Source organism: Salvelinus alpinus, chromosome 11, assembly GCF_045679555.1.
Source record: "Salvelinus alpinus chromosome 11, SLU_Salpinus.1, whole genome shotgun sequence".
Taxonomy (NCBI): Eukaryota; Metazoa; Chordata; class Actinopteri; order Salmoniformes; family Salmonidae; genus Salvelinus; species Salvelinus alpinus.
Genome location: NC_092096.1, coordinates 1,095,266 through 1,167,354, shown reverse-complemented (window position 1 = coordinate 1,167,354; position 72,089 = coordinate 1,095,266). Strand labels below are relative to the sequence as shown.

Here is a 72,089-nt window from a genome sequence, read left to right as displayed (position 1 = left end):
GTCTGGTCTAGTCTGGGCTGGTCTGGTCTAGTGTGGTTTGGTCTAGTCTGGTCTGGTCTAGTTTGGTCTAGTCTAGTCTGGTCTAGTCTGGTCTAGTCTAGTCTAGTCTGGTCTGGTCTGGTCTAGTGTGGTCTAGTGTGGTTTGGTCTGGTCTAGTCTAGTCTGGTCTGGTCTGGTCTGGTCTGGCCTGGTCTAGTGTGGTCTAGTCTGGGCTGGTCTGGTCTAGTGTGGTTTGGTCTAGTCTGGTCTGGTCTAGTTTGGTCTAGTCTAGTCTGGTCTAGTCTGGTCTAGTCTAGTCTGGTCTGGTCTGGTCTAGTGTGGTCTAGTGTGGTTTGGTCTGGTGTCTAGTCTAGTCTGGTCTGGTCTGGTCTGGTCTGGCCTGGTCTAGTGTGGTCTAGTGTGGTCTGGTCTGGTCTGGTCTGGTCTAGTCTGGTCTAGTCTGGTCTAGTCTGGTCTGGTCTGGTCTGGTCTGGTCTAGTCTGGTCTAGTCTGGTCTGGTCTGGTCTAGTCTGGTTTAGTCTAGTCTGGTCTAGTCTGGTTTAGTCTGGTCCAGACTGTTCTGGTCTGGTCTGGTTTAGTCTGGTCCAGACTGTTCTGGTCTGCTCTAGTCTAGTCTAGTCTAGTCTAGTCTAGTCTAGTCTGGTCTGGTCTAATATTTTCCTTTTTTTAAATCTAAATCAAATGTTATTGGTCACATACACATGGTTAGCAGATGTTATTGTGAGTGTAGAGAAATGCTTGTGCTTCTAGTTCCGACAGTGCAGCAGTATCTAACAATTCTCAGGACACTGTTAATAAGAATGGGCTTCTCAGGACACTGTTAATTAGAATGGGCTTCTCAGGACACTGTTAATTAGAATGGGCTTCTCAGGACACTGTTAATTAGAATGGGCTTCTCAGGACACTGTTAATTAGAATGGGCTTCTCAGGACACTGTTAATAAGAATGGGCTTCTCAGGACACTGTTAATTAGAATGGGCTTCTCAGGATACTGTTAATTAGAATGGGCTTCTCAGGACACTGTTAATTAGAATGGGCTTCTCAGGATACTGTTAATTAGAATGGGCTTCTCAGGACACTGTTAATAAGAATGGGCTTCTCAGGACACTGTTAAATAGAATGGGCTTCTCAGGACACTGTTAATAAGAATGGGCTTCTCAGGACACTGTTAATTAGAATGGGCTTCTCAGGACACTGTTAATTAGAATGGGCTTCTCAGGACACTGTTAATTAGAATGAGCTTCTCAGGACACTGTTAAATAGAATGGGTTTCTCAGGACACTGTTAATTAGAATGAGCTTCTCAGGACACTGTTAATTAGAATGGGCTTCTCAGGACACTGTTAATAAGAATGGGCTTCTCAGGACACTGTTAATTAGAATGAGCTTCTCAGGACACTGTTAATTAGAATGGGCTTCTCAGAACACTGTTAATAAGAATGGGCTTCTCAGGACACTGTTAATAAGAATGGGCTTCTCAGGACACTGTTAATAAGAATGGGCTTCTCAGGACAATGTTAATTAGAATGGGCTTCTCAGGACACTTAATTAGAATGGGCTTCTCAGGACACTGTTAATTAGAATGGGCTTCTCAGGACACTGTTAATAAGAATGGGATTCTCAGGACACTGTTAATTAGAATGGGCTTCTCAGGACAATGTTAATAAGAATGGGCTTCTCAGGACACTGTTAATAAGAATGGGCTTCTCAGGACAATGTTAATAAGAATGGGCTTCTCAGGACACTGTTAATTAGAATGGGATTCTCAGGACACTGTTAATTAGAATGGGCTTCTCAGGACACTGTTAATTAGAATGGGCTTCTCAGGACACTGTTAATTAGAATGGGCTTCTCAGGACACTGTTAATTAGAATGGGCTTCTCAGGACACTGTTAATTAGAATGGGCTTCTCAGGACACTGTTAATTAGAATGGGCTTCTCAGGACACTGTTAATAAGAATGGGCTTCTCAGGACAATGTTAATAAGAATGGGCTTCTCAGGACACTGTTAATTAGAATGGGATTCTCAGGACACTGTTAATTAGAATGGGCTTCTCAGGACAATGTTAATAAGAATGGGCTTCTCAGGACACTGTTTACTTTATCGCTGGCTGAGCGGGGGTCTGGGTCTAGGGGTCTGGGAGACTGCTAGCGTAGCATAGCATAGTATACTGTAGCATGGCTAATTCACACTGAACACTCCTGTTGACCTGTAGTTAGCGCTCTTAGCATTAGCTATAGCATTAGAGTTTTAGCCTGTATTTAGCATTAGCCTTAAGCCCTAGCATTGGCATGGATTAATTGACATTCCTGCCCTGGGTCACACACACTGCTTTGTGCTTAATGGAGAACTACTAGAAAATAAAGCTACGTAGCATTGAAGCAGAGACAGCGTTGATAACATGTATAAATAAAGCTACGTAGCGGTCAGGCAGAGACAGCGTTGATGTAACGGATGTGAAATGGCTAGCTAGTTAGCGGGTACGCGCTAGTAGCATTTCAATCAGTTACGTCACTTGCTCTGAGACCTATAAGTAGTGTTGCCCCTTGCTCTGCAAGAGCCGTGGCCTTTGTGGAGCGATGGGTAACGATGCTTCGTGGGCGACCGTTGTTGATGTGTGCAGAGGGTCCCTGGTTCGCGCCCGTGTCGGGGCGAGGGGACGCCGTAAAGTTATACTGTTACATTGATAACATGTATAAATAAAGCTACGTAGCCGTCAGGCAGAGACAGCGTTGATAACATGTATAAATAAAGCTACGTAGCGGTCAGGCAGAGACAGCGTTGATAACATGTATAAATAAAGCTACGTAGCGGTCAGGCAGAGACAGCGTTGATAACATGTATAAATAAAGCTACGTAGCGGTCAGGCAGAGACAGCGTTGATAACATGTATAAATAAAGCTACGTAGCGGTCAGGCAGAGACAACGTTGATAACATGTATAAATAAAGCTACGTAGCGGTCAGGCAGAGACAGCGTTGATAACATGTATAAATAAAGCTACGTAGCGGTCAGGCAGAGACAGCGTTGATAACATGTATTAAATAAAGCTACGTAGCGGTCAGGTAGCGAGAGAGTTGATAACATGTATAAATAAAGCTACGTAGCGGTCAGGCAGAGACAGCGTTGATAACACGTATTAAATAAAGCTACGTAGCGGCCAGGCAGAGACAGCGTTGATAACATGTATAAATAAAGCTACGTAGCGGTCAGGCAGAGACAGCGTTGATAACATGTATAAATAAAGCTACGTAGCGGTCAGGCAGAGACAGCGTTGATAACATGTATAAATAAAGCTACGTAGCGGTCAGGCAGAGAGACCATTCATAACATGTATAAATAAAGCTACGTAGCGGTCAGGCAGAGACAGCGTTGATAACATGTATAAATAAAGCTACGTAGCATTGAAGCAGAGACAGCGTTGATAACATGTATAAATAAAGCTACGTAGCGGTCAGGCAGAGACAGCGTTGATAACATGTATAAATAAAGCTACGTAGCGGTCAGGCAGAGACAGCGTTGATAACATGTTTAAAATAAAGCTACGTAGCGGTCAGGCAGAGACAGCGTTGATAACATGTTTAAAATAAAGCTACGTAGCGGTCAGGCAGAGACAGCGTTGATAACATGTATAAATAAAGCTACGTAGCGGTCAGGCAGAGACAGCGTTGATAACATGTTTAAAATAAAGCTACGTAGCGGTCAGGCAGAGACAGTGTTGATAACATGTATAAATAAAGCTACGTAGCGGTCAGGCAGAGACAGCGTTGATAACATGTTTAAAATAAAGCTACGTAGCGGTCAGGCAGAGACAGCGTTGATAACATGTTTAAAATAAAGCTACGTAGCGGTCAGGCAGAGACAGCGTTGATAACATGTATAAATAAAGCTACGTAGCGGTCAGGCAGAGACAGCGTTGATAACATGTATTAAATAAAGCTACGTAGCGGTCAGGCAGAGACAGCGTTGATAACATGTATAAATAAAGCTACGTAGCGGTCAGGCAGAGACAGCGTTGATAACATGTTTAAAATAAAGCTACGTAGCATTGAAGCAGAGACAGCGTTGATAACATGTATAAATAAAGCTACGTAGCGGTCAGGCAGAGACAGCGTTGATAACATGTTTAAAATAAAGCTACGTAGCGGTCAGGCAGAGACAGCGTTGATAACATGTATAAATAAAGCTACGTAGCGGTCAGGCAGAGACAGCGTTGATAACATGTTTAAAATAAAGCTACGTAGCGGTCAGGCAGAGACAGCGTTGATAACATGTTTAAAATAAAGCTACGTAGCATTGAAGCAGAGACAGCGTTGATAACATGTTTAAAATAAAGCTACGTAGCGGTCAGGCAGAGACAGCGTTGATAACATGTATAAATAAAGCTACGTAGCGGTCAGGCAGAGACAGCGTTGATAACATGTATAAATAAAGCTACGTAGCGGTCAGGCAGAGACAGCGTTGATAACATGTATAAATAAAGCTACGTAGCGGTCAGGCAGAGACAGCGTTGATAACATGTTTAAAATAAAGCTACGTAGCGGTCAGGCAGAGACAGCGTTGATAACATGTTTAAAATAAAGCTAAGTAGCGGTCAGGCAGAGACAGCGTTGATAACATGTTTAAAATAAAGCTACGTAGCGGTCAGGCAGAGACAGCGTTGATAACATGTATAAATAAAGCTACGTAGCGGTCAGGCAGAGACAGCGTTGATAACATGTATAAATAAAGCTACGTAGCGGTCAGGCAGAGACAGCGTTGATAACATGTTTAAAATAAAGCTACGTAGCGGTCAGGCAGAGACAGCGTTGATAACATGTATAAATAAAGCTACGTAGCGGTCAGGCAGAGACAGCGTTGATAACATGTATTAAATAAAGCTACGTAGCGGTCAGGCAGAGACAGCGTTGATAACATGTTTAAAATAAAGCTACGTAGCGGTCAGGCAGAGACAGCGTTGATAACATGTATAAATAAAGCTACGTAGCGGTCAGGCAGAGACAGCGTTGATAACATGTTTAAAATAAAGCTACGTAGCGGTCAGGCAGAGACAGCGTTGATAACATGTTTAAAATAAAGCTACGTAGCGGTCAGGCAGAGACAGCGTTGATAACATGTATTAAATAAAGCTACGTAGCGGTCAGGCAGAGACAGCGTTGATAACATGTATTAAATAAAGCTACGTAGCGGTCAGGCAGAGACAGCGTTGATAACATGTATTAAATAAAGCTACGTAGCGGTCAGGCAGAGACAGCGTTGATAACATGTATTAAATAAAGCTACGTAGCAGTCAGGCAGAGACAGCGTTGATAACATGTATAAATAAAGCTACGTAGCAGTCAGGCAGAGACAGCGTTGATAACATGTTTAAAATAAAGCTACGTAGCGGTCAGGCAGAGACAGCGTTGATAACATGTATAAATAAAGCTACGTAGCGGTCAGGCAGAGACAGCATTGATAACATGTTTAAAATAAAGCTACGTAGCAGTCAGGCAGAGACAGCGTTGATAACATGTATAAATAAAGCTACGTAGCGGTCAGGCAGAGACAGCGTTGATAACATGTATAAATAAAGCTACGTAGCGGTCAGGCAGAGACAGGGTTGATAACATGTATAAATAAAGCTACGTAGCAGTCAGGCAGAGACAGCGTTGATAACATGTATAAATAAAGCTACGTAGCGGTCAGGCAGAGACAGCGTTGATAACATGTATAAATAAAGCTACGTAGCATTGAAGCAGAGACAGCGTTGATAACCCTTTAGCTGCAGCTGGCTGCCAAGTCAAACATTGTTGGTGAGTTAGCAGCACAGGAACGCAACAGCCAAACAGCATGCAGGGAGGCCTAACACCCTGGACAATACACGTTTAACTTCTGAAGAATATATATAGTAACATATTTAATATATAGAGACAATCCTTACAATCTATTTCATGATATTCAGTTAAGATATTTAATATATAGAGAAAATCCTTATAAATCCATTTCATAATATTCAATGACTCTAAAAGTGACAGTGATCTCCCAAGGTGACAATTTATTGAGCTCAAACCTGCCGTCAGAAATAGCTTTACGGTAATTACAAATCACCCCGTGTGACACTGTGCCTTCTGGGTACTGCGTGATGAGCCCCATCCCTCTTCTCCCCCTATAAACCTGTCGCCCCACCACGTCTACATCCTCCACAATAAGACCAGCAGCCCCAGGACCCTGCTGCTCCACCGTTGGTTAGGTCAACTACCCCACCACGTCTACATCCTCCACAATAAGACCAGCAGCCCCGGGACCCTGCTGCTCCACCGTTGGTTAGGTCAACTACCCCACCACGTCTACATCCTCCACAATAAGACCAGCAGCCCCAGGACCCTGCTGCTCCCCCGTCTGTTAGGTCAACTACCCCACCACGTCTACATCCTCCACAATAAGACCAGCAGCCCCAGGACCCTGCTGCTCCACCGTGGGTTAGGTCAACTACCCCACCACGTCTACATCCTCCACAATAAGACCAGCAGCCCCAGGACCCTGCTGCTCCACCGTGGGTTAGGTCAACTACCCCACCACGTCTACATCCTCCACAATAAGACCAGCAGCCCCAGGACCCTGCTGCTCCACCGTGGGTTAGGTCAACTACCCCACCACGTCTACATCCTCCACAATAAGACCAGCAGCCCCAGGACCCTGCTGCTCCACCGTGGGTTAGGTCAACTACCCCACCACGTCTACATCCTCCACAATAAGACCAGCAGCCCCAGGACCCTGCAGCTCCACCGTTGGTCAACTACCCCACCACGTCTACATCCTCCACAATAAGACCAGCAGCCCCAGGACCCTGCTGCTCCCCCGTCGGTTAGGTCAATTACCCCACCACGTCTACATCCTCCACAATAAGACCAGCAGCCCCAAGACCCTGCTGCTCCACCGTTGGTCAACTACCCCACCACGTCTACATCCTCCACAATAAGACCAGCAGCCCCAGGACCCTGCAGCTCCACCGTAGGTCAACTACCCCACCACGTCTACATCCTCCACAATAAGACCAGCAGCCCCAGGACCCTGCTGCTCCCCCGTCGGTTAGGTCAACTACCCAACCACGTCTAAATCCTCCACAATAAGACCAGCAGCCCCAGGACCCTGCTGCTCCACCGTCGGTTAGGTCAACTACCCCACCACGTCTACATCCTCCACAATAAGACCAGCAGCCCCAGGACCCTGCTGCTCCACCGTGGGTTAGGTCAACTACCCCACCACGTCTACATCCTCCACAATAAGACCAGCAGCCCCAGGACCCTGCTGCTCCACCGTGGGTTAGGTCAACTACCCCACCACGTCTACATCCTCCACAATAAGACCAGCAGCCCCAGGACCCTGCTGCTCCACCGTCTGTTAGGTCAACTACCCCACCACGTCTACATCCTCCACAATAAGACCAGCAGCCCCAGGACCCTGCAGCTCCACCGTTGGTCAACTACCCCACCACGTCTACATCCTCCACAATAAGACCAGCAGCCCCAGGACCCTGCTGCTCCCCCGTCGGTTAGGTCAACTACCCCACCACGTCTACATCCTCCACAATAAGACCAGCAGCCCCAAGACCCTGCTGCTCCACCGTTGGTCAACTACCCCACCACGTCTACATCCTCCACAATAAGACCAGCAGCCCCAGGACCCTGCAGCTCCACCGTAGGTCAACTACCCCACCACGTCTACATCCTCCACAATAAGACCAGCAGCCCCAGGACCCTGCTGCTCCCCCGTCGGTTAGGTCAACTACCCAACCACGTCTACATCCTCCACAATAAGACCAGCAGCCCCAGGACCCTGCTGCTCCACCGTCGGTTAGGTCAACTACCCAACCACGTCTACATCCTCCACAATAAGACCAGCAGCCCCAGGACCCTGCTGCTCCACCATCGGTTAGGTCAACTACCCCACCACCCTATTCCCTAGTGCACTACACTTGACCAGAGCCCAATGGGAGCATATAAGTAATAGGGTGCACCCTATTCCCTAGTGCACTACTTTTGACCAGAGCCCAATGGGAGCATATAAGGAATAGGGTGCACTCTATTCCCTAGTGCACTACTTTTGACTAGAGCCCAATGGGAGCATATAAGGAATAGGGTGCACCCTATTCCCTAGTGCACTACTTTTGACCAGAGCCCTATAGGAGCATATAAGGAATAGGGTGCACCCTATTCCCTAGTGCACTACTTTTGACCAGAGCCCAATGGGAGCATATAAGGCCAATGGGAGCATATAAAAGACTAGGGTGCACCCTACTCCCTAGTGCACTACTTTCGACCAGAGCCCAATGGGAGCATATAAAAGACTAGGGTGCACCCTATTCCCTAGTGCACTACTTTTGACCAGAACCCAATGGGAGCATATAAAGGACTAGGGTGCACCCTATTCCCTAGTGCACTACTTTTGACCAGAGCCCAATAGGAGCATATAAGTAATAGGGTGCACCCTATTCACTAGTGCACTACTTTTGACCAGAGCCCAATAGGAGCATATAAGGAATAGGGTGCACCCTATTCCCTAGTGCACTACTTTTGACCATAGCCCTATAGGAGCATATAAGGAATAGGGTGCACCCTATTCCCCTAGTGCACTACTTTTGACCAGATCCCAATAGGAGCATATAAGGAATAGGGTCCCATTTGGGACACAAAGCTGTGATGTAGCCTCATATCTCTGAGATACAGGTCACCTTACTGATGGTGTTTAACAGAGTACAGGTCACCTTACTGATGGTGTTTAACAGAGTACAGGTCACCTTACTGATGGTGTTTAACAGAGTACAGTTTACCTTACTGATGGTGTTTAACAGAGTACAGTTCACCTTACTGATGGTGTTTAACAGAGTACAGTTCACCTTACTGATGGTGTTTAACAGAGTACAGTTTACCTTACTGATGGTGTTTAACAGAGTACAGTTCACCTTACTGATGGTGTTTAACAGAGTACAGTTTACCTTACCGATGGTGTTTAACAGAGTACAGTTCACCTTACTGATGGTGTTTAACAGAGTACAGGTCACCTTACTGATGGTGTTTAACAGAGTACAGTTCACCTTACTGATGGTGTTTAACAGAGTACAGTTCACCTTACCGATGGTGTTTAACAGAGTACAGGTCACCTTACTGATGGTGTTTAACAGAGTACAGTTCACCTTACTGATGGTGTTTAACAGAGTACAGTTCACCTTACTGATGGTGTTTAACAGAGTACAGTTCACCTTACTGATGGTGTTTAACAGAGTACAGTTCACCTTACCGATGGTGTTTAACAGAGTACAGTTCACCTTACTGATGGTGTTTAACTTCTTGCAACTATAGGGGGTGCTGTTCCGCATTAGCATATTTGGGTCTCCAAATTAAACTGCCTCGTGCTAAATTCTTGATCGTACAATATGCATATTATTGTTATTATTGGATAGAAAACAGTCTATAGTTTCTATAGGAGTTGAAATTTTGTCTCTGAGTGGTACAGAACAATTTTTACAGCACTTTTCATGACAGGGTTCAGATTTCAGAAATTTTTACCTCTGATCTGGGGTCTGTTTATAAGGCCACAGTGAATGCTATGAAGAAACCGACACTGCCTACGTCTTCCTCTGGGTGTCTGTACGTCATCACGTTTTCAATGAAATCGATGGGACGTTCACAGCCATTATAAATGACCAAAATGTACAGAGACCGCCCTTTCTCAACGTGCGCCTCAAGCGTGAAGGCCATCGGACCTGTCTCGTTCCAAATCGTTTTCTAACCAGCTATATTTCTCCGGTCATGTTTTCAGTCGTTATAGTTGTTAAAAACATCAGAATGTAGTTAATTTTAACCGTTTTATAGCAATTTATATCCGTTTAGTGCGATTCTGAGGAATTTATTTGTCGTGCACTTTCTAGCTTTGGGAACGTTTCGCGGTCTCGGTCGTTGTTAGTGGACATTTCGAAGGACAGAGGACATCTATCGACCAAAAGACGTTTATAACATAGAAAGGATACATTGCCCAAGAATATGATGGAAGATCAGCTCAAAGTAAGCAATATTTAATATGATAAACCGTGTTTCTGTCGAAATATTTTAAACGCATACATCGCCATTTTGTTTGGTATAGCTTCACTTGGCCAACCCTGTATTGAAAAGTAAGGATAATTTTAAAAATGTAAATCAGCGGTTGCATTAAGAACTAATTTGTCTTTCGATTCCTGTCAACCCTGTATTTTTTAGTCAAGTATATGATTAGCTTTTAATTAAACTAGATCACTCTGATAGATGACGTCAGACATATTGAGGCTTGATTTCCTAGTATTTTTATTGTGTAACCACGGTTTTGTATGGCTAAATATGCACCTTTTCGAACAAACTGTATATGTATGTTGTAAAATGATGTTACAGGAGTGTCATCGGAAGAATTCTGAGAAGGTTAGTGAAAAAATTAATATCTTTTGGCGGTGATTACGTTATAGCGCTCTTTGGCTGGAATCGATGCTCTGGTAACGTTTTCACATGTAGTATGCTAACTTATCGATTTATTGTGTTTTCGCTGTAAAACGCTTAGAAAATCTGAAATATTGTCTGGAATCACAAGATCTGGGTCTTTCCAATGCTATGCTTTGTCTATTCTTATGAAATGTTTTATGATGAGTAAATTGGTCATACACGTTGCTCTATCTAGTAATTCTAGTCGATTTGCGATGGTCGGTGCAATTGTAAACTGTGATTTCTACCTGAAATATGCACTTTTTTCTAACAAAAACTATCCTATACCATGAATATGTTATCAGACTGTCATCTGAAGAGGTTTTTTCTTGGTTAGTGGATATCAATATCTTAGTTGAGCCGAATTGGTGATAGCACCTGAAGGAGTAAGAAACTGATGGAGTTAGAATAGTGGTGTATTTTGCTAACGTGTTTAGCTAATAGATTTACATATTTTGTCTTCCCTGTAAAACATTTTAAAAATCTGAAATGGTGGCTTTATTCACAAGATCTGTATCTTTCATCTGGTGTCTTGGACTTGTGATTTAATGATATTTAGATGCTACTATCTACTTCTGAAGCTATGCTATCTATGCTAATCAGTGTGTGGGGGGTGGGGGGTGATCCCGGATCCGGGGTTGAGGTTCTAGAAAGGTTAACAGAGTACAGTTCACCTTACTGATGGTGTTTAACAGAGTACAGTTCACCTTACCGATGGTGTTTAACAGAGTACAGTTCACCTTACTGATGGTGTTTAACAGAGTACAGTTCACCTTACCGATGGTGTTTAACAGAGTACAGGTCACCTTACTGATGGTGTTTAACAGAGTACAGGTCACCTTACTGATGGTGTTTAACAGAGTACAGGTCACCTTACTGATGGTGTTTAACAGAGTACAGTTCACCTTACTGATGGTGTATAACAGAGTACAGTTCACCTTACTGATGGTGTTTAACAGAGTACAGTTCACCTTACTGATGGTGTTTAACAGAGTACAGTTCACCTTACTGATGGTGTTTAACAGAGTACAGTTCACCTTACCGATGGTGTATAACAGAGTACAGTTCACCTTACTGATGGTGTTTAACAGAGTACAGTTCACCTTACTGATGGTGTTTAACAGAGTACAGTTCACCTTACCGATGGTGTTTAACAGAGTACAGGTCACCTTACTGATGGTGTTTAACAGAGTACAGTTCACCTTACCGATGGTGTTTAACAGAGTACAGTTCACCTTACTGATGGTGTTTAACAGAGTACAGTTCACCTTACCGATGGTGTTTAACAGAGTACAGGTCCTTGTCTTGTTTCAGGACAGGGAAGCAGCAGTCCTTGTGCCAGTAGTCCAAGTCCACATGGCACCCTCCCTAGCGCACTACTTCTGACCAGAACCCTATTGGTGCCGACTTAGGGAATAGGGTTCCATTTGTGATGTGGACTAGGAACACAGGGACTATATCATAACAGGACTAGTGAAACATATAGTAACTAGCTGTGTCGTGAGTGGGTAAGTTCATGTGATTACATCTTCTAGCTTGTAAAGGGTGACCATGTCAGTGGCCTTGTGGTTAGAGTGTCCGCCCTGAGATCGTGAAGGTTGGGAGTTCGATCCCCCAGCTGAGTCATATCAAAGACTGTAAAAAATGGGACACTTAGCGTCCTGTCCAGGGTGTGTAGTTGTACATGAAGCTGCCTCACACGACACAGATAGGCTCCTGCTCCTGCTCCTGTGAGCCGTTCTGGCTCGTACAGCCTCCCACTGACAGGATTATTCCAGTGGCTATGCTGACTGATCCATCTGCTCTCTCCAGTGTCCCACCACAGCTCTCCTCTGCATATTTCCTAGTGTACCACTACAGCACAGCTCAACTCTCCCTGACACCACAGCCCAGTAAACCACAGCTCTGCTCTCCCTGACACCACAGGTCTGACCATCCGTGATATAAAACGTATTGTTTTAACCATGTTATGAGGCTAAACAGGACTGACCATCGATGGATCTGGTTTATACACACTCTGTAGTCAGTTTAGAGGATGGATCTGGTTTATATAGACTCAGTAGTCAGTTTAGAGGATGGATCTGGTTTATATAGACTCAGTAGTCAGTTTAGAGGATGGATCTGGTTTATATAGACTCTGTAGTCAGTTTAGAGGATGGATCTGGTTTATATAGACTCTGTAGTCAGTTTAGAGGATGGATCTGGTTTATACACACTCTGTAGTCAGTTTAGAGGATGGATCTGGTTTATATAGACTCTGTAGTCAGTTTAGAGGATGGATCTGGTTTATACACACTCTGTAGTCAGTTTAGAGGATGGATCTGGTTTATATAGACTCTGTAGTCAGTTTAGAGGGATGGATCCGGTTTATACACACTCTGTAGTCAGTTTAGAGGATGGATCTGGTTTATATAGACTCTGTAGTCAGTTTAGAGGATGGATCTGGTTTATATAGACTCTGTAGTCAGTTTAGAGGGATGGATCTGGTTTATATAGACTCTGTAGTCAGTTTAGAGGGATGGATCCGGTTTATACACACTCTGTAGTCAGTTTAGAGGATGGATCTGGTTTATACACACTCTGTAGTCAGTTTAGAGGATGGATCTGGTTTATACACACTCTGTAGTCAGTTTAGAGGATGGATCTGGTTTATATAGACTCTGTAGTCAGTTTAGAGGATGGATCTGGTTTATATAGACTCTGTAGTCAGTTTAGAGGGATGGATCTGGTTTATACACACTCTGTAGTCAGTTTAGAGGATGGATCTGGTTTATACACACTCTGTAGTCAGTTTAGAGGATGGATCTGGTTTATACACACTCTGTAGTCAGTGTAGAGGATGGATCTGGTTTATACACACTCTGTAGTCAGTGTAGAGGATGGATCTGGTTTATACACACTCTGTAGTCAGTTTAGAGGATGGATCTGGTTTATATAGACTCTGTAGTCAGTTTAGAGGATGGATCTGGTTTATATAGACTCTGTAGTCAGTTTAGAGGATGGATCTGGTTTATATAGACTCTGTAGTCAGTTTAGAGGATGGATCTGGTTTATATAGACTCTGTAGTCAGTTTAGAGGGATGGATCTGGTTTATACACACTCTGTAGTCAGTTTAGAGGATGGATCTGGTTTATACACACTCTGTAGTCAGTTTAGAGGATGGATCTGGTTTTTATAGACTCTGTAGTCAGTTTAGAGGATGGATCTGGTTTATATAGACTCTGTAGTCAGTTTAGAGGATGGATCTGGTTTATACACACTCTGTAGTCAGATTAGAGGATGGATCTGGTTTATACACACTCTGTAGTCAGTTTAGAGGATGGATCTGGTTTATATAGACTCAGTAGTCAGTTTAGAGGATGGATCTGGTTTATATAGACTCTGTAGTCAGTTTAGAGGATGGATCTGGTTTATACACACTCTGTAGTCAGTTTAGAGGATGGATCTGGTTTATACACACTCTGTAGTCAGTTTAGAGGATGGATCTGGTTTATATAGACTCTGTAGTCAGTTTAGAGGATGGATCTGGTTTATACACACTCTGTAGTCAGTTTAGAGGGTGGATCTGGTTTATACACACTCTGTAGTCAGTTTAGAGGATGGATCTGGTTTATACACACTCTGTAGTCAGTTTAGAGGATGGATCTGGTTTATATAGACTCTGTAGTCAGTTTAGAGGATGGATCTGGTTTATACACACTCTGTAGTCAGTTTAGAGGATGGATCTGGTTTATATAGACTCTGTAGTCAGTTTAGAGGATGGATCTGGTTTATATAGACTCTGTAGTCAGTTTAGAGGATGGATCTGGTTTATATAGACTCTGTAGTCAGTTTAGAGGGATGGATCTGGTTTATACACACTCTGTAGTCAGTTTAGAGGATGGATCTGGTTTATATAGACTCTGTAGTCAGTTTAGAGGATGGATCTGGTTTATACACACTCTGTAGTCAGTTTAGAGGATGGATCTGGTTTATACACACTCTGTAGTCAGTTTAGAGGGTGGATCTGGTTTATACACACTCTGTAGTCAGTTTAGAGGATGGATCTGGTTTATACACACTCTGTAGTCAGTGTAGAGGATGGATCTGGTTTATACACACTCTGTAGTCAGTGTAGAGGATGGATCTGGTTTATACACACTCTGTAGTCAGTTTAGAGGATGGATCTGGTTTATATAGACTCTGTAGTCAGTTTAGAGGATGGATCTGGTTTATATAGACTCTGTAGTCAGTTTAGAGGATGGATCTGGTTTATATAGACTCTGTAGTCAGTTTAGAGGATGGATCTGGTTTATATAGACTCTGTAGTCAGTTTAGAGGGATGGATCTGGTTTATACACACTCTGTAGTCAGTTTAGAGGATGGATCTGGTTTATACACACTCTGTAGTCAGTTTAGAGGATGGATCTGGTTTTTATAGACTCTGTAGTCAGTTTAGAGGATGGATCTGGTTTATATAGACTCTGTAGTCAGTTTAGAGGATGGATCTGGTTTATACACACTCTGTAGTCAGATTAGAGGATGGATCTGGTTTATACACACTCTGTAGTCAGTTTAGAGGATGGATCTGGTTTATATAGACTCAGTAGTCAGTTTAGAGGATGGATCTGGTTTATATAGACTCTGTAGTCAGTTTAGAGGATGGATCTGGTTTATACACACTCTGTAGTCAGTTTAGAGGGTGGATCTGGTTTATACACACTCTGTAGTCAGTTTAGAGGATGGATCTGGTTTATACACACTCTGTAGTCAGTTTAGAGGATGGATCTGGTTTATATAGACTCTGTAGTCAGTTTAGAGGATGGATCTGGTTTATACACACTCTGTAGTCAGTTTAGAGGATGGATCTGGTTTATATAGACTCTGTAGTCAGTTTAGAGGATGGATCTGGTTTATATAGACTCTGTAGTCAGTTTAGAGGATGGGTCTGGTTTATATAGACTCTGTAGTCAGTTTAGAGGATGGATCTGGTTTATATAGACTCTGTAGTCAGTTTAGAGGATGGATCTGGTTTATACACTCTGTAGTCAGTTTAGAGGGTGGATCTGGTTTATACACACTCTGTAGTCAGTTTAGAGGATGGATCTGGTTTATACACACTCTGTAGTCAGTTTAGAGGATGGATCTGGTTTATACACACTCTGTAGTCAGTGTAGAGGATGGATCTGGTTTATACACACTCTGTAGTCAGTTTAGAGGGTGGATCTGGTTTATACACACTCTGTAGTCAGTTTAGAGGATGGATCTGGTTTATACACACTCTGTAGTCAGTTTAGAGGATGGATCTGGTTTATATAGACTCTGTAGTCAGTTTAGAGGATGGATCTGGTTTATATAGACTCTGTAGTCAGTTTAGAGGATGGATCTGGTTTATATAGACTCTGTAGTCAGTTTAGAGGATGGATCTGGTTTATATAGACTCTGTAGTCAGTTTAGAGGGATGGATCTGGTTTATACACACTCTGTAGTCAGTTTAGAGGATGGATCTGGTTTATACACACTCTGTAGTCAGTTTAGAGGATGGATCTGGTTTTTATAGACTCTGTAGTCAGTTTAGAGGATGGATCTGGTTTATATAGACTCTGTAGTCAGTTTAGAGGATGGATCTGGTTTATACACACTCTGTAGTCAGATTAGAGGATGGATCTGGTTTATACACACTCTGTAGTCAGTTTAGAGGATGGATCTGGTTTATATAGACTCTGTAGTCAGTTTAGAGGATGGATCTGGTTTATATAGACTCATAAGTCAGTTTAGAGGATTGATCTGGTTTATACACACTCTGTAGTCAGTTTAGAGGATGGATCTGGTTTATATAGACTCTGTAGTCAGTTTAGAGGATGGATCTGGTTTATATAGACTCTGTAGTCAGTTTAGAGGGATGGATCTGGTTTATACACACTCTGTAGTCAGATTAGAGGATGGATCTGGTTTATACACACTCTGTAGTCAGTTTAGAGGATGGATCTGGTTTATATAGACTCTGTAGTCAGTTTAGAGGATGGATCTGGTTTATATAGACTCTGTAGTCAGTTTAGAGGATGGATCTGGTTTATACACACTCTGTAGTCAGTTTAGAGGATGGATCTGGTTTATACACACTCTGTAGTCAGTTTAGAGGATGGATCTGGTTTATATAGACTCTGTAGTCAGTTTAGAGGGGGATGGATCTGGTTTATATAGACTCTTTAGTCAGTTTAGAGGATGGATCTGGTTTATACACACTCTGTAGTCAGTGTAGAGGATGGATCTGGTTTATACACACTCTGTAGTCAGTTTAGAGGGATGGATCTGGTTTATACACACTCTGTAGTCAGTTTAGAGGATGGATCTGGTTTATACACACTCTGTAGTCAGTTTAGAGGGATGGATCTGGTTTATACACACTCTGTAGTCAGTTTAGAGGATGGATCTGGTTTATATAGACTCTGTAGTCAGTTTAGAGGATGGATCTGGTTTATACACACTCTGTAGTCAGTTTAGAGGATGGATCTGGTTTATATACACTCTGTAGTCAGTTTAGAGGATGGATCTGGTTTATATACACTCTGTAGTCAGATTAGAGGATGGATCTGGTTTATATAGACTCTGTAGTCAGTTTAGAGGATGGATCTGGTTTATATAGACTCTGTAGTCAGTTTAGAGGATGGATCTGGTTTATATACACTCTGTAGTCAGATTAGAGGATGGATCTGGTTTATACACACTCTGTAGTCAGTTTAGAGGATGGATCTGGTTTATATAGACTCTGTAGTCAGTTTAGAGGATGGATCTGGTTTATATAGACTCTGTAGTCAGTTTAGAGGATGGATCTGGTTTATACACACTCTGTAGTCAGTTTAGAGGATGGATCTGGTTTATACACACTCTGTAGTCAGTGTAGAGGATGGATCTGGTTTATACACACTCTGTAGTCAGTTTAGAGGATGGATCTGGTTTATATAGACTCTGTAGTCAGTTTAGAGGATGGATCTGGTTTTTAGAGACTCTGTAGTCAGTGTAGAGGATGGATCTGGTTTATACACACTCTGTAGTCAGTTTAGAGGATGGATCTGGTTTATACACACTCTGTAGTCAGTTTAGAGGATGGATCTGGTTTATACACACTCTGTAGTCAGTGTAGAGGATGGATCTGGTTTATATACACTCTGTAGTCAGTTTAGAGGATGGATCTGGTTTATATACACTCTGTAGTCAGTTTAGAGGATGGATCTGGTTTATATACACTCTGTAGTCAGTTTAGAGGATGGATCTGGTTTATACACACTCTATAGTCAGTTTAGAGGATGGATCTGGTTTATATAGACTCTGTAGTCAGTTTAGAGGATGGATCTGGTTTATATAGACTCTATAGTCAGTTTAGAGGATGGATCTGGTTTATATAGACTCTGTAGTCAGTTTAGAGGATGGATCTGGTTTATACACACTCTGTAGTCAGTTTAGAGGATGGATCTGGTTTATACACACTCTGTAGTCAGTTTAGAGGATGGATCTGTTTTATACACACTCTGTAGTCAGTTTAGAGGATGGATCTGGTTTATACACACTCTGTAGTCAGTTTAGAGGATGGATCTGGTTTATACACACTCTGTAGGCAGTTTAGAGGATGGATCTGGTTTATATAGACTCTGTAGTCAGTTTAGAGGATGGATCTGGTTTATATAGACTCTATAGTCAGTTTAGAGGATGGATCTGGTTTATATAGACTCTATAGTCAGTTTAGAGGATGGATCTGGTTTATACACACTCTGTAGTCAGTTTAGAGGATGGATCTGGTTTATATAGACTCTGTAGTCAGTTTAGAGGATGGATCTGTTTTATACACACTCTGTAGTCAGTTTAGAGGATGGATCTGGTTTATACACACTCTGTAGGCAGTTTAGAGGATGGATCTGGTTTATATAGACTCTGTAGTCAGTTTAGAGGATGGATCTGGTTTATATAGACTCTGTAGTCAGTTTAGAGGATGGATCTGGTTTATATAGACTCTGTAGTCAGTTTAGAGGATGGATCTGGTTTATATAGACTCTGTAGTCAGTTTAGAGGATGGATCTGGTTTATACACACTCTGTAGTCAGTTTAGAGGATGGATCTGGTTTATATAGACTCTGTAGTCAGTTTAGAGGATGGATCGGGTTTATATAGACTCTGTAGTCAGTTTAGAGGATGGATCTGGTTTATACACACTCTGTAGTCAGTTTAGAGGATGGATCTGGTTTATATAGACTCTGTAGTCAGTTTAGAGGATGGATCTGGTTTATATAGACTCTGTAGTCAGTTTAGAGGATGGATCTGGTTTATATAGACTCTGTAGTCAGTTTAGAGGATGGATCTGGTTTATATAGACTCTGTAGTCAGTTTAGAGGATGGATCGGGTTTATATAGACTCTGTAGTCAGTTTAGAGGATGGATCTGGTTTATACACACTCTGTAGTCAGTTTAGAGGATGGATCTGGTTTATATAGACTCTGTAGTCAGTTTAGAGGATGGATCTGGTTTATATAGACTCTGTCGTCAGTTTAGAGGATGGATCTGGTTTATATAGACTCTGTAGTCAGTTTAGAGGATGGATCTGGTTTATATAGACTCTGTCGTCAGTTTAGAGGATGGATCTGGTTTATATAGACTCTGTCGTCAGTTTAGAGGATGGATCTGGTTTATATAGACTCTGTAGTCAGTTTAGAGGATGGATCTGGTTTATATAGACTCTGTAGTCAGTTTAGAGGATGGATCTGGTTTATACACACTCTGTAGTCAGTTTAGAGGATGGATCTGGTTTATACACACTCTGTAGTCAGTTTAGAGGATGGATCTGGTTTATATACACTCTGTAGTCAGTTTAGAGGATGGATCTGGTTTATATAGACTCTGTAGTCAGTTTAGAGGATGGATCTGGTTTATATAGACTCTGTAGTCAGTTTAGAGGGATGGATCCGGTTTATACACACTCTGTAGTCAGTTTAGAGGATGGATCTGGTTTATACACACTCTGTAGTCAGTTTAGAGGATGGATCTGGTTTATATAGACTCTGTAGTCAGTTTAGAGGATGGATCTGGTTTATACACACTCTGTAGTCAGTTTAGAGGATGGATCTGGTTTATATAGACTCTGTAGTCAGTTTAGAGGATGGATCTGGTTTATACACACTCTGTAGTCAGTTTAGAGGATGGATCTGGTTTATATACACTCTGTAGTCAGTTTAGAGGATGGATCTGGTTTATACACACTCTGTAGTCAGTTTAGAGGATGGATCTGGTTTATACACACTCTGTAGTCAGTTTAGAGGATGGATCTGGTTTATATAGACTCTGTAGTCAGTTTAGAGGATGGATCTGGTTTATACACACTCTGTAGTCAGTTTAGAGGATGGATCTGGTTTATATACACTCTGTAGTCAGTTTAGAGGATGGATCTGGTTTATATAGACTCTGTAGTCAGTTTAGAGGATGGATCTGGTTTATATAGACTCTGTAGTCAGTTTAGAGGATGGATCTGGTTTATATAGACTCTGTAGTCAGTTTAGAGGATGGATCTGGTTTATACAGACTCTGTAGTCAGTTTAGAGGATGGATCTGGTTTATACACACTCTGTAGTCAGTTTAGAGGATGGATCTGGTTTATACAGACTCTGTAGTCAGTGTAGAGGATGGATCTGGTTTATATAGACTCTGTAGTCAGTTTAGAGGATGGATCTGGTTTATATAGACTCTGTAGTCAGTTTAGAGGATGGATCTGGTTTATATAGACTCTGTAGTCAGTTTAGAGGATGGATCTGGTTTATATAGACTCTGTAGTCAGTTTAGAGGATGGATCTGGTTTATATAGACTCTGTAGTCAGTTTAGAGGATGGATCTGGTTTATATAGACTCTGTAGTCAGTTTAGAGGATGGATCTGGTTTATACACACTCTGTAGTCAGTTTAGAGGATGGATCTGGTTTATATAGACTCTGTAGTCAGTTTAGAGGATGGATCTGGTTTATACACACTCTGTAGTCAGTTTAGAGGATGGATCTGGTTTATATACACTCTGTAGTCAGTTTAGAGGATGGATCTGGTTTATACACACTCTGTAGTCAGTTTAGAGGATGGATCTGGTTTATACACACTCTGTAGTCAGTTTAGAGGATGGATCTGGTTTATATAGACTCTGTAGTCAGTTTAGAGGATGGATCTGGTTTATACACACTCTGTAGTCAGTTTAGAGGATGGATCTGGTTTATATACACTCTGTAGTCAGTTTAGAGGATGGATCTGGTTTATATAGACTCTGTAGTCAGTTTAGAGGATGGATCTGGTTTATATAGACTCTGTAGTCAGTTTAGAGGATGGATCTGGTTTATATAGACTCTGTAGTCAGTTTAGAGGATGGATCTGGTTTATACAGACTCTGTAGTCAGTTTAGAGGATGGATCTGGTTTATACACACTCTGTAGTCAGTTTAGAGGATGGATCTGGTTTATACAGACTCTGTAGTCAGTGTAGAGGATGGATCTGGTTTATATAGACTCTGTAGTCAGTTTAGAGGATGGATCTGGTTTATATAGACTCTGTAGTCAGTTTAGAGGATGGATCTGGTTTATATAGACTCTGTAGTCAGTTTAGAGGATGGATCTGGTTTATATAGACTCTGTAGTCAGTTTAGAGGATGGATCTGGTTTATATAGACTCTGTAGTCAGTTTAGAGGATGGATCTGGTTTATATAGACTCTGTAGTCAGTTTAGAGGATGGATCTGTCTGTTAGGTAAACCAACACAGCAACAACGGTACTGAGAAAGAACCAGATTCTGGGAGTTAAATTTAAAGCAGGAATTGTGAATTTCAGCAACACTGTGAATTTCACTGCTTCTTATTTACTCACTACATTTGCTTCATCATTTACAAGAACTGAATCAATTCACAAGAACTGAATCAATTCACAAGAACTGAATCAATTTACAAGAACTGAATCAATTTACAAGAACTGAATCAATTCACAAGAACTGAATCAATTTACAAGAACTGAATCAATTCACAAGAACTGAATCAATTCACAAGAACTGAATCAATTCACAAGAACACAATCAATTTACAAGAACTGAATGTTTATATGCTAAAAAGGTTTTTCCCGCCTTGATTATGTGGGACAGCTGTCTAGTAGTTGTTACATTGGTCCGTTCAGTTGTTCATATTTATAGCAGAGAGACGAACGGAGTACAAAGGTCTTTTAACAAACCTAATCAAGTTAATGAGTTTAATTAAAGATTTAGCCTGAGCAGAACCACAAGGACTTATTGGAGATAAAGAAAGGTCTTTATTCCACACTAAGATCATAGGGAAGCCACTTATGAGGCAAGCAATTAGTCCTTCACAAAGAGATATAAAAGACTTCAATTTAAAGTTGTGGATAATAAAGTTGGATTTGTTTAGAGTAAACTCAGGTGTGGAATGAACAGGTAATCCTGACAGTAGTAAACTCAGGTGTGGAATGAACAGGTAATCCTGACAGTAGTAAACTCAGGTGAGGAATGAACAGGTAATCCTGACAGTAGTAAACTCAGGTGAGGAATGAACAGGTAATCCTGACAGTAGTAAACTCAGGTGAGGAATGAACAGGTAATCCTGACAGTAGTAAACTCAGGTGAGGAATGAACAGGTAATCCTGACAGTAGTAAACTCAGGTGAGGAATGAACAGGTAATCCTGACAGTAGTAAACTCAGGTGAGGAATGAACAGGTAATCCTGACAGTAGTAAACTGAGGAATGAACAGCCTGGGTAGAACAGGCCACCAGGGAGAACATAGTGACAGCAGTTACAGCCTGGGTAGAACAGGTCACCAGGGAGAACATAGTGACAGCAGTTACAGCCTGGGTAGAACAGGTTACCAGGGAGAACATAGTGACAGCAGTTACAGCCTGGGTAGAACAGGCCACCAGGGAGAACATAGTGACAGCAGTTACAGCCTGGGTAGAACAGGTCACCAGGGAGAACATGGTGAAAGCTGTTACAGCCTGGGTAGAACAGGTCACCAGGGAGAACATAGTGACAGCAGTTACAGCCTGGGTAGAACAGGTCACCAGGGAGAACATAGTGACAGCAGTTACAGCCTGGGTAGAACAGGTCACCAGGGAGAACATAGTGACACCAGCAGTTACAGCCTGGGTAGAACAGGTCACCAGGGAGAACATAGTGACAGCCGTTACAGCCTGGGTAGAACAGGTCACCAGGGAGAACATGGTGAAAGCTGTTACAGCCTGGGTAGAACAGGTCACCAGGGAGAACATAGTGACAGCAGTTACAGCCTGGGTAGAACAGGTCACCAGGGAGAACATAGTGACAGCAGTTACAGCCTGGGTAGAACAGGTCACCAGGGAGAACATAGTGACAGCAGTTACAGCCTGGGTAGAACAGGTCACCAGGGAGAACATAGTGACACCAGTTACAGCCTGGGTAGAACAGGTCACCAGGGGGAACATAGTGACAGCAGTTACAGCCTGGGTAGAACAGGTCACCAGGGAGAACATAGTGACACCAGTTACAGCCTGGGTAGAACAGGTCACCAGGGAGAACATAGTGACAGCAGTTACAGCCTGGGTAGAACAAGTTACCAGGGAGAACATAGTGACAGCAGTTACAGCCTGGGTAGACCAGGTCACCAGGGAGAACATAGTGACAGCAGTTACAGCCTGGGTAGAACAAGTTACCAGGGAGAACATAGTGACAGCCGTTACAGCCTGGGTAGAACGGGTCACCAGGGAGAACATGGTGAAAGCTGTTACAGCCTGGGTAGAACAGGTCACCAGGGAGAACATAGTGACAGCAGTTACAGCCTGGGTAGAACAGGTCACCAGGGAGAACATAGTGACAGCAGTTACAGCCTGGGTAGAACAGGTCACCAGGGAGAACATAGTGACAGCAGTTACAGCCTGGGTAGAACAGGTCACCAGGGAGAACATAGTGCCAGCAGCATACCACCCTGCATACCACTGCTGGCTTGCTTCTGAAGCTAAGCAGGGTTGGTCCTGGTCAGTCCCTGGATGGGAGACCAGATGCTGCTGGAAGTGGTGTTGGAGGGCCAGTAGGAGGCACTCTTTCCTCTGGTCTAAAAATAATATCCCAATGCCCCAGGGCAGTGATTGGGGACACTGCCCTGTGTAGGGTGCCGTCTTTCGGATGGGACGTTAAACGGGTGTCCTGACTCTCTGAGGTCATTAAAGATCCCATGGCACTTATCGTAAGAGTAGGGGTGTTAACCCCGGTGTCCTGGCTAAATTCCCAATCTGGCCCTCAAACAATCATGGTCACCTAATAATCCCCAGTTTACAATTGGCTCATTCATCCCCCTCCTCTCCCCTGTAACTATTCCCCAGGTCGTTGCTGCAAATGAGAATGTGTTCTCAGTCAACTTACCTGGTAAAATAACGGTAAAATAAATAAAATAAAAATTCTAAAATGTAATCCCCCTCATCAATCTACACACAATACCCCATAATGACATCACAATACCCCATAATGACATCACAATACCCCATTAAAGATGAAGCAAAAACAGCTTTTTATCTTTTTTTTGCAAATGTATATATATATTTGTTTTTACATATGTAGTCAGACCCTTTACTCAGTACTTTGTTAATAAAACACCTTTGGCAGCGATTACAGCCTTGAGTCTTCTTGGGTATGACGCTACAAGCTTGGCACACCTGTATTTGTGGAGTTTGTCCCATTCTTCTCTGCAGATCCTCTCAAGCTCTGTCAGGTTGGATGAGGAGCGTCGCTGCACAGCTATTTTCAGGTCTCTCCAGAGATGTTCGATCGGGTTCAAGTCCGGGCTCTGGCTGGGTCACTCAAGGACATTCAGAGACTTGTCCCGAAGCCACTCCCGTGTTGTCTTGGCTGTGTGCTTAGGGTCGTTGTCCTGTTGGAAGGTGAACCTTCGCCCCTCAGTCTGAGGTCCTGAGCGCTCTGGAGCAGGTTTTCATCAAGGATCTCTCTGTACTTTGCTCCGTTCATCTTTCCCTCGATCCTGACTAGTGTCCCGACCCTGCCGCTGAAAAACATCCCCACAGCCTGATGCTGCCACCACCATGCTTCACGGTAGGGATGGTGTCAGGTTTCCCCTCCAGACGTGACGCTTGGCATTCGGACCAATCTTGGTTTCATCAGAGTCTTTAGGTGTCTTTTGGCAAACTCCCAGCGGGCTGTCATGTTCCTTTTACTGAGGAGTGGCTTCCGTCTGGCCTGATTGGTGGAGTGCTGCAGAGATGCTTGTCCTTCTGGAAGGTTCTCCCATCTCCACAGAGGAACTCTGGAGCTCTGTCAGAGTGACCATTGGGTTCTTGGTCACCTCCCTGACCACGGCCCTGCTCGAGTCTTGGTGGTTCCAAACTTCTTCCATTTAAGAATGATGGAGGCCACTGTGTTCTTGGGGACCTTCAATAATGCCTCGGCACAATCCTGTCTCGGAGCTCTACGGACAATTCCTTCAACATCAAGGCTTGATTTTTGATCTGACATGCACTGTGTCAACTGTGGGACCTTATATAGACAGGTGTTAGCCTTTCCAAATCATGTCCAATCAATTGAATCTACCACAGGTGAACTCCAATCAAGTTGTAGCAACATCTCAAGGATGATCAATGGAAACAGGATGCAGCTGAGCTCAATGTTGAGTCTCGTAAATAAGGTGTTCATGTTTTTATTTTTAGTAAATGTGAAAATATTTCCCCAAAACGTATTTTTTCTCACTTTGTCATTATGGGGTATTGTGATGTCATTATGGGGTATTGTGATGTCATATGGGGTATTGTGTTGTCATTATGGGGTATTGTGATGTCATTATGGGGATTTGTGATGTCTTTATGGGGATTTGTGATGTCATTATGGGGTATTGTGATGTCTTTAAGGGGTATTGTGATGTCATTATGGGGTATTGTGTGTAGATTGAAGAGGAAAAACATTTATTTAATCCATTTTAGAATTAGGCTGTAACGTAACTAAATGAGGAAGAAGTCAAGGGGAACTCTTCATATCTCACATGTGGAACTCTTCATATCTCACATGTGGAACTCTTCATATTTCACATGTGGAACTCTTCATATTTCACATGTGGAACTCTTCATATTTCACATGTGGAACTCTTCATATCTCACATGTGGAACTCTTCATATTTAACATGTGGAACTCTTCATATCTCACATGTGGAACTCTTCATATCTCACATGTGGAACTCTTCATATCTCACATGTGGAACTCTTCATATTTCACATGTGGAACTCTTCATATTTCACATGTGGAACTCTTCATATTTCACATGTGGAACTCTTCATATCTCACATGTGGAACTCTTCATATTTCACATGTGGAACTCTTCATATTTCACATGTGGAACTCTTCATATCTCACATGTGGAACTCTTCATATTTCACATGTGGAACTCTTCATATCTCACATGTGGAACTCTTCATATTTCACATGTGGAACTCTTCATATTTCACATGTGGAACTCTTCATATCTCACATGTGGAACTCTTCATATCTCACATGTGGAACTCTTCATATTTCACATGTGGAACTCTTCATATTTCACATGTGGAACTCTTCATATTTCACATGTGGAACTCTTCATATCTCACATGTGGAACTCTTCATATCTCACATGTGGAACTCTTCATATCTCACATGTGGAACTCTTCATATCTCACATGTGGAACTCTTCATATCTCACATGTGGAAATCTTCATATCTCACATGTGGAACTCTTCATATTTCACATGTGGAACTCTTCATATTTCACATGTGGAACTCTTCATATCTCACATGTGGAACTCTTCATATCTCACATGTGGAACTCTTCATATTTCACATGTGGAACTCTTCATATCTCACATGTGGAACTCTTCATATTTCACATGTGGAACTCTTCATATTTCACATGTGGAACTCTTCATATCTCACATGTGGAACTCTTCATATCTCACATGTGGAACTCTTCATATCTCACATGTGGAACTCTTCATATCTCACATGTGGAACTCTTCATATTTCACATGTGGAACTCTTCATATCTCACATGTGGAACTTTTCATATCTCACATGTGGAACTCTTCATATCTCACATGTGGAACTCTTCATATTTCACATGTGGAACTCTTCATATTTCACATGTGGAACTCTTCATATTTCACATGTGGAACTCTTCATATCTCACATGTGGAACTCTTCATATTTCACATGTGGAACTCTTCATATCTCACATGTGGAACTCTTCATATTTCACATGTGGAACTCTTCATATTTCACATGTGGAACTCTTCATATCTCACATGTGGAACTCTTCATATCTCACATGTGGAACTCTTCATATTTCACATGTGGAACTCTTCCTATTTCACATGTGGAACTGTTCATATTTCACATGTGGAACTCTTCATATCTCACATGTGGAACTCTTCATATCTCACATGTGGTACTCTTCATATTTCACATGTGGAACTCTTCATATTTCACATGTGGAACTCTTCATATCTCACATGTGGAACTCTTCATATCTCACATGTGGAACTCTTCATATCTCACATGTGGAACTCTTCATATTTCACATGTGGAACTCTTCATATTTCACATGTGGAACTCTTCATATTTCACATGTGGAACTCTTCATATCTCACATGTGGAACTCTTCATATCTCACATGTGGAACTCTTCATATTTCACATGTGGAACTCTTCATATCTCACATGTGGAACTCTTCATATCTCACATGTGGAACTCTTCATATTTCACATGTGGAACTCTTCATATCTCACATGTGGAACTCTTCATATCTCACATGTGGAACTCTTCATATCTCACATGTGGAACTCTTCATATCTCACATGTGGAACTCTTCATATTTCACATGTGGAACTCTTCATATCTCACATGTGGAACTCTTCATATCTCACATGTGGAACTCTTCATATCTCACATGTGGAACTCTTCATATCTCACATGTGGAACTCTTCATATCTCACATGTGGAACTCTTCATATCTCACATGTGGAACTCTTCATATCTCACATGTGGAACTCTTCATATCTCACATGTGGAACTCTTCATATTTCACATGTGGAACTCTTCATATTTCACATGTGGAACTCTTCATATTTCACATGTGGAACTCTTCATATCTCACATGTGGAACTCTTCATATCTCACATGTGGAACTCTTCATATTTCACATGTGGAACTCTTCATATTTCACATGTGGAACTCTTCATATCTCACATGTGGAACTCTTCATATTTCACATGTGGAACTCTTCATATCTCACATGTGGAACTCTTCATATCTCACATGTGGAACTCTTCATATCTCACATGTGGAACTCTTCATATCTCACATGTGGAACTCTTCATATCTCACATGTGGAACTCTTCATATCTCACATGTGGAACTCTTCATATCTCACATGTGGAACTCTTCATATTTCACATGTGGAACTCTTCATATCTCACATGTGGAACTCTTCATATCTCACATGTGGAACTCTTCATATCTCACATGTGGAACTCTTCATATTTCACATGTGGAACTCTTCATATCTCACATGTGGAACTCTTCATATTTCACATGTGGAACTCTTCATATTTCACATGTGGAACTCTTCATATCTCACATGTGGAACTCTTCATATCTCACATGTGGAACTCTTCAGATTTCACATGTGGAACTCTTCATATTTCACATGTGGAACTCTTCATATTTCACATGTGGAACTCTTCATATCTCACATGTGGAACTCTTCAAATCTCACATGTGGAACTCTTCATATTTCACATGTGGAACTCTTCATATCTCACATGTGGAACTCTTCATATCTCACATGTGGAACTCTTCATATTTCACATGTGGAACTCTTCATATCTCACATGTGGAACTCTTCATATTTCACATGTGGAACTCTTCATATCTCACATGTGGAACTCTTCATATCTCACATGTGGAACTCTTCATATTTCACATGTGGAACTCTTCATATCTCACATGTGGAACTCTTCATATTTCACATGTGGAACTCTTCATATTTCACATGTGGAACTCTTCATATCTCACATGTGGAACTCTTCATATCTCACATGTGGTACACTTCATATCTCACATGTGGAACTCTTCATATCTCACATGTGGAACTCTTCATATTTCACATGTGGAACTCTTCATATCTCACATGTGGAACTCTTCATATCTCACATGTGGAACTCTTCATATCTCACATGTGGAACTCTTCATATTTCACATGTGGAACTCTTCATATTTCACATGTGGAACTCTTCATATTTCACATGTGGAACTCTTCATATCTCACATGTGGAACTCTTCATATTTCACATGTGGAACTCTTCATATCTCACATGTGGAACTCTTCATATTTCACATGTGGAACTCTTCATATTTCACATGTGGAACTCTTCATATCTCACATGTGGAACTCTTCATATCTCACATGTGGAACTCTTCATATCTCACATGTGGAACTCTTCATATCTCACATGTGGAACTCTTCATATTTCACATGTGGAACTCTTCATATCTCACATGTGGAACTCTTCATATCTCACATGTGGAACTCTTCATATCTCACATGTGGAACTCTTCATATTTCACATGTGGAACTCTTCATATCTCACATGTGGAACTCTTCATATCTCACATGTGGAACTCTTCATATTTCACATGTGGAACTCTTCATATCTCACATGTGGAACTCTTCATATCTCACATGTGGAACTCTTCATATCTCACATGTGGAACTCTTCATATCTCACATGTGGAACTCTTCATATCTCACATGTGGAACTCTTCATATCTCACATGTGGAACTCTTCATATCTCACATGTGGAACTCTTCATATTTCACATGTGGAACTCTTCATATCTCACATGTGGAACTCTTCATATCTCACATGTGGAACTCTTCATATCTCACATGTGGAACTCTTCATATTTCACATGTGGAACTCTTCATATCTCACATGTGGAACTCTTCATATTTCACATGTGGAACTCTTCATATCTCACATGTGGAACTCTTCATATCTCACATGTGGAACTCTTCATATTTCACATGTGGAACTCTTCATATTTCACATGTGGAACTCTTCATATTTCACATGTGGAACTCTTCATATCTCACATGTGGAACTCTTCATATCTCACATGTGGAACTCTTCATATTTCACATGTGGAACTCTTCATATCTCACATGTGGAACTCTTCATATCTCACATGTGGAACTTTTCATATTTCACATGTGGAACTCTTCATATCTCACATGTGGAACTCTTCATATTTCACATGTGGAACTCTTCATATCTCACATGTGGAACTCTTCATATCTCACATGTGGAACTCTTCATATCTCACATGTGGAACTCTTCATATTTCACATGTGGAACTCTTCATATCTCACATGTGGAACTCTTCATATTTCACATGTGGAACTCTTCATATCTCACATGTGGAACTCTTCATATCTCACATGTGGTACTCTTCATATCTCACATGTGGAACTCTTCATATCTCACATGTGGAACTCTTCATATTTCACATGTGGAACTCTTCATATCTCACATGTGGAACTCTTCATATCTCACATGTGGAACTCTTCATATCTCACATGTGGAACTCTTCATATTTCACATGTGGAACTCTTCATATTTCACATGTGGAACTCTTCATATTTCACATGTGGAACTCTTCATATCTCACATGTGGAACTCTTCATATTTCACATGTGGAACTCTTCATATCTCACATGTGGAACTCTTCATATTTCACATGTGGAACTCTTCATATTTCACATGTGGAACTCTTCATATCTCACATGTGGAACTCTTCATATCTCACATGTGGAACTCTTCATATCTCACATGTGGAACTCTTCATATTTCACATGTGGAACTCTTCATATCTCACATGTGGAACTCTTCATTTCTCACATGTGGAACTCTTCATATTTCACATGTGGAACTCTTCATATCTCACATGTGGAACTCTTCATATTTCACATGTGGAACTCTTCATATTTCACATGTGGAACTCTTCATATCTCACATGTGGAACTCTTCATATCTCACATGTGGTACTCTTCATATCTCACATGTGGAACTCTTCATATCTCACATGTGGAACTCTTCATATTTCACATGTGGAACTCTTCATATCTCACATGTGGAACTCTTCATATCTCACATGTGGAACTCTTCATATCTCACATGTGGAACTCTTCATATTTCACATGTGGAACTCTTCATATTTCACATGTGGAACTCTTCATATCTCACATGTGGAACTCTTCATATCTCACATGTGGAACTCTTCATATCTCACATGTGGAACTCTTCATATCTCACATGTGGAACTCTTCATATTTCACATGTGGAACTCTTCATATCTCACATGTGGAACTCTTCATATCTCACATGTGGAACTCTTCATATCTCACATGTGGAACTCTTCATATTTCACATGTGGAACTCTTCATATCTCACATGTGGAACTCTTCATATCTCACATGTGGAACTCTTCATATTTCACATGTGGAACTCTTCATATCTCACATGTGGAACTCTTCATATCTCACATGTGGAACTCTTCATATCTCACATGTGGAACTCTTCATATCTCACATGTGGAACTCTTCATATCTCACATGTGGAACTCTTCATATCTCACATGTGGAACTCTTCATATCTCACATGTGGAACTCTTCATATTTCACATGTGGAACTCTTCATATCTCACATGTGGAACTCTTCATATCTCACATGTGGAACTCTTCATATCTCACATGTGGAACTCTTCATATTTCACATGTGGAACTCTTCATATCTCACATGTGGAACTCTTCATATTTCACATGTGGAACTCTTCATATCTCACATGTGGAACTCTTCATATCTCACATGTGGAACTCTTCATATTTCACATGTGGAACTCTTCATATTTCACATGTGGAACTCTTCATATTTCACATGTGGAACTCTTCATATCTCACATGTGGAACTCTTCATATCTCACATGTGGAACTCTTCATATTTCACATGTGGAACTCTTCATATCTCACATGTGGAACTCTTCATATCTCACATGTGGAACTTTTCATATTTCACATGTGGAACTCTTCATATCTCACATGTGGAACTCTTCATATTTCACATGTGGAACTCTTCATATCTCACATGTGGAACTCTTCATATCTCACATGTGGAACTCTTCATATCTCACATGTGGAATTCTTCATATTTCACATGTGGAACTCTTCATATCTCACATGTGGAACTCTTCATATTTCACATGTGGAACTCTTCATATCTCACATGTGGAACTCTTCATATCTCACATGTGGTACTCTTCATATCTCACATGTGGAACTCTTCATATCTCACATGTGGAACTCTTCATATTTCACATGTGGAACTCTTCATATCTCACATGTGGAACTCTTCATATCTCACATGTGGAACTCTTCATATCTCACATGTGGAACTCTTCATATTTCACATGTGGAACTCTTCATATTTCACATGTGGAACTCTTCATATTTCACATGTGGAACTCTTCATATCTCACATGTGGAACTCTTCATATTTCACATGTGGAACTCTTCATATCTCACATGTGGAACTCTTCATATTTCACATGTGGAACTCTTCATATTTCACATGTGGAACTCTTCATATCTCACATGTGGAACTCTTCATATCTCACATGTGGAACTCTTCATATCTCACATGTGGAACTCTTCATATTTCACATGTGGAACTCTTCATATCTCACACGTGGAACTCTTCATTTCTCACATGTGGAACTCTTCATATTTCACATGTGGAACTCTTCATATCTCACATGTGGAACTCTTCATATTTCACATGTGGAACTCTTCATATTTCACATGTGGAACTCTTCATATCTCACATGTGGAACTCTTCATATCTCACATGTGGTACTCTTCATATCTCACATGTGGAACTCTTCATATCTCACATGTGGAACTCTTCATATTTCACATGTGGAACTCTTCATATCTCACATGTGGAACTCTTCATATCTCACATGTGGAACTCTTCATATCTCACATGTGGAACTCTTCATATTTCACATGTGGAACTCTTCATATTTCACATGTGGAACTCTTCATATTTCACATGTGGAACTCTTCATATCTCACATGTGGAACTCTTCATATTTCACATGTGGAACTCTTCATATCTCACATGTGGAACTCTTCATATTTCACATGTGGAACTCTTCATATTTCACATGTGGAACTCTTCATATCTCACATGTGGAACTCTTCATATCTCACATGTGGAACTCTTCATATCTCACATGTGGAACTCTTCATATCTCACATGTGGAACTCTTCACATGTGGAACTCTTCATATTTCACATGTGGAACTCTTCATATTTCACATGTGGAACTCTTCATATCTCACATGTGGAACTCTTCATATTTCACATGTGGAACTCTTCATATTTCACATGTGGAACTCTTCATATTTCACATGTGGAACTCTTCATATCTCACATGTGGAACTCTTCATATTTCACATGTGGAACTCTTCATATCTCACATGTGGAACTCTTCATATTTCACATGTGGAACTCTTCATATTTCACATGTGGAACTCTTCATATCTCACATGTGGAACTCTTCATATCTCACATGTGGAACTCTTCATATCTCACATGTGGAACTCTTCATATCTCACATGTGGAACTCTTCACATGTGGAACTCTTCATATTTCACATGTGGAACTCTTCATATTTCACATGTGGAACTCTTCATATCTCACATGTGGAACTCTTCATATCTCACATGTGGAACTCTTCATATTTCACATGTGGAACTCTTCATATTTCACATGTGGAACTCTTCATATTTCACATGTGGAACTCTTCATATTTCACATGTGGAACTCTTCATATCTCACATGTGGAACTCTTCATATTTCACATGTGGAACTCTTCATATTTCACATGTGGAACTCTTCATATCTCACATGTGGAACTCTTCATATCTCACATGTGGAACTCTTCATATTTCACATGTGGAACTCTTCATATTTCACATGTGGAACTCTTCATATTTCACATGTGGAACTCTTCATATCTCACATGTGGAACTCTTCATATTTCACATGTGGAACTCTTCATATCTCACATGTGGAACTCTTCATATTTCACATGTGGAACTCTTCATATTTCACATGTGGAACTCTTCATATCTCACATGTGGAACTCTTCATATCTCACATGTGGAACTCTTCATATTTCACATGTGGAACTCTTCATATTTCACATGTGGAACACTTCATATTTCACATGTGGAACTCTTCATATCTCACATGTGGAACTCTTCATATCTCACATGTGGAACTCTTCATATTTCACATGTGGAACTCTTCATATTTCACATGTGGAACTCTTCATATTTCACATGTGGAACTCTTCATATCTCACATGTGGAACTCTTCATATCTCACATGTGGAACTCTTCATATCTCACATGTGGAACTCTTCATATTTCACATGTGGAACTCTTCATATTTCACATGTGGAACTCTTCATATTTCACATGTGGAACTCTTCATATCTCACATGTGGAACTCTTCATATCTCACATTTGGAACTCTTCATATTTCACATGTGGAACTCTTCATATCTCACATGTGGAACTCTTCATATCTCACATGTGGAACTCTTCATATTTCACATGTGGAACTCTTCATATCTCACATGTGGAACTCTTCATATCTCACATGTGGAACTCTTCATATCTCACATGTGGAACTCTTCATATCTCACATGTGGAACTCTTCATATCTCACATGTGGAACTCTTCATATCTCACATGTGGAACTCTTCATATCTCACATGTGGAACTCTTCATATCTCACATGTGGAACTCTTCATATTTCACATGTGGAACTCTTCATATTTCACATGTGGAACTCTTCATATTTCACATGTGGAACTCTTCATATCTCACATGTGGAACTCTTCATATCTCACATGTGGAACTCTTCATATCTCACATGTGGAACTCTTCATATCTCACATGTGGAACTCTTCATATCTCACATGTGGAACTCTTCATATCTCACATGTGGAACTCTTCATATCTCACATGTGGAACTCTTCATATCTCACATGTGGAACTCTTCATATTTCACATGTGGAACTCTTCATATTTCACATGTGGAACTCTTCATATCTCACATGTGGAACTCTTCATATCTCACATGTGGAACTCTTCATATTTCACATGTGGAACTCTTCATATCTCACATGTGGAACTCTTCATATCTCACATGTGGAACTCTTCATATTTCACATGTGGAACTCTTCATATCTCACATGTGGAACTCTTCATATCTCACATGTGGAACTCTTCATATCTCACATGTGGAACTCTTCATATCTCACATGTGGAACTCTTCATATCTCACATGTGGAACTCTTCATATCTCACATGTGGAACTCTTCATATCTCACATGTGGAACTCTTCATATTTCACATGTGGAACTCTTCATATCTCACATGTGGAACTCTTCATATCTCACATGTGGAACTCTTCATATCTCACATGTGGAACTCTTCATATCTCACATGTGGAACTCTTCATATCTCACATGTGGAACTCTTCATATCTCACATGTGGAACTCTTCATATTTCACATGTGGAACTCTTCATATTTCACATGTGGAACTCTTCATATTTCACATGTGGAACTCTTCATATCTCACATGTGGAACTCTTCATATCTCACATGTGGAACTCTTCATATTTCACATGTTGAACTCTTCATATTTCACATGTGGAACTCTTCATATTTCACATGTGGAACTCTTCATATCTCACATGTGGAACTCTTCATATTTCACATGTGGAACTCTTCATATCTCACATGTGGAACTCTTCATATTTCACATGTGGAACTCTTCATATTTCACATGTGGAACTCTTCATATCTCACATGTGGAACTCTTCATATCTCACATGTGGAACTCTTCATATCTCACATGTGGAACTCTTCATATCTCACATGTGGAACTCTTCATATTTCACATGTGGAACTCTTCATATCTCACATGTGGAACTCTTCATATCTCACATGTAGAACTCTTCATATTTCACATGTGGAACTCTTCATATCTCACATGTGGAACTCTTCATATTTCACATGTGGAACTCTTCATATTTCACATGTGGAACTCTTCATATCTCACATGTGGAACTCTTCATATCTCACATGTGGAACTCTTCATATCTCACATAGAGATGTACTAGCCATGTCATTTATATTCATGTTTTAGAGACAAAAAGAAAAAACACTTTTATTTTGTGAATAAAGTTGCTCTGATGCTCTACGTTGTAACTGTAACCAGCTGAAGCACCAACAGGAACACTTCATTCAAAAGTAAAAGTGTTAAGTCCCCCAACACGGTAGAAATGCATGGAGGGGTTTTGATGTCATCACCTCTTGTCCCCTCTCCCCAGCTGCCCCCCTCCCACCCCCACAGCCCAGGCATTCCATGGGAAAATAAACTTTCCTTCTGAGGCTGGGAGAAAGCCAGCTATTTTAGGAGTCAGACGTCACACTGCTGCCCTCCTGCTCCGTCCCAAAACTCTCTCTCTCCCTCCCCATGTCCAGTCCAGCCCCCGCTCCCTCCTGCTCCGTCCCAAAACTCTCTCTCTCTCTCCCCATGTCCAGTCCAGCCCCCGCTCCCTCCTGCTCCGTCCCAAAACTCTCTCCCTCTCTCCCCATGTCCAGTCCAGTCCCTGCTCCCTCCTGCTCCGTCCCAAAACTCTCTCCCTCCCTCCCCATGTCCAGTCCAGCCCCTGCTCCCTCCTGCTCCGTCCCAAAAGTCTCTCCCTCCCTCCCCATGTCCAGTCCAGCCCGTGCTGCCCTCCTGCTCCGTCCCAAAACTCTCTCTCTCTCTCCCCATGTCCAGTCCAGTCCCTGCTCCCTCCTGCTCTGTCCCAAAACTCTCTCTCCCCATGTCCAGTCCAGCCCCTGCTGCCCTCCTGCTCCGTCCCAAAACTCCCTCTCTCTCTCCCCATGTCCAGTCCAGTCCCTGCTCCCTCCTGCTCTGTCCCAAAACTCTCTCTCCCCATGTCCAGTCCAGTCCCTGCTGCCCTCCTACTCCGTCCCAAAGCTCCCTCTCTCTCTCTCCCCATGTCCAGTCCCTGCTCCCTCCTGCTCCGTCCCAAAACTGTCTCCCTCCCTCCCCATGTCCAGTCCAGCCCCTGCTCCCTCCTGCTCCGTCCCAAAAGTCTCTCCCTCCCTCCCCATGTCCAGTCCAGCCCGTGCTGCCCTCCTGCTCCGTCCCAAAACTCTCTCTCTCTCTCCCCATGTCCAGTCCAGTCCCTGCTCCCTCCTGCTCTGTCCCAAAACTCTCTCTCCCCATGTCCAGTCCAGCCCCTGCTGCCCTCCTGCTCCGTCCCAAAACTCCCTCTCTCTCTCCCCATGTGTCCAGTCCCTGCTCCCTCCTGCTCTGTCCCAAAACTCTCTCTCCCCATGTCCAGTCCAACCCCTGCTCCCTCCTGCTCCGTCCCAAAACTCTCTCTCTCTCTCCCCATGTCCAGTCCAGTCCCTGCTGCCCTCCTGCTCCGTCCCAAAACTCTCTCTCTCCCTCCCCATGTCCAGTCCAGTCCCTGCTGCCCTCCTACTCCGTCCCAAAGCTCCCTCTCTCTCTCCCCATGTCCAGTCCAGTCCCTGCTGCCCTCCTGCTCCGTCCCAAAACTCTCTCTCTCTCCCCATGTCCAGTCCAGTCCCTGCTGCCCTCCTACTCCGTCCCAAAACTCCCTCTCTCTCTCCCCATGTCCAGTCCAGTCCCTGCTGCCCTCCTGCTCCGTCCCAAAACTCTCTCTCTCTCCCCATGTCCAGTCCAGTCCCTGCTGCCCTCCTACTCCGTCCCAAAACTCCCTCTCTCTCTCCCCATGTCCAGTCCAATCCCTGCTGCCCTCCTGCTCCGTCCCAAAACTCCCTCTCTCTCTCCCCATGTCCAGTCCAGTCCAGTCCCTGCTCGCTCCAATGCCGTGCTCGTGCTTGTGCTTTGTGTAAATTCTGAATAATCTATAGAACTTGAGCCATGTTTAAGATGACATGGAAGCCCACGTTGAAAAGTTGTGACTCATGCCCCAATAGCTGACATAGAAAAGAACGTATGTTTATTTTCTAAGTTGAGTTTGGCCATCAGTGTAGCGCACATTCAGTTCACAGGGACCTGAGGACTACAGAACATGGTTTCAGTAGGTTACATCACAGGGACCTGAAGACTACAGAACATGTTTTCAGTATATTACATTACATTACATTAGATTACCTTACATTAGATTAGATTAGATTACATTATATTATACTATATTACATTACATTATATTATACTATATTACATTACATTATATTATACTATATTACATTACATTACATTACATTATATCACATTATATTAGGGGACAAAAAATGTGTCACGTTCCTAACCTGTTTTCTTTTGTCTTGTATTTATTTAGTTGGTCAGGGCGTGAGTTGGGTGGGTTTGTCTATGTGTGATTTTCTATGTTGGGATTTTTGTGTTCGGCCGGGTATGATTCTCAATCAGAGGCAGCTGTCAATCGTTGTCCCTGATTGAGAATCATACTTAGGCAGCCTGGGTTTCACGTGTGTTTTGTGGGTGTTTGTTTCCGTGTTTGTATTCGTGCCACACGGGACTGTTGTCGGTTGTTTCATTTTGTTATTTTGTTTCATGTTAGTGTTCAGTTTCGATTTAATAAATGATCATGAGCACTACCCACTCTGCGTGTTGGTCCGATCCTCGTCTGAGGAGGAGAACGACTATGACGACCGCTACAATATGGTTCATACAATATGCAGTCAATGCACTGTGCATTATTTATAACTAGTTATGGTAGTTGGAAAGCAGTGACATACAACTTGTCCCTTTCTAGAATACGAGAGAGAGAGAGAGAGAGAGAGAGAGAGAGAGAGAGAGAGAGAGAGAGAGAGCGAGAGTGTAACGGCTTTCGTTGGTGGAAGGAGAGGAGGACCAAAATGCAGCGTGGTACGTATCCATAACATAATTTAATAGAGAATGAATACAAAATACAAAAGAACAAGAGAATAAATGAAAACCGAAACAGTCCCGTATGGTACTAACACAGGAAACAATCACTCACAAAACACAATAGAAAACAGGATACCTAAATATGGCTCCCAATCAGAGACAACGACTGACACCTGCCTCTGATTGAGAACCATACTAGGCCAAACACATAGAAATATAAATACAGAACAAAACATAGAATGCCCACCCCAACTCACGCCCTGACCAAACTAAAATAAAGACATAAAAAAGGAACTAAGGTCAGAACGAGAGAGAGAGAGAGAGAGAGAGAGAGAGAGAGAGAGAGAGAGAGAGAGAGAGAGAGAGAGAGAGAGAGAGAGAGAGGTGATACCTGAATAGTGGCTGCATGACATTGCAGTTTCTCTCCTTTATTTCTGTGTTCAGAACCATGTGAGCCACATGTAAGATATTCAGTAACCAATACACACAATACTCCAAACGCCAGATCAATAATACATTTAAACGTGCTAAAGGATCAAATAGTGGTTAAAACAACAGTGGTTGTGTAGAGAGGCGTATTTTGAATCCAGCCGGACATACGTCACCCTGCTCCTCCACACACTCCACTGGCTTCATGTTGAAGCTCCACTACAAGACCATGGAGTTTACCTACAGAACAGCAAGAGGACCTGCTCCTACCTACCTTCAGACTATGCTCAAACCCCTGCCTGTGACCCCCTAGACCCCCTGCCTGTGACCCACTAGACCCCCTGCCTGTGACCACCTAGACCCCCTGCCTGTGACTACCTAGACCCCCTGCCTGTGACCCCCTAGACCCCCTGCCTGTGACCCACTAGACCCCCTGCCTGTGACCCCCTAGACCCCCTGCCTGTGACCCCCTAGACCCCCTGCCTGTGACCACCTAGACCCCCTGCCTGTGACCCACTAGACCCCCTGCCTGTGACCCCCTGCCTGTGACCCCCTGTCTGTGACCCCCTAGACCCCATGCCTGTGACCCCCTAGACCCCCTGCCTGTGACCCACTAGACCCCCTGTCTGTGACCCACTAGACCCCCTGCCTGTGACCCCCTAGACCCCCTGCCTGTGACCCCTAGACCCCCTGCCAGTGACCCCCTAGACCCCCTGTCTGTGACCCCCTAGACCTCCTGCCTGTGACCCCTAGACCCCCTGCCTGTGACCCCCTAGACCCCCTGCCTGTGACCCACTAGACCCCCTGCCGGTGACCCCCTAGACCCCCTGCCGGTGACCCCCTAGACCCCCTGCCTGTGACCCCCTAGACCCCCTGCCTGTGACCCCCTAGACCCCCTGCCTGTGACCCCTAGACCCCCTGCCTGTGACCCCCCAGACCCCCTGCCTGTGACCCCTAGACCCCCTGTCTGTGACCCCCTAGACCCCCTGCCTGTGACCCCCTAGACCCCCTGCCTGTGACCCACTAGACCCCCTGCCTGTGACCCCCTAGACCCCCTGCCTGTGACCCCCTAGACCCCCTGCCTGTGACCCCCTAGACCCCCTGCCTGTGACCACCTAGACCCCCTGCCTGTGACCCACTAGACCCCCTGCCTGTGACCCACTAGACCCCCTGCCTGTGACCCCCTAGACCCCCTGCCTGTGACCCATTAGACCCCCTGCCTGTGACCCACTAGACCCCCTGCCTGTGACCCACTAGACCCCCTGCCTGTGACCCACTAGACCCCCTGCCTGTGACCCACTAGACCCCCTGCCTGTGACCCACTAGACCCCCTGCCTGTGACCCACTAGACCCCCTGCCTGTGACCCCCTAGACCCCCTGCCTGTGACCCACTAGACCCCCTGCCTGTGACCCCCTAGACCCCCTGCCTGTGACCACCTAGACCCCCTGCCTGTGACCCCCTAGACCCCCTGCCTGTGACCCCCTAGACCCCCTGCCTGTGACCCCTAGACCCCCTGCCTGTGACCCCCTAGACCCCCTGCCTGTGACCCCTAGACCCCCTGTCTGTGACCCCCTAGACCCCCTGCCTGTAACCACCTAGACCACCTGCCTGTGACACCTTAGCTATCTTAATATCAATGCACCAACTGTAAGTCTTTCAGGATAAGATGTAAATATAAAAATATAAATTTAGAAAAATCTGTAAATATCAAATTACATATTTTATGGTTCCAGTCAATAGATGTGCTCAAATATCAGTTGAATCACATTCAGAGACCAAGCATGTATGTGTGTTTTCTCTCTTCAGTGAGAGAGCGTCTACGCGTCAGCGTGGGGAGGGCATTGCTATTTTAAATGCTGTGAATGTAACAGTCAATAGTCCAGACTAGCTGAGCGAACGTGACAGTCGATAGACCCGACTAGCAGCGCGCAACGGGAAGGGGATGGGAGAAGCCGTTGGTCACAGGGAGGAAAATACAAACAAAAACAACCCGTCCGCAGACGTGAGAGAAGGAATAGCACCACCAGTAGACAAACAGGCTGAGACGAGACACAGAGACGAGACACAGAGACGAGACACAGAGACGAGACACAGAGAGGAGGCACGGAGAGAGGAGACACAGAGACGAGACACAGAGGAGGCACAGAGAGAGGAGACACAGAGACGAGACACAGAGAGGAGGCACGGAGAGAGGAGACACGGAGAGAGGAGACACAGAGAGAGGAGACACAGAGAGGAGACACGGAGAGAGGAGACACGGAGAGGGAGAGAGAGAGAGAGTGGAGCCCTTTCCATCATTCCACAAGTGACTGCTTGGTCTTGTTTGTCACAAAATAGCGCGGAAGGACTAAAAACGCACGAGTAGAGGGGGATTGGGGGGGAGGAAGTACGACACGAACAATAGCGGGGTCTTTGGAGAGAGAAGCTTTCGCCCTTTTGGGGGAGAACCATGACAGTAGTGCCCAGAGAGAACCACGATGAGACCGTGGCACTAACCGCCCTGTCCCAAGATGTGTTCGACCCGGCGGACCAGCGGACGGACCAGGAGTGCTGTGAGCGCGTGGTCATCAACATCTCCGGGCTGCTCTTTGAAACCCAACTGAAAACGCTCGCTCAGTTCCCCGCCACTTTACTGGGGGACCCGAGGAAGAGAATGCGCTTCTTTGACCCTCTGAGGAACGAGTACTTTTTCGACAGGAACCGACCCAGTTTCGACGCCATCCTCTACTATTACCAGTCTGGCGGCCGCCTCAGGAGACCAGTCAACGTCCCTTTGGACATATTTATGGAGGAGATCAAATTTTACCAATTGGGAGAAGATGTGATCGAGAATTTTAAGGAGGATGAGGGATTTATAAAAGAAGAGGAGAGACCGTTGCCGGAAAATGAGTTTCAACGACAGGTCTGGCTTCTGTTTGAATACCCGGAGAGTTCTGGACCCGCCAGAGGGATTGCTATTGTCTCTGTTCTGGTGATTTTAATTTCTATTGTCATCTTCTGTTTGGAGACGCTGCCGGAGTTTAGGGATGAAAAAGAGAAAAACTGGAACGTCGAGCCGTCGTTGAATGGAACTAACAGCTCTAAAAAGCCCAATCCATTCACAGATCCTTTCTTCATAGTGGAGACCCTGTGTATCATCTGGTTCTCCTTCGAGCTCTTCGTCAGGTTCCTAGCCTGCCCCTCCAAGCCTGCTTTTTTCAAAAACATGATGAACACCATCGATATTGTTGCCATTATGCCCTATTTCATCACCCTGGGCTTGGAGCTGGCGGAGCACCAAGGAAACGGACAGCAAGCCATGTCTCTGGCCATCCTCAGGGTCATCCGACTGGTCAGGGTGTTTAGGATCTTCAAGCTGTCCAGACACTCCAAGGGGCTTCAGATATTGGGACAAACTCTCAAAGCCAGTATGAGAGAGTTGGGGTTGCTCATTTTCTTCCTCTTCATCGGAGTCATCCTCTTCTCCAGCGCTGTCTACTTCGCCGAAACCGACGATCCAGACTCCGGCTTCAGCTCGATCCCCGACGCGTTCTGGTGGGCTGTGGTCTCCATGACTACCGTTGGCTACGGGGACATGTGCCCGGTGACCATAGGAGGCAAGATCGTGGGCTCTCTGTGCGCCATAGCCGGTGTGCTCACCATCGCGTTACCGGTTCCCGTCATCGTGTCCAACTTCAACTACTTCTATCACCGGGAGACTGAGCACGAGGAGCAGTTCCAATACACCCATGTGACGTGTGGCCAGCAGCAACAACCGTCTTTTGGTGAATTAAAGAACAGTGACAGCCAACCATCGCTTTCCAAATCGGACTTCATAGCCACGGAGGACGCCGACTCTATCAAACATACCAACTGCAGCCCACACAAAGCGCACTGCAGCCCACACAAAGCGCACTGCAGCCCACACAAAGCGTACACGGGGAAACTCACTAATGTATGATTGTAGAGCAAACAGAAAATACCCAGCAATGGAAAAACAGGCATAGCCTAGAAGATATTCAGAGAAACCATGCGTTTCTTTCTGTGAGTAGCATACACCCCCAATTCTGCGCTCTGACTAGAGTAACGTTTGACTCTCTCTTATTTCCGGTGTATCTGTATCTGCTGAAGGATTTATTTTTAATAGATTATCAAAACGGTGGATTAATCAAAACGTGACTCGTGATCTCACCTGAAACAGTCTTCCGTTACGCGCACAGCTCTTCTTCGCTTGTTGGTTGTAAACATAATTAAGAGGCTATATTTAGCCTCATAAACAACAACCATGATCAACCAATCCCCCCCCTATTGTAGCACTTTATTCATGTTCTCTTAGTAAAGTCTAATTGATTCAGACTAATCGCTTGTCCGTTTTTTTTTTCTTCCGTTTTCTAAAAGTTTACATATTGATTTGCCTGTTTGGTGTTGAAGAGATATATAACATAATAGGACCAATTTGTCTAAAATTACTTGAATGAATCTTATACCTTCAGGGCATTGTAATTACTTATTAAAACCCCAAGGTCACCCGGTGACTCTACCCACAACCCTTTATTTATGTACACCATATCCACGTAATGCGTTTTTCCATTAGACCGTTAGAGTGGGGGTTTTACTGGGCAGCGCTGCCTGGCAGCAGACCCTCTATCCTCTCTGTCAACTGTGATGAGGGAACAGGCATAACGGAGGTCTAGCCATCCATGCAGAGATGCCATTGTCTTTGATAGTGGAGCCTCGGTGGCGCGGGTCCCTCTAGGAGCTGCGCATCCACTCCAATAAGTATCTGTCGCTGGAGAATTCACACCTTGACAAGCCATTGAGGAGGCTAGACTTTACGCACAGCCCACAATTGCCCTCTAAAATGACCACAGGCACTATTCAAATTATTTATATGTACGGATCAATAAACGAACAGCATCGAATCTGAATCGAATGAATCAAATATGACGCTATTGACATTGTTTACAACATTTCGTCTTTTTAAAATTATTTTTATTATACAATCTCACCAAAACTATATAAGTAGGTAGGAGACCTATTAGCGAATAGTGCACTAGATAATACTAGATAATATCAAGTCTCTCGGATGATTCTTCTTCTTGAGATATTACAGATGAAATGAATGAATGCGTTTAACAACTTGACGTGGGGGTAGGAAATGAGAAGAGCGCCTTGTGTTCAGACAGACGGTCAGATGCGGAGTATATTCGGGCACAGAGCGCCGCTTTGTGGACAGTTCGGGAACTGCAGACGTGGTGTGGGAGCTGGTTAGTTTCTATAGCAACCTTCCAGACTGTTCTGACAGGGGAAATATGTTACTGTCTGACGTTAAACAGAACAGAGGACGGAAGGATTGACTGACGACCTGATTGAAGGTGTTTTCATTGTACCCCAATGAATGCTGCTATACAGCGCCCGACTCGAGTTATGTAGAAATATGATTAAATAATAACGAAGATGATTTTGGCAGCTATGTCCATGTCCTGGGATGAATGGTTATTATATGGTGTAGTCTAGACAGGCAGAGAAAGCAGAGACAGACAGAGACCTAAGCTGCAGGCAGAAATGAATTGATATCAGAATCAATAGAAACCCATATTGTCTTTGGTAAAAAAAACTCCCCTGACTCCCGAGGCAGAAGGATCAACAGCTTATTGGTCACTTATATCACCAGCGTCATTATCCAAGTCACCTTGCGTTCCAGGCCGACTACATTTCAGGTCACCTTGTCTTCTGATGCTGTGTGACATCGCAATATCACGTTGCTACAGTGGACTACTACCTGACTACCTGACCCCCTCCATCCCCCTCCATCCTCTTTCTCAGTCACCATGTCACCTGTCTCCACTGACCCCCTCCATCCCCATCACCATGTCACCTGACTCCACTGACCCCCTCCACCCCCATCACCATGTCACCTGTCTCCACTGACCCCCTCCATCCCCATCACCATGTCACCTGACTCCACTGACCCCCTCCAACCCCATCACCATGTCACCTGACTCCACTGACCCCCTCCAACCCCATCACCATGTCACCTGTCTCCACTGACCCCCTCCACCCCCATCACCATGTCACCTGTCTCCACTGACCCCCTCCATCTCCATCACCATGTCACCTGACTCCACTGACCCCCTCCACCCCCCTTCTCCATCACCATGTCACCTGACTCCACTGACCCCCTCCAACCCCCTTCTCCATCACCATGTCACCTGACTCCACTGACCCCCTCCATCCCCATCACCATGTCACCTGTCTCCACTGACCCCCTCCATCTCCATCACCATATCACCTGACTCCACTGACCCCCTCCACCCCCATCACCATGTCACCTGACTCCACTGACCCCCTTCATCCATCTCCATCCCCATCACCATGTCACCTGACTCCACTGACCCCCTCCAACCCCATCACCATGTCACCTGACTCCACTGACCCCCTCCATCCCCATCACCATGTCACCTGTCTCCACTGACCCCCTCCATCTCCATCACCATATCACCTGACTCCACTGACCCCCTCCACCCCCATCACCATGTCACCTGACTCCACTGACCCCCTCCATCACTCTCTATCCCCCTTCTCCATCACCATGCCACCTGACTCCACTGACCCCCACCATCCTCCATCTCCATCACCATGTCACCTGACTCCACTGACCCCCTCCATCCCCTTTCTACCAGCCATGTTGTGGTGCATCTCAGCTAAAAGAGGTGGAATCAAAGGAACTTTTGGAATAGATTATGACAGACGTTACCGCGTCATGAAAGTACGGACAACTAACTCAGCGCCCCATTGGTTGGATTTACCAGAGGAGAGGGCGGGGACCTGCTGCAGATGACAGATGCAGAAGCCAATCAGGTTGGAATCAATAGCAAAAACTGCATAGACCAACAGACCCATTGGCCAATGCAACAGGACGGCCGACTGCTCAGACGCCTGGACTACAATGTCTCCTGGAGATGTGACTTGGGAAGAGGACAGCTGCCGGAGAGACAGACACATGGAGGTGAGTTGTGGTGGTAGAACATCATCACTGTAAACATACAGCCTCATTCCAGACAGAGCATAGACCTACAGTCCTATACAGGGGGGGGGGGGGGGGGTAGCTAGATATAGACCTACAGTCCTATACAGGGGGGGGGGGGGGGGTAGCTAGATATAGACCTACAGTCCTATACAGGGGGGGGGGGGGGGGGGTAGCTAGATATAGACCTACAGTCCTATACAGGGGGGGGGGGGTAGCTAGATATAGACCTACAGTCCTATACAGGGGGGGGGGGGGGGGGGGGTAGCTAGATATAGACCTACAGTCCTATACAGGGGGGGGGGGGGGGGGGTAGCTAGATATAGACCTACAGTCCTATACAGGGGGGGGGGGGGGTAGCTAGATATAGACCTACAGTCCTATACAGGGGGGGGGGGGGTAGCTAGATATAGACCTACAGTCCTATACAGGGGGGGTAGCTAGATATAGACCTACAGTCCTATACAGGGGGGGGGGGGGGGGGGTAGCTAGATATAGACCTACAGTCCTATACAGGGGGGGGGGGGGGGGTAGCTAGATATAGACCTACAGTCCTATACAGGGGGGGTAGCTAGATATAGACCTACAGTCCTATACAGGGGGGGGGGGGGGGGGGGGGGGTAGCTAGATATAGACCTACAGTCCTATACAGGGGGGGGGGGGGGGGTAGCTAGATATAGACCTACAGTCCTATACAGGGGGGGGGGGGGGGGGTAGCTAGATATAGACCTACAGTCCTATACAGGGGGGGGGGGGGGTAGCTAGATATAGACCTACAGTCCTATACAGGGGGGGGTAGCTAGATATAGACCTACAGTCCTATACAGGGGGGGGGGGGTAGCTAGATATAGACCTACAGTCCTATACAGGGGGGGGGGGGGTAGCTAGATATAGACCTACGGTCATATACAGGGGGGGGGGGGGGGGTAGCTAGATATAGACCTACGGTCATATACAGGGGGGGGGGGGGGGGGGGTAGCTAGATATAGACCTACGGTCCTATACGGAGCAGTAGCCAGATTGATGAATAGAAAGAGCTTGATCATTGAGGTGGCTGATTTCAGACTGTGTTCTCCTACTAAATGCATAATGTCCCACTAACAGTTAAAGAGTCTATAGACTATAGTTCCCTGTAGATCCCTGTTTCAACATCCCAGCATCATCCAACACTCTGTCCCCTTTTCTAGAAAGAGCCTGCATCCTAGACCGTCCAGACAGACTGATATCTCAGGCAGCAGCACCATTGTACACCTCAGTCGGGTCATTTAGGTATAACAACAAATCCCATCAAGACCGTGTACCGGTCGGCGGGTCAGGCTCAGAGGCAGTACCATGGTTGTCCGCTAGGTGTCAGTGTCTGCCTGTACAACGGCTGTCTGCTGGTATGACGTGCCTACCGGTGTCACGGTGTCCTGTCTTCTGATAGGGCCCTGATCAGTTCAACATAGAATAGGATGTTATTGTCTGTCTGGATACAGTGCTGGGTTCCCTACAGATATAGTTTCTGTCTGGGTTCCCTACAGATATAGTGTCTGTCTGGGTTCTCTACAGATATAGTGTCTGTCTGGGTTCCCTACAGATATAGTTTCTGGCTGGGTTCCATACAGATATAGTGTCTGTCTGGGTTCCCTACAGATATAGTGTCTGTCTGGGTTCCCTACAGATATAGTGTCTGTCTGGGTTCCCTACAGATATAGTGTCTGGCTGGGTTCTCTACAGATATAGTGTCTGTCTGGGTTCCCTACAGATATAGTGTCTGTCTGGGTTCTCTACAGATATAGTGTCTGTCTGGGTTCCCTACAGATATAGTGTCTGTCTGGGTTCTCTACAGATATAGTGTCTGTCTGGGTTCTCTACAGATATAGTGTCTGTCTGGGTTCTCTACAGATATAGTGTCTGTCTGGGTTCCCTACAGATATAGTGTCTGTCTGGGTTCCCTACAGATATAGTGTCTGTCTGGGTTCCCTACAGATATAGTGTCTGTCTGGGTTCTCTACAGATATAGTGTCTGTCTGGGTTCCCTACAGATATAGTGTCTGTCTGGGTTCTCTACAGATATAGTGTCTGTCTGGGTTCTCTACAGATATAGTGTCTGTCTGGGTTCCCTACAGATATAGTGTCTGTCTGGGTTCCCTACAGATATAGTGTCTGTCTGGGTTCCCTACAGATATAGTGTCTGTCTGGGTTACCTACAGATATAGTGTCTGTCTGGGTTCTCTACAGATATAGTGTCTGTCTGGGTTCCCTACAGATATAGTGTCTGTCTGGGTTCTCTACAGATATAGTGTCTGTCTGGGTTCTCTACAGATATAGTGTCTGTCTGGGTTCTCTACAGATATAGTGTCTGTCTGGGTTCCCTACAGATATAGTGTCTGTCTGGGTTCCCTACAGATATAGTGTCTGTCTGGGTTCCCTACAGATATAGTTTCTGTCTGGGTTCCCTACAGATATAGTGTCTGTCTGGGTTCTCTACAGATATAGTGTCTGTCTGGGTTCTCTACAGATATAGTGTCTGTCTGGGTTCTCTACAGATATAGTGTCTGTCTGGGTTCTCTACAGATATAGTGTCTGTCTGGGTTCTCTACAGATATAGTGTCTGTCTGGGTTCTCTACAGATATAGTGTCTGTCTGGGTTCCCTACAGATATAGTGTCTGTCTGGGTTCTCTACAGATATAGTGTCTGTCTGGGTTCTCTACAGATATAGTGTCTGTCTGGGTTCCCTACAGATATAGTGTCTGTCTGGATACAGTGGTGGCGTTACCCATACTGCATGTATATCTGTAGAGAACCCAGCAGATGACTGTGCTGCTGGTAACAGGGCAGGGTTATGCTATTGTTACTGTCTGTGTGTGTGTGTAGTGTTTATGTGTGAGTGTATGTGTGTGTGTGTAGTATGTGTGTGTGTCTTCCTGTCAGTAGTTATGAGGCAGCTGTCTGTGTGTGTGTAGTATGTGTGTGTCTTCCTGTCAGTAGTTATGAGGCAGCTGTCTGTGTGTGTGTAGTATGTGTGTGTCTTCCTGTCAGTAGTTATGAGGCAGCTGTCTGTGTGTGTGTGTAGTGTGTGTGTGTCTTCCTGTCAGTAGTTATGAGGCAGCTGTCTGTGTGTGTGTAGTGTGTGTGTGTCTTCCTGTCAGTAGTTATGAGGCAGCTGTCTGTGTGTGTGTCTTCCTGTCAGTAGTTATGAGGCAGCTGTCTCAGTAACTGTAGCAACATGCCCTGCCCACCTGAGCATCTGTCTTTTTCAGTCATTTATTTCCTGTGTGTGAGGGGGACGGGCAAAATCTACTCGACAGTTAAATCTTCCTAAATTGACAGTTAAATCTCCCTGGTTTGACAGTTAAATCTCCCTGGTTTGATTGTTAAATCTCCCTGGATTGACAGTTAAATCTCCCTGGATTGACAGTTAAATCTCCCTGAATTGACAGTTAAATCTCCCTGATTGACAGTTAAATCTCCCTGGATTGATTGTTAAATCCCCCTGGATTGACAGTTAAATGTCCCTGGATTGACAGTTAAATCTCCCTGGATTGACAGTTAAATCTCCTTGGATTGATTGTTAAATCTCCCTGGATTGACAGTTAAATCTCCCTGGATTGACAGTTAAATCTCCCTGAATTGACAGTTAAATCTCCCTGATTGACAGTTAAATCTCCCTGGATTGATTGTTAAATCCCCCTGGATTGACAGTTAAATGTCCCTGGATTGACAGTTAAATCTCCCTGGATTGACAGTTAAATCTCCTTGGATTGACAGTTAAATCTCCCTGGTTTGATTGTTAAATCTCCCTGGATTGACAGTTAAATCTCCCTGGATTGATTGTTAAATCTCCCTGGATTGACAGTTAAATCTCCCTGGATTGACAGTTAAATCTCCCTGGATTGATTGTTAAATCTCCCTGGATTGACAGTTAAATCTCCCTGGATTGACAGTGAAATCTCCCTGGATTGACAGTTAAATCTCCCTAAATTGACAGTTAAATCTCCCTGGTTTGACAGTTAAATCCCCCTGGTTTGATTGTTAAATCTCCCTGGATTGACAGTTAAATCTCTCTGGATTGACAGTTAAATCTCCCTGGATTGTTTGCTTTCATTTTACTCCTGCGACTCTTTCATTCTCTTGCTTCTTCCTGTCGTTTTTTCCCTCCCGATAAACGTTACAGGAAAATGGCCTCAACGTAACACATTGTCTTTCCATTGGATCTATCAGAACGCTAAAGATTCGTCCAGGATTTAACGCACCCTGTTGACCATTATTTAGGCCTTATTCTGATTGGTGTTCATTTTTTTGTTTGTTTGTTGTTGGTGCAATTAACTAAAGTAATAATTTAATACATTTGAAATGTTTACAAATTAGATGGGCTGAAATGAAAGCAACTTGGGTTGATAGTGATATAATGTCTGGTCTGGAAAAACAATGTAGATTATGTTTAGAGGTATAATCTAGAACCAAGCTGTTGATTATTAATCCGAGGGTTATCCTGCTATTGACACACTAGTTGAATTATGCAACAGAATGTTGACAACAACAGTATTTAATGAGGAAGTCTAGACAGAGCAGGTGGGTTTGGTGGTTGAAGCCATGCTCCTCCCCTTTATGTTAATATATGCACATATGCAAATACAACCATTTTGTTTATGCAAATGAGACACCTCTCGTTTTTTATTTTAACACAACATCTAAATAAAGATACCTGATACAATAAAGAAAATGTCTGTATAAACAAGAAAAATAAGTGATTTTTGACGAGAAATTGAATACCTGAAATTCCCACCAAAATCCCAGCAGTCCAGGTGTTATTTGTACATGTCAGTAAAATGTTTTATCTGCTAAAATCCTGTCAATACCTGATGGCGATTGGAGGATCTTCATTCCGTTGTTCAACTGTTGCATTTATTAGAAATGTTTTGAAAAACCTTTTAACAACGTTGATGATCGTTGCTAGAATCAAACCCCTTCCTCTCTCTACAACTGTTGTATGGAGCGAACCATCTCATTTCTCACAACAGACAGACAGACAGACCGACAGACATTAATACGTTGATTCTGATAGCTGGCGTTGGGTAGACATACACTATGTTTGATCCATGAGACCTGAGACCATGTGTGACTTGTATTGGCTTTGAGAGACAGGCAGGTGGCAGTGCCAGGTCCCAGTATAGTCCACCCACATAGCCCTTCCCCCACAGACAGGAAGGTGGCAGTGCCAGGTCCCAGTATAGTCCACCCACATAGCCCTTCCCCCACAGACAGGAAGGTGGCAGTGCCAGGTCCCAGTATAGTCCACCCACACAGCCCTACCCCCACAGACAGGAAGGTGGCAGTGCCAGGTCCCAGTATAGTCCACCCACATAGCCCTTCCCCCACAGACAGGCAGGTGGCAGTGCCAGGTCCCAGTATAGTCCACCCACATAGCCCTACCCCCACAGACAGGAAGGTGGCAGTGCCAGGTCCCAGTATAGTCCACCCACATAGCCCTTCCCCCACAGACAGGAAGGTGGCAGTGCCAGGTCCCAGTATAGTCCACCCACACAGCCCTTCCCCCACAGACAGGCAGGTGGCAGTGCCAGGTCCCAGTATAGTCCACCCACACAGCCCTACCCCCACAGACAGGAAGGTGGCAGTGCCAGGTCCCAGTATAGTCCACCCACACAGCCCTTCCCCCACAGACAGGCAGGTGGCAGTGCCAGGTCCCAGTATAGTCCACCCACATAGCCCTTCCCCCACAGACAGGAAGGTGGCAGTGCCAGGTCCCAGTATAGTCCACCCACATAGCCCTTCCCCCACAGACAGGAAGGTGGCAGTGCCAGGTCCCAGTATAGTCCACCCACATAGCCCTACCCCCACAGACAGGAAGGTGGCAGTGCCAGGTCCCAGTATAGTCCACCCACATAGCCCTTCCCCCACAGACAGGAAGGTGGTAGTGCCAGGTCCCAGTATAGTCCACCCACACAGCCCTACCCCCACAGACAGGAAGGTGGCAGTGCCAGGTCCCAGTATAGTCCACCCACATAGCCCTTCCCCCACAGACAGGCAGGTGGCAGTGCCAGGTCCCAGTATAGTCCACCCACACAGCCCTTCCCCCACAGACAGGCAGGTGGCAGTGCCAGGTCCCAGTATAGTCCACCCACACAGCCCTTCCCCCACAGACAGGAAGGTGGCAGTGCCAGGTCCCAGTATAGTCCACCCACATAGCCCTTCCCCCACAGACAGGCAGGTGGCAGTGCCAGGTCCCAGTATAGTCCACCCACACAGCCCTACCCCCACAGACAGGAAGGTGGCAGTGCCAGGTCCCAGTATAGTCCACCCACACAGCCCTACCCCCACAGACAGGAAGGTGGCAGTGCCAGGTCCCAGTATAGTCCACCCACACAGCCCTTCCCCCACAGACAGGAAGGTGGCAGTGCCAGGTCCCAGTATAGTCCACCCACACAGCCCTTCCCCCACAGACAGGCAGGTGGCAGTGCCAGGTCCCAGTATAGTCCACCCACACAGCCCTACCCCCACAGACAGGAAGGTGGCAGTGCCAGGTCCCAGTATAGTCCACCCACACAGCCCTTCCCCCACAGACAGGCAGGTGGCAGTGCCAGGTCCCAGTATAGTCCACCCACACAGCCCTACCCCCACAGACAGGAAGGTGGCAGTGCCAGTTCCCAGTATAGTCCACCCACACAGCCCTTCCCCCACAGACAGGCAGGTGGCAGTGCCAGGTCCCAGTATAGTCCACCCACACAGCCCTACCCCCACAGACAGGAAGGTGGCAGTGCCAGGTCCCAGTATAGTCCACCCACACAGCCCTTCCCCCACAGACAGGCAGGTGGCAGTGCCAGGTCCCAGTATAGTCCACCCACACAGCCCTACCCCCACAGACAGGAAGGTGGCAGTGCCAGGTCCCAGTATAGTCCACCCACATAGCCCTTCCCCCACAGACAGGCAGGTGGCAGTGCCAGGTCCCAGTATAGTCCACCCACACAGCCCTTCCCCCACAGACAGGCAGTATTTCCATATAACCCTACCCCCCAGTGTGTTATAACCCTACCCTACAGTTATAACCCTACCCCTCAGTGTGTTATACCCCTACCATACAGTGTGTTATAACCCTACCCTACAGTTATAACCCTACCCCACAGTGTGTTATAACCCTACCCTACAGTGACCCCTACCATACAGTGTGTTATAACCCTACCCTACAGTTATAACCCTACCCCTCAGTGTGTTATACCCCTACCATACAGTGTGTTATAACCCTACCCTACAGTTATAACCCTACCCCACAGTGTGTTATAACCCTACCCTACAGTGTGTTATACCCCTACCATACAGTGTGTTATAACCCTACCCTACAGTTATAACCCTACCCCTCAGTGTGTTATACCCCTACCATACAGTGTGTTATAACCCTACCCTACAGGTATAACCCTACCCCACAGTGTGTTATAACCCTACCCTACAGTGTGTTATAACCCTACCCTACAGTTACAACCCTACCCCACAGTGTGTTATAACCTTACACCCACAGTATGTTATAACCTTACCCACCCTACCCATGTTATAACCCTACCCCCCAGTGTGTTATAACCCTACCCTACAGTGTGTTATAACTCTACCCCACAGTGTGTTATAACCCTACCATACAGTGTGTTATAACCCTACCCTACAGTGTGTTATAACCCTACCCCACAGTGTGTTTTAACCCTACCCTACAGTGTGTTATAACCCTACCCTACAGTTATAACCCTACCCTACAGTATGTTATAACCCTACCCTACAGTGTGTTATAACCCTACCCTACAGTGTGTTATAACCTCACCCGACAGTGTGTTATAACCCTACCCTACAGTTATAACCCTACCCTACAGTATGTTATAACCCTACCCTACAGTATGTTATAACCCTACCCTACAGTGTGTTATAACCCTACCCTACAGTGTGTTATAACCTCACCCACAGTGTGTTATAACCCTACCCTACAGTTATAACTCTACCCTACAGTGTGTTATAACCCTACCCTACAATGTGTTATAACCCTACCCTACAGTATGTTATAACCCTACCCTACAGTGTGTTATAACCCTACCCTACAGTGTGTTTAAAAACCTACCCTACAGTTATAAACCTACCCTACAATGTGTTATAACCCTACCCAACAGTTTGTTATAACCCTACCCTACAGTGTGTTATAACCCTAACCCTCAGTGTGTTATAACCCTACCCAACAGTTTGTTATAACCCTACCCTACAGTGTGTTATAACACTACCCCTCAGTGTGTTATAACCTTACCCACGGTATGTTATAACCCTACCCAACAGTGTGTTATAACCTTACCCACGGTATGTTATAACCCCCGGTGTGTGCCAATGTAGCCACCCAGGCTGTGTAACAGGTTACAGGTTCATTCTGTCCATAGGTTATTGAAAGATCTGGATGCATTGATTCCTCCTTAATCGTAATCTTAATCTTAATCTTAATCTTAATCCAGGGTCTTATGTCACATCCTGATGAATTACCACCATGAGACCCTCACCCTCCTGCCTCACCCTCCTGCCTCCCCTTTCCTCAGCCCCTCCCCTCCCCTCACCACCCCCTCCCCTATCCTCATCCCCTCCCCTCCCCTCACCCTCCTGCCTCCCCTTTCCTCAGCCCCTCCCCTCCCATCCCCTCCCCTCACCACCCCCTCCCCTTTACTCAGCCCCTTGGTTAGCGGTGTTGCTAGATGGCAGTGGTCTTGGTTAGCGGTGTTGCTAGATGGCAGTGGTCTTGGTTAGCGATGTTGCTAGGTGGCAGTGGTCTTGGTTAGCGGTGTTGCTAGGTGGCAGTGGTCTTGGTTAGCGGTGTTGCTAGACGGCAGTGGTTAGCGGTGTTGCTAGATGGCAGTGGTTAGCGGTGTTGCTAGATGGCAGTGGTTAGCGGTGTTGCTAGATGGCAGTGGTCTTGGTTAGCGGTGTTGCTAGATGGCAGTGGTCTTGGTTAGCGGTGTTGCTAGATGGCAGTGGTCTTGGTTAGCGGTGTTGCTAGATGGCAGTGGTCTTGGTTAGCGGTGTTGCTAGATGGCAGTGGTCTTGGTTAGCGGTGTTGCTAGATGGCAGTGGTCTTGGTTAGCGGTGTTGCTAGATGGCAGTGGTCTTGGTTAGTGGTGTTGCTAGATGGCAGTGGTCTTGGTTAGCGGTGTTGCTAGATGGCAGTGGTTAGCGGTGTTGCTAGATGGCAGTGGTTAGCGGTGTTGCTAGATGGCAGTGGTTAGCGGTGTTGCTAGATGGCAGTGGTCTTGGTTAGCGGTGTTGCTAGATGGCAGTGGTCTTGGTTAGCGGTGTTGCTAGATGGCAGTGGTCTTGGTTAGCGGTGTTGCTAGATGGCAGTGGTCTTGGTTAGCGGTGTTGCTAGATGGCAGTGGTCTTGGTTAGCGGTGTTGCTAGATGGCAGTGCTCTTGGTTAGCGGTGTTGCTAGATGGCAGTGGTTAGCGGTGTTGCTAGATGGCAGTGGTTAGCGGTGTTGCTAGATGGCAGTGGTCTTGGTTAGCGGTGTTGCTAGATGGCAGTGGTCTTGGTTAGCGGTGTTGCTAGATGGCAGTGGTTAGCGGTGTTGCTAGATGGCAGTGGTTAGCGGTGTTGCTAGAAGGCAGTGGTCTTGGTTAGCGGTGTTGCTAGATGGCAGTGGTCTTGGTTAGCGGTGTTGCTAGATGGCAGTGGTCTTGGTTAGCGGTGTTGCTAGATGGCAGTGGTCTTGGTTAGCGGTGTTGCTAGATGGCAGTGGTCTTGGTTAGCGGTGTTGCTAGATGGCAGTGGTTAGCGGTGTTGCTAGATGGCAGTGGTTAGCGGTGTTGCTAGATGGCAGTGGTTAGCGGTGTTGCTAGATGGCAGTGGTTAGCGGTGTTGCTAGAAGGCAGTGGTCTTGGTTAGCGGTGTTGCTAGATGGCAGTGGTCTTGGTTAGCGGTGTTGCTAGATGGCAGTGGTTAGCGGTGTTGCTAGATGGCAGTGGTTAGCGGTGTTGCTAGAAGGCAGTGGTCTTGGTTAGCGGTGTTGCTAGATGGCAGTGGTTAGCGGTGTTGCTAGATGGCAGTGGTTAGCGGTGTTGCTAGATGGCAGTGGTTAGCGGTGTTGCTAGATGGCAGTGGTCTTGGTTAGCGGTGTTGCTAGATGGCAGTGGTCTTGGTTAGCGGTGTTGCTAGATGGCAGTGGTCTTGGTTAGCGGTGTTGCTAGATGGCAGTGGTCTTGGTTAGCGGTGTTGCTAGATGGCAGTGGTCTTGGTTAGCGGTGTTGCTAGATGGCAGTGCTCTTGGTTAGCGGTGTTGCTAGATGGTAGTGGTTAGCGGTGTTGCTAGATGGCAGTGGTTAGCGGTGTTGCTAGATGGCAGTGGTCTTGGTTAGCGGTGTTGCTAGATGGCAGTGGTCTTGGTTAGCGGTGTTGCTAGATGGCAGTGGTTAGCGGTGTTGCTAGATGGCAGTGGTTAGCGGTGTTGCTAGAAGGCAGTGGTCTTGGTTAGCGGTGTTGCTAGATGGCAGTGGTCTTGGTTAGCGGTGTTGCTAGATGGCAGTGGTCTTGGTTAGCGGTGTTGCTAGATGGCAGTGGTCTTGGTTAGCGGTGTTGCTAGATGGCAGTGGTCTTGGTTAGCGGTGTTGCTAGATGGCAGTGGTTAGCGGTGTTGCTAGATGGCAGTGGTTAGCGGTGTTGCTAGATGGCAGTGGTTAGCGGTGTTGCTAGATGGCAGTGGTTAGCGGTGTTGCTAGGTGGCAGTGGTCTTGGTTAGCGGTGTTGCTAGATGGCAGTGGTCTTGGTTAGCGGTGTTGCTAGATGGCAGTGGTCTTGGTTAGCGGTGTTGCTAGATGGCCGTGCCAGTAGATGACCAGTAGACGGCAGACAGTGCTTAGCAACAGTCTCTCATCTCTCTGTGTGGAATAAGAAGCTGCTATTGTAAACAGGAAGTGACGGCCGCTTCGCTGTTCCCCCCGATCCTTCCAATCGTCCTCCCTCCTCTGCTCTTCCTCTCCCCTCCCTCTGTTCCCCAGACTGAATATAGGACTGTGACGATGGTGATGGCCTGGAGTGTCGTGCAGACTGTGTTTTCGGTTTTCTTTGAGGATGTGTGTGTGTGTGTGTGTGTGTGTGTGTGTGTGTGTGTGTGTGTGTGTGTGTGTGTGTGTGTGTGTGTGTGTGTGTGTGTGTGTGTGTGTGTGTGTGTGTGTGTGTGTGTGTGTGTGTGTGTGTGTGTGTGTGTGTGTGTGTGTGTGCGTGTGTGTGATGGAGATAGCTGGGTAGACTGTATTGAGGCAGAGGGGCTACGAACAAAAGGTCTAATGCTGCAGGAAGGACAGAGCAGAGAGAGATGGAGAGAGATAGTGGAGGGAGAGAGAGAGAGAGAAGGAAAAGGAGAGAGGAGAAAGAGAGAGAGAGAGAGAGAGAGAGGAAGTGTAGAGAAAGAGAGGAGAGAGAGAGGAGGATAGAGTAGTGAGAGGAAGAGAGTGCCAGAACTCAAAGTGAGTGCAGCTAAATCTCTCAAAGCTCAGTCAATAACACAGAGGGCTCTTAGAAAACAATCCCTTCTACACTGTCAGGACCCTTCTACACTGTCAGAACCATTGTACACTGTCAGAACCCTTCTACACTGTCAGGACCCTTCTACACTGTCAGGACCCTTCTACACTGTCAGGACCCTTCTATACTGTCAGAACCCTTCTGCACTATGTCAGAACCCTTCTACACTGTCAGAACCCTTCTACACTGTCAGAACCCTTCTACACTGTCAGAACCCTTCTACACTGTCAGGACCCTTCTACACTGTCAGGACCCTTCTACACTGTCAGAACCATTGTACACTGTCAGAACCCTTCTACACTGTCAGGACCCTTCTACACTGTCAGGACCCTTCTACACTGTCAGAACCCTTCTATACTGTCAGAACCCTTCTACACTGTCAGAACCCTTCTACACTGTCAGAACCCTTCTACACTGTCGGGACCCTTCTACACTGTCAGAACCCTTCTACACTGTCAGGACCCTTCTACACTGTCAGAACCCTTCTACACTGTCAGGACCCTTCTACACTGTCAGAACCCTTCTACACTGTCAGGACCCTTCTACACTGTCAGAACCCTTCTACACTGTCAGAACCCTTCTACACTGTCAGAACCCTTCTACACTGTCAGAACCCTTCTACACTGTCAGGACCCTTCTACACTGTCAGAACCCTTCTACACTGTCAGAACCCTTCTACACTGTCAGAACCCTTCTACACTGTCAGAACCCTTCTACACTGTCAGGACCCTTCTACACTATGTCAGAACCCTTCTACACTGTTAGGACACTTCTACACTGTCAGGACCCTTCTACACTATGTCAGATCCCTTCTACACTATGTCAGATCCCTTCTACACTATGTCAGGACCCTTCTACACTGTCAGGACCCTTCTACACTATGTCAGGACCCTTCTACACTGTCAGGACCCTTCTACACTATGTCAGAACCCTTCTACACTATGTCAGATCCCTTCTACACTGTCAGGACCCTTCTACACTATGTCAGATCCCTTCTACACTATGTCAGGACCCTTCTACACTATGTCAGGACCCTTCTACACTATGTCAGGCTGGTTTGGTCTTTGGTGAATGGTGTTCCATCATAGTGATGTTGAAAGCTTCTGTTGTCAGTTATTCATCCTGACAGTGAGTTTAGCTCAGAGCTCAGCAGAGGTCATGTTCCCTGGGTCACTACAGTATAGGTCTTAACAGAATCTGTGATTTTTTCCCCTGTGGTTCATTTCCTGTTGCTGTTGCCATCCAATAGGATTATTCAGAGCCAAACAGCTGCACCGATACGTACTGTAACTTTGTGTGGCATTTTCCTATAATCAAAGTCAAATAATTAGCCTGACCAGAAACACTGTGTTATATGGACTGGGATTGGAAAAGGTACCGAGACATCTGGGTGAAAAACACAAACTGGACCTCACTGTCTACTGGACCTAGAATGCTGTTTCCTTCTGGTTTACAGGTGGTGAAAGATGAGCAGTCCTCTGTTGTATAACACTTCCTGAAACACCCTGACTGTTTCCTTCTGGTTTACAGGTGGTGAAAGATGAGCAGTCCTCTGTTGTATAACACTTCCTGAAACACCCTGACTGTTTCCTTCTGGTTTACAGGTGGTGAAAGATGAGCAGTCCTCTGTTGTATAACACTTCCTGAAACACCCTGACTGTTTCCTTCTGGTTTACAGGTGGTGAAAGATGAGCAGTCCTCTGTTGTATAACACTTTCTGAAACACCCTGACTGTTTCCTTCTGGTTTACAGGTGGTGAAAGATGAGCAGTCCTCTGTTGTATAACACTTCCTGAAACACCCTGACTGTTTTCTTCTGGTTTACAGGTGGTGAAAGATGAGCAGTACTCTGTTGTATAACACTTCCTGAAACACCCTGACTGTTTCCTTCTGGTTTACAGGTGGTGAAAGATGAGCAGTCCTCTGCTGTATAACACTTCCTGAAACACCCTGACTGTTTCCTTCTGGTTTACAGGTGGTGAAAGATGAGCATTCCTCTGCTGTATAACACTTCCTGAAACATCCTGACTGTTTCCTTCTGGTTTACAGGTGATGAAAGATGAGCAGTCCTCTGCTGTATAACACTTCCTGAAACACTCCGACTGTTTCCTTCTGGTTTACAGGTGGTGAAAGATGAGCAGTACTCTGCTTTATAACACTTCCTGAAACACCCTGACTGTTTCCTTCTGGTTTACAGGTGGTGAAAGATGAGCAGTCCTCTGCTGTATGAGGCTTCCTGAAACACCCTGTGGTTTCCCATCCCCCGACTGCTGGAGACCTCCTCAGCTAACAAGCCACGGGAGAAAACACCATCACTGTCTTTTACCTCTGAGAGGAGCAACGGATGAAATACACAATGGAAAAGATGAGAAAACATGACTCACAGGGCTCTGACATGCCTTTCCATTAGGGACAACTGACAGGATATAGAATACACCCACCTGGACAACATCACTGACAGGATGTAGAATACAACCACCTGGACAACATCACTGACAGGATATAGAATACACCCACCTGGACAACATCACTGACAGGATGTAGAATACACCCACCTGGACAACATCACTGACAGGATATAGAATACATCACCTGGACAACATCACTGACAGGATATAGAATACATCACCTGGACAACATCACTGACAGGATATAGAATACACTCACTTGGACAACATCACTGACAGGATGTAGAATACACCCACCTGGACAACATCACTGACAGGATATAGAATACATCAACCTGGACAACATCACTGACAGGATATAGAATACACCCACCTGTACAACATCACTGACAGGATATAGAATACACCCACCTGGACAACATCACTGACAGGATATAGAATACACTCACTTGGACAACATCACTGACAGGATGTAGAATACACCCACCTGGACAACATCACTGACAGGATATAGAATACATCAACCTGGACAACATCACTGACAGGATATAGAATACACCCACCTGTACAACATCACTGACAGGATATAGAATACACCCACCTGGACAACATCACTGACAAGATATAGAATACACCCACCTGGACAACATCACTGACAGGATATAGAATACACCCACCTGGACAACATCACTGACAGGATATAGAATACACCCACCTGGACAACATCACTGACAGGATATAGAATACACCCACCTGGACAATGTGTCTGACACAGATTAAACCAGGTGGACAATGTGTCTGACACAGATTAAACCAGGTGGACAACAACGTGTCTGATATGGACAGGAGACAGCAGCACTGACAGGATATAGAATACACCCACCTGGACAACATCACTGACAGGATATAGAATACACCCACCTGGACAATGTGTCTGACACAGATTAAACCATGTGGACAATGTGTCTGACACAGATTAAACCAGGTGGACAATGTGTCTGACACAGATTAAACCCGGTGGACAACAATGTGTCTGATATGGACCGGAGACAGCAGCCCTGCTCTGATGACCTGCAGAGAAGAGAGGAGACAAACAGAGGTTCAGAAGACGTTACTTGAATCACCTTCCACAGATATTACATAACACATGAATAATGTATAGATATGTGTAAAACCCACTGTTCGTGGTACCCCCCCCTTTTGCTTAATGTATTCAACATGACCCCGGGACAACATACTCCTTCTAATGCTGAGAAACAGGTGTGTGAAAATGACAGATACTGACAACAATACGACGGGGTGGGGGGGGGGGGGGGGTTCTGTATGTAGACATTGAATAATGTAATGTTCTGTATAGATGTGACATCAATAAGACGAGGTACGGTATGGTGACATCGAATAATATCGTGTTCTATACCAAAACATATTGTTGAAAACATGTACAGCTTGTCAGGCAGAAATAAAGACAGACCGTAGATTTAATTCTGTGTCAACAAACTGTTCTAAAAAAAAGACTTATCTGTTCTTCTCGGCTCTGTTGGCTGTTGGAGTTTTTACATTGTTAAATCTATATTTTTTTAAGGTATTATATATATATATGTTTTATATGAGGAGAAGGGATTGGTTTAAAACTGGAGATTTTATTTGATAGATTTATAACATCGATTTATTTTTTATTTTTATGTTGATAAAATGTTTTGTCTTGATGAGAACATGGCAGGCAGGTAGAGGGCGACTAAAAACAAAATGGCTTCCTTTCAAAACAATCATTATTCCGTGTTCACGTGCTAATAGGAACTTGGAAGTTTCCGACATGCTAACTGGTTGTGGTTATAACCACGAGTCGTGTTCAACCAGTTAGAAAGTCTGAAAGTCCTAGTTTCCCACTAGCAAGTGAACACGACATTAAACCCCTTTTTCTGGCGCAGGGATATGACGTCATCAGTATGAATCTGCTGCAGGTGTTTTGACGAATGTTCATATGTTTAAAAAAAATAATAATTTAAATGATTGATTGTTTATTTTTTTTATCAGAATGCTGTATCACTGTGTTAATTGATTGAAGGCATCTACCTCAGTGTCCGCATCACGTTTCATTTCAAACAGCAGCTGTAACCGCTGGGTCGTGTTCAAATGGAAGAAAACAGGGAGGTGACTACCTTTGAGTTGTCCAATAAGAAACACTAATTTTCAGTTTTTTTCCATGGCAAAACGGTTTGGTACGGGCAGTACAGGTCACAAATGGCGGGAACGGGACAGAACGGGTCGGGGTCATAACATAGTGGAAACCCAAATATTCACTTCACTGTGCTGAGTCTCTTCACGCCACGCCTCACTGAGCCATCTCACACCTACTGACCCCATCTCCCTCCCCAGCACTGAGCCCATCTCCCTCCCCAGCACTGAGCCATCTCACACCCACTGACCCCTTCTCCCTCCCCAGCACTGACCCCATCTCCCTCCCCAGCACTGAGCCATCCCACACCTACTGACCCCATCTCCCTCCCCAGCACTGACCCCATCTCCCTCCCCAGCACTGAGCCATCCCACACCTACTGACCCCATCTCCCTCCCCAGCACTGACCCGATCTCCCTCCCCAGCACTGACCCGATCTCCCTCCCCAGCACTGACCCCATCTCCCTCCCCAGCACTGAGCCATCTCACACCCATCTCCCTCCCCAGCATTGAGCCTCAGAGGGCTGGAACAGGCTAGCCAGGACAGAGCGCATTACCAGCTAACTGCTCAGCAGGCTGACCACAGGGGTCTGTATATGTCTCTCAGTGTGACCGAACTCTCCATCACAACAGCCGCTAGGCTAGTTAGGAGAAAGTAGGAGGCTAGCTAGGCTAGTTAGGAGAAAGTAGGAGGCTAGCTAGGCTAGTTAGGAGAAAGTAGGAGGCTAGCTAGGCTAGTTAGGAGAAACAAGCTATATGGATACAGGAGGGAATCAACAGCTTTATTGATTCTGACTGGAGATTCTGATGCTTTTCTTATGATGTTTAAATTCATATGATTGTTGGGACATTTCCTCTTTAATTTGTGATCTATTTTTTGATGAATAAACATTTTTATTATTATCGATTGTATTTACTTCGCCACCATGGCCTTTTTATTGCCTTTAACATCCCTTATCTCACCTCATTTGCTCACATTGTATATAGACTTATTTTTCTACTGTATTATTGACTGTATGTTTGTTTATGTGTAACTCTGTGTTGTTGTATGTGTCGAACTGCTTTGCTTTATCTTGGCCAGTTCGCAATTGTAAATGAGAACTTGTTCTCAACTTGCCAACCTGGTTAAATAAAGGTGAAATAAAAATAAAATAAATAAATAGTTGATATTTTCTGTCCATGTGAGCCAGAACAAATGAAAGAGTCCTAGGTAAACTTCCCACCACAGCATTAAATAGAACATGTATCTTATACTAGGTACACTTCCCACCACTTCATTAAATATAACATGTATCTTATACTAAGTACACTTCCCACCACTTCATTAAATAGAACATGTATCTTATACTAGGTACACTTCCCACCACTTCATTAAATATAACATGTATCTTATACTAAGTACACTTCCCACCACCTCATTAAATAGAACATCTATATGGCTCTGACTGTGTATGCTCAACCCTCTCCTCCTCCCCAGGTTAAAACCTGACCCCCAAAAACTGCATTTGGGGATTTGAATTCCGTCAGAGGTAAAAGAGATTAGCCCAACTGTGAAGCACTAAACCCCTCTCTCTACCAGGCAGCAGGCACCATGCAGCAGGCACCATGCAGCAGGCACCATGCTGCAGGCACCATGCATCAGGCACCACGCAGTAGGCACCATGCAGCAGGCACCACGCAGCAGGCACCATGCAGCAGGCACCATGCCGCAGGCACCATGCAGTAGGCACCACGCAGTAGGCACCATGCATCAGGCACCACGCAGTAGGCACCACGCAGCAGGCACCACGCAGCAGGCACCATGCAGCAGGCACCACACAGTAGGCACCATGCAGTAGGCACCACACAGCAGGCACCCTCTCTCTACCAGGCAGCAGGCACCACACAGCAGGCACCAGACAGCAGGCACCATGCAGCAGGCACCACGCAGCCGGCACCACACAGCAGGCACCAGACAGCAGGCACCACGCAGTAGGCACCATGCAGCAGGCACCACGCAGTAGGCACCACACAGCAGGCACCAGACAGCAGGCACCAGACAGCAGGCACCAGACAGTAGGCACCATGCAGCGAACCTATAACAGCTACCGAATATACCATCTATCTGCTGCTGACCCAGTTAGGTGATAATATAACAGCTATACCATCTATCTGCTGCTGACCCAGTTAGGTGATAATATACCAGCTATACCATCTATCTGCTGCTGACCCAGTTAGGTGATAATATACCAGCTATACCATCTATCTGCTGCTGACCCAGTCAGGTGATAATATAACAGCTGTACCATCTATCTGCTGCTGACCCAGTTAGGTGATAATATACCAGCTATACCATCTATCTGCTGCTGACCCAGTTAGGTGATAATATACCAGCTATACCATCTATCTGCTGCTGACCCAGTTAGGTGATAATACAACAGCTATACCATCTATCTGCTGCTGACCCAGTTAGGTGATAATATAACAGCTATACCATCTATCTGCTACTGACCCAGTTAGGTGATAATATAACAGCTATACCATCTATCTGCTGCTGACCCAGTTAGGTGATAATATAACAGCTATACCATCTATCTGCTGCTGACCCAGTTAGGTGATAATATACCAGCTATACCATCTATCTGCTGCTGACCCAGTTAGGTGATAATATAACAGCTATACCATCTATCTGCTGCAGACCCAGTTAGGTGATAATATACCAGCTATACCATCTATCTGCTGCTGACCCAGTTAGGTGATAATATACCAGCTATACCATCTATCTGCTGCTGACCCAGTTAGGTGATAATATAACAGCTATACCATCTATCTGCTGCTGACCCAGTTAGGTAATAATATACCAGCTATACCATCTATCTGCTGCTGACCCAGTTAGGTGCTAATATACCAGCTATACCATCTATCTGCTGCTGACCCAGTTAGGTGATAATATAACAGCTATACCATCTATCTGCTGCTGACCCAGTTAGGTGCTAATATACCAGCTATACCATCTATCTGCTGCTGACCCAGTTAGGTGATAATATAACAGCTATACCATCTATCTGCTGCTGACCCAGTTAGGTGATAATATACCAGCTACCAGCTATACCATCTATCTGCTGCTGACCCAGTTAGGTAATAATATAACAGCTATACCATCTATCTGCTGCTGACCCAGTTAGGTGATAATATAACAGCTATACCATCTATCTGCTGCTGACCCAGTTAGGTGCTAATATACCAGCTATACCATCTATCTGCTGCTGACCCAGTTAGGTGATAATATAACAGCTATACCATCTATCTGCTGCTGACCCAGTTAGGTAATAATATACCAGCTATACCATCTATCTGCTGCTGACCCAGTTAGGTGATAATATAACAGCTATACCATCTATCTGCTGCAGACCCAGTTAGGTGATAATATACCAGCTATACCATCTATCTGCTGCTGACCCAGTCAGGTGATAATATACCAGCTATACCATCTATCTGCTGCTGACCCAGTTAGGGGATAATATAACAGCTACCAGCTATACCATCTATCTGCTGCTGACCCAGTCAGGTGATAATATACCAGCTATACCATCTATCTGCTGCTGACCCAGTTAGGTGATAATATAACAGCTATACCATCTATCTGCTGCTGACCCAGTCAGGTGATAATATACCAGCTATACCATCTATCTGCTGCTGACCCAGTTAGGGGATAATATAACAGCTACCAGCTATACCATCTATCTGCTGCTGACCCAGTCAGGTGATAATATAACAGCTATACCATCTATCTGCTGCTGACCCAGTTAGGTAATAATATACCAGCTATACCATCTATCTGCTGCTGACCCAGTTAGGTAATAATATACCAGCTATACCATCTATCTGCTGCAGACCCAGTTAGGTGATAATATACCAGCTATACCATCTATCTGCTGCTGACCCAGTTAGGTAATAATATACCAGCTATACCATCTATCTGCTGCTGACCCAGTCAGGTGATAATATAACAGCTATACCATCTATCTGCTGCTGACCCAGTTAGGTGATAATATACCAGCTATACCATCTATCTGCTGCTGACCCAGTCAGGTGATAATATAACAGCTATACCATCTATCTGCTGCAGACCCAGTTAGGTGATAATATAACAGCTATACCATCTATCTGCTGCTGACCCAGTCAGGAAGTAGAGAGGCATGGTGCAGGTGGACCAGCTGTAAAGGCTTAGCGGGGTGCCAGTCCTCAGCTCCCCAGCGGTACCAGCTTCCTAGCCAGGTCCCAAAGCAGGTTGTGAAGTGCTGCCAACTCCTATGGTCATTGTCACGCCTCGTGACCAGTCCCCTAGACAACGAGGAGTCAGCGACCTCCGATGTTCTGGACCTGCGGGAAAGCTGTTTTTTATAACAGACATCCAAACCACACGTCAAGGTGCGCTGACTACGACAGTCTATAGCGGTAGCTGGGAAAAACAGGTAACAGAGGACCAAGGTTTAAAGTGTAGGTAACTCCAACTATATACAGAGAGAGTGGAGTTTCAGCCATTTTATAATCATTTCATATCATCATGTCATGTTAAACAATATTGTGTTTCTCAAGTCCTAATGCTGGCACAATAAAAGGCTCTTCCGTCAGTCATGTTAGATCAGGTACATTTCCTATAGGAAGGAACAGTTTCCCCCAGATATCTACATGAGGTCAACACTATAGGAAACCTTACAGGAAGTAACAATGTCAGATCAGGTACATTTCCTATAGGAAGGAACAGTTTCCCCCAGATATCTACATGAGGTCAACACTATAGGAAACCTTACAGGAAGTCACCATGTTAGATCAGGTACATTTCCTATAGGAAGGAACAGTTCCCCCAGATATCTACATGAGGTCAACACTATAGGAAACCTTACAGGAAGTAACAATGTTAGATCAGGTACATTTCCTATAGGTAGGAACAGTTCCCCCAGATATCTACATGAGGTCAACACTATAGGAAACCTTACAGGAAGTAACCATGTTAGATCAGGTACATTTCCTATAGGAAGGAACAGCGGGGTTCCCCCCTGTCACACCCTGCACAAAAAAGAGCTGTTTATTCTCTATGTTGGTTGGGTCGGGGTGTGATTTAGGGTGGGTTATCTAGGGGTTTTGTATGTCTATGTTGGCCTGGTGTGGATCCCAATCAGAGGCAGCTGTTTATCATTGTCTCTGATTGGGGATCATATTTAGGCAGCCATTTTCCCATTGTGCTTTGTGGGATCTTGTCGAGGTATAGTTGCCAGTGAGCATTATAATTAGCGGCAAGTTCTGTTCGTTCTGTTCGTTTTGTTGTTTGAAGTTTTCATTTCCAAAATAAAGGATGGAAACATACCAAGCTGCATCTTGGTCTACTCCTTATGACGAACGTGACACTCCCAGATATCTACACGGGGAAACCTTACAGGTTTATCAACACTATAGGAAACCTTACAGGAAGTCACGATGACTGTATCTTGAGTTGAGATACAAACAGGATGTCAAGGTGTTTAAATTTCTGAATTTAACTTTACAACCACATCTACTATGCCTTCTGTAATTAACTTTACAACCATATCTACTACGACTTCTGTATTTAACTTTACAACCACATCTACTACGACTTCTGTAATTAACTTTACAACCATATCTACTACGACTTCTGTAATTAACTTTACAACCACATCTACTACGACTTCTGTAATTAACTTTACAACCATATCTACTACGACTTCTGTAATTAACTTTACAACCATATCTACTACGACTTCTGTATTTAACTTTACAACCACATCTACTACGACTTCTGTAATTAACTTTACAACCATATCTACTATGCCTTCTGTAATTAACTTTACAACCATATCTACTACGACTTCTGTATTTAACTTTACAACCACATCTACTACGACTTCTGTAATTAACTTTACAACCATATCTACTACGACTTCTGTATTTAACTTTACAACCACATCTACTACGACTTCTGTAATTAACTTTACAACCATATCTACTATGCCTTCTGTATTTAACTTTACAACCACATCTACTACGACTTCTGTAATTAACTTTACAACCATATCTACTACGACTTCTGTATTTAACTTTACAACCACATCTACTACGACTTCTGTAATTAACTTTACAACCATATCTACTATGCCTTCTGTAATTAACTTTACAACCATATCTACTACGACTTCTGTATTTAACTTTACAACCACATCTACTACGACTTCTGTAATTAACTTTACAACCACATCTACTACGACTTCTGTAATTAACTTTACAACCACATCTACTACGACTTCTGTAATTAACTTTACAACCATATCTACTACGACTTCTGTATTTAACTTTACAACCACATCTACTACGACTTCTGTAATTAACTTTACAACCATATCTACTACGACTTCTGTAATTAACTTTACAACCATATCTACTACGACTTCTGTAATTAACTTTACAACCATATCTACTACGACTTCTGTAATTAACTTTACAACCATATCTACTACGACTTCTGTAATTAACTTTACAACCATATCTACTACGACTTCTGTATTTAACTTTACAACCACATCTACTACGACTTCTGTAATTAACTTTACAACCATATCTACTACGACTTCTGTAATTAACTTTACAACCATATCTACTACGACTTCTGTAATTAACTTTACAACCACATCTACTACGACTTCTGTAATTAACTTTACAACCACATCTACTACGACTTCTGTAATTAACTTTACAACCATATCTACTACGACTTCTGTAATTAACTTTACAACCACATCTACTACGACTTCTGTATTTAACTTTACAACCATATCTACTACGACTTCTGTAATTAACTTTACAACCACATCTACTACGACTTCTGTATTTAACTTTACATCCATATCTACTACGACTTCTGTAATTAACTTTACAACCATATCCACTACGACTTCTGTAATTAACTTTACAACCATATCTACTACGACTTCTGTAATTAACTTTACATCCATATCTACTACGACTTCTGTATTTAACTTTACATCCATATCTACTACGACTTCTGTAATTAACTTTACAACCATATCTACTACGACTTCTGTAATTAACTTTACAACCATATCTACTACGACTTCTGTAATTAACTTTACAACCACATCTACTACGACTTCTGTATTTAACTTTACAACCATATCTACTACGACTTCTGTAATTAACTTTACAACCATATCTACTACGACTTCTGTAATTAACTTTACAACCATATCTACTACGACTTCTGTATTTAACTTTACAACCATATCTACTACGACTTCTGTAATTAACTTTACAACCATATCTACTACGACTTCTGTAATTAACTTTACAACCATATCTACTACGACTTCTGTAATTAACTTTACAACCATATCTACTACGACTTCTGTATTTAACTTTACAACCATATCTACGACGACTTCTGTAATTAACTTTACATCCATATCTACTACGACTTCTGTAATTAACTTTACAACCATATCTACTACGACTTCTGTATTTAACTTTACAACCATATCTACTACGACTTCTGTAATTAACTTTACAACCACATCTACTACGACTTCTGTAATTAACTTTACAACCATATCTACTACGACTTCTGTAATTAACTTTACAACCATATCTACTACGACTTCTGTAATTAACTTTACATCCATATCTACTACGACTTCTGTAATTAACTTTACAACCATATCCACTACGACTTCTGTAATTAACTTTACATCCATATCTACTACGACTTCTGTAATTAACTTTACAACCATATCTACTACGACTTCTGTATTTAACTTTACAACCATATCTACGACGACTTCTGTAATTAACTTTACATCCATATCTACTACGACTTCTGTATTTAACTTTACAAACACATCTACTATGACTTCTGTAATTAACTTTACAACCATATCTACTACGACTTGCTCAGTCTACTATCTTGTGAACCATTTGAACAAGTCTGAAGCTCAAGGAAGGTTGTGCATCTTTCAGAAGTCCTTCGTTGTTTCTCCTGTACTCTGTAAACTATTGATGACTCACGAGAAGGTAGAGAGTAGAAGGGGCTACTGTTGTCGTTCTTCTAGAAGCATAAGAACGAGGCCATGTCTGCATCCCAAAAGAAGCCCTGTTCCCTTTGTAAGGTTCTGGTCTAAAGTAGTGCACTATTAGGGAATAAGGCCCTGGTAGAAAGTAGTGCACTATATAGGGAGTAGGGCTCTGGTCTACAGTAGTGTACTATATAGGGAGTAGGGCTCTGGTCTACAGTAGTGTACTATATAGGGAATAGGGCTCTGGTCTAAAGTAGTGCACTATATAGGGAATAGGGCTCTAGTCTATAGTATCACTATATAGGGAATAGGGCCCTGGTCTAAAGTAGTGTACTACATAGGGAATAGGGCTCTGGTCTACAGTAGTGTACTATATAGGGAATAGGGCTCTGGTCTACAGTAGTGCATTATATAGGTAATAGGGCTCTGGTCTAAAGTAGTGTACTATATAGGGAATAGGGCTCTGGTCTACAGTAGTGCATTATATAGGTAATAGGGCTCTGGTCTAAAGTAGTGTACTATATAGGGAATAGGGCTCTGGTCTACAGTAGTGCATTATATAGGTAATAGGGCTCTGGTCTAAAGTAGTGTACTATATAGGGAATAGGGCTCTGGTCTACAGTAGTGCATTATATAGGTAATAGGGCTCTGGTCTAAAGTAGTGTACTATATAGGGAATAGGGCTCTGGTCTACAGTAGTGCACTATATAGGTAATAGGGCCCTGGTCTAAAGTAGTACCCTATATAGGTAATAGGGCTCTGGTCTAAAGTAGTGCACTATATAGGGCTCTGGTCTAAAGTAGTGCACTATATAGGGAATAGGGCTCTGGTCTAAAGTAGTGCACTATATAGGGAATAGGGCTCTGGTCTAAAGTAGTACACTATATAGGGAATAGGGCTCTGGTCTAAAGTAGTGCACTATATAGGTAATAGGGCTCTGGTCTAAAGTAGTGCACTATATAGGGCTCTGGTCTAAAGTAGTGCACTATATAGGGAATAGGGCTCTGGTCTAAAGTAGTGCACTATATAGGGAATAGGACTCTGGTCTAAAGTAGTGCACTATATAGGGAGTAGGGCTCTGGTCTAAAGTAGTGCACTATATAGGGAATAGGGCTCTGGTCTATAGTAGTGCACTATATAGGGAATAGGGCTCTGGTCTATAGTAGTGTACTATATAGGGAATAGGGCTCTGGTCTAAAGTATTCCGTATGCTCCTCTCTCATGTCATTACATACACATACAGCTAGATGTAACTCATCCTGATCAGACATACTAACGGGGAACATTTGTCAAGTCATTCTTTATTCATATGTGTATGAGGTGATTATTACATGTACAGTATATAGACAGTATATACATGTAGATCTTATCATATGACCGGCTGTGAGGAAAACATCCTGAAAACACATACAACATGTGACTGTAAAATATACCATTTATGAGTTTCCATATATTAGATGTGCTTTCTGTTTTGTTATTAATGGGTACAGTGATATATCAAATATTCAGAAGACATTAAGAGGATGGTTGTATAAGCCCCTCTCTACCTCTCTCTCTCTCTCTCTACCTCTCTCTCTCTCTCTCTCTCTCTCTCTCTCTCTCTCTCTCTCTCTCTCTCTCCCTCCTCTCTCTCTCTCTCTCTTCTCTCGCTCTCTCTCTCTTCTCTCGCTCTCTCTCTCTCTCTCCCTCCTCTCTCTCTCTCTCTCTCTACCTCTCCACTCTCTCTCTCTCTCTCTCCCTCCTCTCTCTCTCTCTCTTGCTCTCTCTCTTTCTCTCTCTTCTCTCTCTCTCTCTCTCTCTCTCCCTCCTCTCTCTCTCTCTCTCTGTCTTTCTCCTCTCTTTCATTCTCAGACATACTGAATAGAGTCAGGGCTA

The 72,089-nt window shown here is 44.2% G+C and overlaps 1 protein-coding gene and 2 long non-coding RNA genes across 4 annotated transcripts; 2 read left to right on the top strand and 1 right to left on the bottom strand.

Moving 5' to 3' along the window:
• The first annotated feature begins 40,790 nt into the window (after positions 1-40,790).
• Positions 40,791-60,174, top strand: LOC139533453 (shaker-related potassium channel tsha2-like). Of its 2 annotated transcripts, XM_071331483.1 has the most exons (3): positions 40,791-46,001; positions 47,207-47,288; positions 59,747-60,174. In XM_071331483.1, exon 1 carries the CDS (start codon positions 41,463-41,465, stop codon positions 42,951-42,953), a length of 1,491 nt encoding a protein of 496 aa, XP_071187584.1. In that variant the 5' UTR covers positions 40,791-41,462; the 3' UTR covers positions 42,954-46,001; positions 47,207-47,288; positions 59,747-60,174. The 2 variants fall into 2 exon arrangements, with proteins under 2 accessions (XP_071187584.1, XP_071187583.1); XM_071331482.1 differs by lacking the exon at positions 47,207-47,288.
• A 1,368-nt stretch (positions 60,175-61,542) lies between these two features.
• LOC139533455 (uncharacterized) lies at positions 61,543-62,867 on the bottom strand. The gene is made up of 3 exons (XR_011666755.1): positions 62,625-62,867; positions 62,342-62,509; positions 61,543-62,308 (listed from the first exon to the last, which is right to left on the bottom strand). It is a non-coding gene; the product is annotated as an uncharacterized lncRNA (long non-coding RNA).
• Positions 62,305-63,293, top strand: LOC139533454 (uncharacterized). The gene is made up of 2 exons (XR_011666754.1): positions 62,305-62,773; positions 62,867-63,293. It is a non-coding gene; the product is annotated as an uncharacterized lncRNA (long non-coding RNA).
• Positions 63,294-72,089: the final 8,796 nt, after the last annotated feature.

What these genes read in the sequence shown, in the direction of transcription:
- LOC139533453 (XM_071331482.1), top strand. Translation starts at nt 41,463, where the DNA reads ATGACAGTAGTGCCCAGAGAGAACCACGATGAGACCGTGGCACTAACC.